Source organism: Papaver somniferum, chromosome 3 (genome assembly GCF_003573695.1).
Source record: "Papaver somniferum cultivar HN1 chromosome 3, ASM357369v1, whole genome shotgun sequence".
Classification (NCBI taxonomy): Eukaryota; Viridiplantae; Streptophyta; class Magnoliopsida; order Ranunculales; family Papaveraceae; genus Papaver; species Papaver somniferum.
In genome coordinates, this window is record NC_039360.1 from 24,073,431 (window position 1) to 24,145,519 (window position 72,089).

General features: G+C 35.3%; 5 protein-coding genes and 1 long non-coding RNA gene across 9 annotated transcripts; 4 read left to right on the forward strand and 2 right to left on the reverse strand.

Annotated features, from left to right (window-relative positions):
- Positions 1-4,823: 4,823 nt before the first annotated feature.
- Positions 4,824-7,739, reverse strand: LOC113359168. The gene is made up of 7 exons (XM_026602844.1): positions 7,587-7,739; positions 7,218-7,454; positions 6,863-7,131; positions 6,625-6,733; positions 6,390-6,503; positions 5,624-5,788; positions 4,824-5,165 (listed from the first exon to the last, which is right to left on the reverse strand). The coding sequence occupies exons 1-7, from the start codon at positions 7,737-7,739 to the stop codon at positions 4,824-4,826; spliced, it is 1,389 nt and encodes a 462-aa protein (XP_026458629.1).
- Positions 7,740-8,606: 867 nt separating this feature from the next.
- On the reverse strand, positions 8,607-10,137 carry LOC113361025. Its single transcript, XM_026604412.1, has 4 exons — positions 10,131-10,137; positions 9,842-9,950; positions 9,555-9,732; positions 8,607-9,075 (listed from the first exon to the last, which is right to left on the reverse strand). Exons 2-4 carry the CDS (start codon positions 9,944-9,946, stop codon positions 9,029-9,031), a joined length of 330 nt encoding a protein of 109 aa, XP_026460197.1. The 5' UTR covers positions 9,947-9,950; positions 10,131-10,137; the 3' UTR covers positions 8,607-9,028.
- A 1,226-nt stretch (positions 10,138-11,363) lies between these two features.
- Positions 11,364-13,037, forward strand: LOC113361026. Of its 2 annotated transcripts, XR_003364917.1 has the most exons (4): positions 11,364-11,388; positions 12,081-12,232; positions 12,334-12,435; positions 13,008-13,037. It is a non-coding gene; the product is annotated as an uncharacterized LOC113361026 (long non-coding RNA). The 2 variants fall into 2 exon arrangements; XR_003364916.1 differs by lacking the exon at positions 11,364-11,388 and having other exon boundaries at positions 11,999-12,232.
- A 27,391-nt stretch (positions 13,038-40,428) lies between these two features.
- Positions 40,429-44,331, forward strand: LOC113355587 (beta-glucosidase 12-like). The gene is made up of 12 exons (XM_026598481.1): positions 40,429-40,795; positions 40,890-40,959; positions 41,753-41,887; positions 41,988-42,065; positions 42,156-42,243; positions 42,317-42,572; positions 42,654-42,769; positions 42,865-43,085; positions 43,206-43,237; positions 43,324-43,426; positions 43,583-43,691; positions 43,925-44,331. The coding sequence occupies exons 1-12, from the start codon at positions 40,619-40,621 to the stop codon at positions 44,097-44,099; spliced, it is 1,560 nt and encodes a 519-aa protein (XP_026454266.1). The 5' UTR covers positions 40,429-40,618; the 3' UTR covers positions 44,100-44,331.
- A 14,241-nt stretch (positions 44,332-58,572) lies between these two features.
- Positions 58,573-61,991, forward strand: LOC113355588 (mitochondrial outer membrane protein porin 6-like). 2 transcript variants are annotated; one of them, XM_026598483.1, is made up of 7 exons: positions 58,573-58,702; positions 59,111-59,179; positions 59,304-59,371; positions 60,498-60,608; positions 60,770-60,856; positions 61,027-61,235; positions 61,475-61,991. In XM_026598483.1, the coding sequence occupies exons 2-7, from the start codon at positions 59,137-59,139 to the stop codon at positions 61,776-61,778; spliced, it is 822 nt and encodes a 273-aa protein (XP_026454268.1). In that variant the 5' UTR covers positions 58,573-58,702; positions 59,111-59,136; the 3' UTR covers positions 61,779-61,991. The 2 variants fall into 2 exon arrangements, with proteins under 2 accessions (XP_026454268.1, XP_026454267.1); XM_026598482.1 differs by having other exon boundaries at positions 58,586-58,698.
- A 554-nt stretch (positions 61,992-62,545) lies between these two features.
- LOC113355589 (CASP-like protein 2C1) lies at positions 62,546-64,584 on the forward strand. Of its 2 annotated transcripts, XM_026598485.1 has the most exons (4): positions 62,546-62,690; positions 62,779-63,104; positions 63,189-63,315; positions 64,107-64,584. In XM_026598485.1, exons 2-4 carry the CDS (start codon positions 62,917-62,919, stop codon positions 64,365-64,367), a joined length of 576 nt encoding a protein of 191 aa, XP_026454270.1. In that variant the 5' UTR covers positions 62,546-62,690; positions 62,779-62,916; the 3' UTR covers positions 64,368-64,584. The 2 variants fall into 2 exon arrangements, with proteins under 2 accessions (XP_026454270.1, XP_026454269.1); XM_026598484.1 differs by lacking the exon at positions 62,546-62,690 and having other exon boundaries at positions 62,703-63,104.
- The last annotated feature ends 7,505 nt before the right edge of the window (positions 64,585-72,089 follow it).

The window sequence follows — 72,089 nt, forward strand, 5'->3', positions numbered from 1 at the left end:
TAAACTGCTTACATTCAATCCTTGAAAATGTCGATGTTGACATTATAATAACAAAGCTATTACTCTCCTTAAGGAATATAGGTAGATATTCAATCCGCACGTCTTTGTTGTACCAATTCATATGACATGTTACTCCCCCTTAGTCTGTGCTTTCACTCTTTCGTTTAGATAAAACGTTTAAGCACCAATGTTCTTTTCCTAAGCGATACCAATTAATATAAAATCAATGCCAGTATCACTTGTTTACTCCATATATTTTCCTCCCTTTTTGTCACAAAATGACAAAGAAACGAAAAAATAAAGGAAAACACGCACAGAAAGGAGTCTGTTAACAATGGATTATCACAAGATCGTCTTTAGAACTAACAACAGTCTAAAGATCACTGTCGAAACCCTGAACTTGTTTCAGTGAATCTTATATCAGAAGAAAAGATTCTCAAGCATAAACAAACTAGGTGCAATCAGATTTCAACCACCGTTAGTCAATCAAATCAATGAAAACAAAAGATAAACCACGATTATCTAATTTCCCACCAACGGTACACGCTAGAGCTTTTCAATCCCAAAGAAGACTTTAAACTGAGCAGCCGTAAGAGATTTCTCCGAATTAGGTTACTCTCCTCTTCGAATAGGCGGCTACACCAGTAACAATAAAAGAGGAAGTCTGTTGTTATGAAGGATTAGTTTGCTAGAAAGGCAAACTTCACGTATTTATAGACAATGAAGTTTGGACACCAAGGAATTTCCAAAATCGAAAATATTCTCAAGATATTCATTAAAGCACAAATTCGGTTTTCATAATTCCTGGAAATTCTCTGTCCAAAAATAATGATCGAAATATCTCGTAAAATCTAATTAGTAAATGCACATTACTAATTCTTGTATTTCCCTACAAAATGAAATTAACAACCTTAATTAAAAGATTCTTAGCTTACTTATGTTTCGATCCTGGGATTTTCTTCCTTTAGATATTAAGGAATAACTTTGAACAATTAAAGAAATAAACATTCACAACACTTGTTCAAAATTCGGTTGACTAGGTACTAGGATCGGTACCCCACATATATATGCTATCTAACTTATATGTTTTGCACATGTCCATAGGATCGGTTCCCCTTTGCCTAAAAACGTGTTGCACATGTTCATAGGATCGGTTCCCCTTTTTGCTATAAATCTTGTTGCACCTCATACAAGGATCGGTTCCCCTTTGTGATGGACTGCACCGCTTACTAAGATCGGTTCCCCTTTCCCAAATTTGGTCAGACAAAACACAAACCTGATCATACCATCTCAGGTCATTACTTAAGATCGGTTTCACTAATAAAAGTCAAAGCAATACATAAGTCAGCCTTTACGAATAGTTCTACTAAGAATACAAACAAGTTGTGAGCAGTTATACTCAATCACACATATTGGTTGTTCAAAATATAAGCAATAAATAACAAAACCAATAACACCTGGAAATTTCCTTCTCGGTTCACAAACAAGTTTATGAACTTACTTCCTTAGAACACATGTAGAACATTGTTCCCTAGGATGAAATCCTCACCTCATACCCATACATAATCACAATAACATTCAAATGATTATGGCGATGTCTTATCTACAAAGTTTAATGGTTAAGCAATAAACCTCGTATTGTATTCCTTAATACCATGTCTATCTAGAGTTCATATATGCTTCACAGTTTGGTTTTCAATATGCATGACTTGAAAGATACGTTAGGGAATGAAACAATTCAAGTCAAATATCACTAACCTCAAGTGGAAGGATGATTGTTGTCATCGTATCTCCTTGCTTCTTCACATCTTCAAGTCTTCGCAATACTTGTAATGTCTCATATCCTAATAGTTTCTAGCTAACCTATACGAAGTTGACTCTAATACATAATCAAGCGACTCTTAACATGAGTTTTGATTCACTAAAATATGACAACCAAACTTGACATACCAACGCTTGGTGGGTTCAACCGAGCTATGCTATAACATTTGTACGACTCACTCAAATATCTTTGATCATATGATTTCATTTGTCAATTTTCCATATCATTGTTGAATTTTGTATGGATTGCATTACATAACAAACTTTGTATATTTGAATAATGCATGTGAAATTAGACAAATTTCACAGGTGAAACTAAACAAAATTTATATTTTCCTAGGTATTTCTTAGGTAGATTGTGTTGCAGAGCAAACTTCCTATATTTAACTTATGTATCGTACATGTGAAACTAAGACAGAATTTAACTAATATTTGTATTGCCTCGGTACATTCTGATTTTTGTTGTGCGTAATTATATTTTCTCCTAGATACATATACAAAAAAAGTTATTGATCGTTTCAAGGTAGACCTCCATATAAGAATAATTTTTTGTGGTCTTTAGAGTATTCTTATAGAGAGGTTCTACTATATTAAAAAATAGATGATTACCCGTATTACCCCTTTCCCCTTTGTTAACCTCGCTTTTGTTAGTTTCATGAAGTTAATTCGCCATTTACCTTTTCCTCAACAACTTCCCTCTTTAAACCAAATTTCAATTTTCTTAACTACCCACATTTAGCAATGGACATCGAGAAGCCAGAATCTCAGTCCCCATCGCACGAAGTTAAATCGCACTATGCTTTACTTAACAACTTAAATCTTGAAAATGAATATATATTATCTTCACTACCCATAGTTAATACACAAAAGTGTATCATCCTCTTCTCTTGTATATTCTTCGCATTTCTACAGAGAGTTTTAGTTACAGACGAGCGGAAGTATAAGCGTAAATCGCGTAACCATTTAAGGATCTTGTAAGCTGCTTATATCTCCTCCGGTAAGATAAGATGGTCGTGTTTTTTCTTGATTTCTTTAGAATTGTATTGTCTGATATTATTTTTTTTCTTGAATTACATTACTTGGTTCCAAATTTTAATTTTGGATTTCTATCCAATCTTGCTAATTTTCAACCCATCTGAAAAGGAGGTCTTAGTTATTTTAATCCAATCTTGTGCTTGTTACTTTCTATAATACAAGAGGTTGTGCTCTCGATCCAAGATTCTGATTTGTCAAAACAATTTTAATGTTATACTGTTGTAATGGCTGTTTTATAACAAATGTTTCGAGGACTTGAGAATGCCCCGAAGAGATTGGAGACATAATGAATATGTTCATCGAGTATTAGTGAAGTGAAGGTTTCGTTGTTGTTTTATCATTATAATATTATGAACTTCTAACACAGACAATTTCCATTTTAGTTTAGATTCCAGCTTTTAATTTTGGATTTCTATCCAGCTCTACTCGAATTCACCTTCAGTGACTTCAGGAGATGGCATGTATCAAATATTTCTCCCTCTCTTTATTTTGGATTGTGAGTATTTTTCATGTTTGATAACTGGTTCATAAGCTAAATTAGCTTAGTTTTTCTCATCCCTTTTCTAGATTTAACTATGAGATATGTAGTCAATTTATTTAAAATTGTGTTGCTTTATTGCGGATGGGAAATTTTAGATTTATGTCCAGCTCTACTTGAATTCATATTTAGTGACTTATGGATATGGGGAGTATCAAATATTTTTTTCTCTCTCATTTTATTTTAGTCTGCGAGTATTTTTCATGCTTGAACTCCAAGACAATACTTATGTTTATAAATTGGTTCGCAGTTCTGGCTGACCTAAAATTATGAATATTGATACTCTGCAACTTCAGAAGAGTACGGGTTGTTCACGAAATCATAATTATCTTGTTTCATCACGTGGTAGTTTGTCTCCAAATACTTTGCTACGACTTCCTGTGACATTATTGTGGGTGCATCCTTTTCGTTCCTATTATTTTTTTTTCTGTTTCTTTAATAACGCCTTGTTTTGCTTCAGTCGCCTGCTTCACTAATCGTCTGAGTTCTTGCTTTCTCTGGGCGCGGATTTCTAACTCTATCTGCATGTCTTGTAAAGTTAGCGGTGTCGATTGCGGGTTGTCAACCATTTGTCGCTTGTTCTTTTCTCCCCCCGGCTTCTGTTCTTCCCTCGTGTGGTATTTGAATGGTCGGGTTTGTAACTACACCTCTTGCATGTACTTCCTCCTCGCTGTCTTCGTGCACGTTTTCTATCGTTACTTCATTGAAATTGGTTGGTCGATGGGTCGGATGGTTTCCAACCTCACCTGCATTGGTACTTGCCGGGTGTGTCATGATGGACTAGAGACGAGCCTCTGAGTGTGGTCGCCAAATGTTGACAGGTAAAAACGATATAGGTCCTACACGTCCTAACCACAACAAATGACTATTCCTTTTCCTACAATGGTAAAAAAGAGAGTTTCCTTTTCATTGTACTATATTACTTTTTTTATAGACTCTTCTACATCATGCCACATGTCATTAGAGTTTCCTTATTTACTATTATTCCACTCCTCTTAGTTTCACGATCCCTTCCTTATCCCTTCTATTCCATGGACATGCCCTATTAGACTTGGGCCTTAGTTCTTTTTTTTTTTGTTTAATCATGTAATTTTATTACTCAATTTAATCAAAATTACAAAAAATAGCCAAAGCCTTTTTAAGCTAAAAGTTGTATTTACATAAGCAAAAGAGAAGCAAAAAATAAAACTCAAAGCATAGCGCATGTCTAAGAGAATTGAGCCTAAGAGATAAATTTGTAATACACATCTGTTTCACACTCCTTCAGTCCCCAGAAATACAGGTTTTGCATCATAAAAACATACAACACCTCTTCTCAGCAGCACACCTTTCTTTGTCATTTTGTTAGCAGAGAAGTTAGTCTCCCTGTAGGAATGTGTAAAGGTTATTGTTATAATGAATTTCTTGATATTAGACCATCTATTTTCCACTATCCAGGGTAACCACTTTTGAAGGTAAGCAAAAATGCCTTAGAGTCTAGACTGAAACACACTTCCATAAATTTCTTCCTTACAACCCACTCACCAGCTGCAATCAAACCCATCACCCTAGCCAAATAATTTGTGTCAATCCCTAATCCACCAGAATCTGCACCCACACAACCACCACTACTACATCTTGCAACAAATCCAAAACCAGCACTCCCAGGATTCCCTTTAGAAGCACCATCACAACAGATAAGGATTTGGTTTTGAACAGGCACCTTGAAGAAACACTGTTTGACCCTTGCAGTGCCAGTTTTAATCCCAGTAATGCTAAATAATATAATAATCTGCAGGTCATACATATTTCACCATTTTTTACCCCTCATTCTTACGCTATACTTTCTTGTGAAGATGATAATTCTTTGTTTAAACTTTTCAATATTTGTTTTCTCTCCTTCATAGATCACTCTGTTTCTTGTATGCCATAACTCAACCATTACATATAATGAACAATTATACGACACCACCTTTATAGTTGAACTCTTATTCTGTGTTAATCTTATCACTTCATCAAAACTTAATGGATTTAAAAACTGAAATATTCCACCCAGCCAATGCTAAATCCTTTCACAAAAGTCACAATACCGCAGGATATGCTCCATTGTGTCTTGATTATTACCACACAAATAGTATTTAGATACAGTATTAAATCTTTTTTCCTAAAAGCTTCCTCTGTAGCACAAGCACCCCTCAAGATTTTCCATAAGTTTGTAGATGTGTAAGGATGAACACAAGGATTCCATACCTTATTAGCCCAAGATACCACATGATGTTTCTTCTTTACCAGCTGAGAAGCTTTAGCAACAGTGAATTTCCCTGTCAAGTCAGATGCCCATATCCTTTTATCCTTCCCATCATCTAAGACTGGCACTTCATTTACTTCAAAGTAGTTGAACATTACTGTTGGAATCTTCCAAACACCATCTTTAAGCAAGTGCTCCACTTTTTGATCAATATTTTGAAGAAAAAAATCATCCTCACCATATCTTTCTATGAGGGCTTATTCTTTGATCCATTTATCCTTCCATACTGAAATATGTTTGCCATCACCAACTAACCATCTACTGCCTTCATTGACATATGATATTACCCATTTGATGCCAGGTAAAATAGATGACTGTCTACAGGATTTTATCCATTCTCCATTCTTATTCTTGTATTTATCTCTCATAAATTATGTCCATTTTACATATTCAGTTTCAATTTTCGACACCAACTTCATTAAAAGTGATTTATTCATAACCTCCAATCTTCTTAAACCAAGATCACCTTCAGAAATATGAGCATTAACCTCATCCCATTTGACAGTAACGAGTTTTTCACTGTAGAATCACCTGACCACAAGAAATTTCTGATAATCTTCTCACATTCCATGATTACAATTTTTGGCCATTTATAGACTGACATATTATAAATAGGGATGTTGCATAACACAAATATAACGAATGTTAGCCTTGCTGAGAATGCTAGTAGTTTCCCCATCCATCCAACCAACATTTTATGCATCATACCAAATACTTGTCATGTAACTCTGACAACTCCATTTGTAAAAAATCATCAACCCAAATTCTTTTTACATCTGACACTCCACCAACAAAGTACTTGCTTTTACTCTGATGTATCACCTGAACATATATCAGCAACATACACATCAAGTTTTCCAGAGATTTTTAGTGACCATTAAAAAAATATGAATATATCATCAGCAAACATCAAATGAGTAGGATGAAATCCTCCCATGTTAACCATTGTATTCATTTTACCCTCATGCACCAATTTAGATATATTTCTACTTAGCACTTCTTCAGCCAATACAAAGAGAATTGGTGATAATGGATCTCCCTGCCTAAGCCCTCTGCCAACAACAAACAAACCACAAGGACCACCATTAGCAAGTACAAAAATCATTCCAGATTCAAAAAAAATTCTTAACCAACCAATGCCTTTTTCAGTGAAGCCAAATCTTCTAAGTATTTAAAATAACAAATCCCAGCTTAATGAATTATAAGCTTGAATGATATCCAACTTAAGCCCCACATTTACCCCTTTTCTCTTTATGTTCATTTCATTCATCAATTCTGAAGCTAAAACAATTTTATCATGTATATTCCTTCCTTTGATAAATGTCCCTTGCTGAGTAGAAATCAATCTCTCAATCACAGTACGAATTCTTTTAGTAATGATTCTTGTTAGAATTTTGAAATTGAAATTTGTTTGACCAATAGGTCTAAAATGATCTGCACTCTTTGCATCCTGAATCTTAGGAAGTAGAAACAAAAAAATACAATTTAAACCCTTGGGATAAACCTGCATCTCCAACAATATTGTATAGGTTTCACCAATTCAGCACCCACTATATCCCAAACAAATCTATAAAAGCTGCCAGAAAATCCATCTGGATCTGGAGCATTATTAGCATCCATTCCAAATACATCTTCTTTTATTTCCAACTGAGAAAGAATAACATCTAAAAAAATATTATCCTCTTCATTTAAAACTTTTGGAATGGCCTCAAATAAATCCTCAGCAAATTCAACAGGTTTATCTTCAAACTTTTTTTTGTTTGTAATGATCCACTAATATACCTCACCAACTTGTACTGTAATAGCTTATCTTGTAGAAGAAATCACAACAGATTTAAATAAAGAAGCATGTCAGAATAACCAAATACTGCCTTTCAAAGTCTCACTAGAATTATGAATTAGTACTTGACTAATACCAGGTAGCTTCAAACTCTTAATTGAATTACCAGGTTCCACCACCCAAAGCAAAGATGGACTAAAACTATTAACTAAACTCCTTAATTTGTCTTTGGCTTGAACCCTTTTCAAACCTCCGACATTCCAGTATAGTCCTCTCATTGAGAATGGGAGTTTGAAGAGGGAAGATTTCCAACCTCTTTATTCATTTTAGCTAAATTACTTGCTTGTTTCCTAGTTGTTATAATAGAAACACTCTTATTAGGCTTACCCTTAACATTTTTACCAACAATTTTAGAGAGAGAATTATGCAGACCAGTTATAGAATTTAAAACAGCCTCAAGGCTTGGAATTTACTTGGAGATGCAATACACTTAGTACCAGCTTCAGCACATACCTTTCTATCTTTTGTCAAACACCCATTTTCAATTAAAGCTTGGAATTAGCTTTTGGGACTTTGTCCCTAATTCTCTATTTTCCTAATAGGTTTATCATCTCTATTAGGGATTCTCTAGCCCTACTAAGTAGGGGTGAGCATGAGCCGGTATGGACCGGTTTTCCTCATCCACATCCAATCTGTCGCATTACGGATTTCAAATTTGGCATCCGCATCCAATCTAGATCCAATGGATTTGCATTCAATGAATGCACGGATGGACGGATTGGATGCAGATAATCCAATGGATTTGTTTTAGTTAAAATTTATAGTAAAGAAAATAAAGCTAACACAAATAACTCCTTATAAAACCTACATATCCTATATATGTATACAAATATAAAAATGCCATGTACAAACCCCAAGCAAACATCTTAAAAATTCCTAAATGATCCATAGTATTTTCTAAAACTATATAAATGCTCTTAATTTAACGGATATGGATGTCCAACGGATTTTCATGGTTACATCCGGGCCCGATCCGTTATCCGTTGGATTTCAAAAATTACATCCGCATCCACCCATTAACGAACGGTCCGGTCATCCATCCGCAAAACAGCGGTTGGTCCCGGTTAAATCCGCGGATTACGGGCCAAATGCTCACTCCTACTACTGAGGGTAACTATTTTCATGTATCAGCACCCACAACAAACTCTTTATAGCTCACAGTAAAGCTAGTTGCTCTTTTTTTTTACTAAAACAAGGTGTACATATGGTTTATACAACAACAAAACTGCGTGGTCGTTTCTTATAGAGAAGAAACACATTTGTCATCCAGCACTTCCTGCAAAATCCCCTTGGTCTTCGCAAAACACTGCAGCATTTGATCTTCCAGATGTAAGAACACAAGGGTTTTGACAAACTACAAAGTCAAAACCCCCATATTGATTCATAAGAGACCAATCCGAGTCTTTGAATGGCTCCCATTATGGTCATAATGATTCGCAACTGGCCTCCAAGCATTCCCACTCTGATGCGGAATGTCGGAGGTTGATTCTCCCTGTGTATCACCAGTTCACTTTGCAAAGATTGAATCAGCCAGCTCCTGCACCGAAATATGACCTGCACCACCAAAAAAATTTCAATTAGCAAAAGCTATTTCTTCTTCAGTGAACCCCGTTTCAAGCAGCAAACCAACTGTCTGATCCATAGTCGGCCCAAACAAACACTCAGTAGTAGCTGCAGCATCCTCATTCTTTCCAGCTATTTTTGAGCTGCAACGATGAAATCCACAAGCTCATTCATAGGTGCATCTTCACCGAGCCTTTCTATAGCAGAATCAACTTCACTTACTGGGAATTTCATTGTTATTAAATAAGCTCTTTTATTCTCCTCAATCACTTCAGTTTGGGTTCCACTTAGTTGGTCATTTAGTCTTTTTGAGTTTTTTTAGATGTCAAAAGAAGGACTATTACTTCCCCGGTTGACAAACAAATCAACTAGCAGGCAAAACAATGCACCTAACTGTAGCAGTAAGAGACGAACAAAACCACATCTACATGTTAAATACACACATGAAATTAAGTTCGTTGGCCCCATACATTTGCAAAACGTGACACGACCAACTTGGTCGGTAGTCGTCAGTTCAGCAAAAAACATCTCCTCTGGAGCATCAGCAACATCAGTCTTCTTAGCCATGAAGTCGACATGGTGAAGAAAGCATGTCGCAAGAAGCACAGGTGTAATGTTACCAGGCTCCACCAGCTCATATTTTGCACCCTGCGAATTTGAGGCCAAGGCAACAGAACGAAAAACAAAGATTAAGGGAACCAAACAAAAAGGGCGATTGATTTCAAGAAAAGCAATAAAGATTCAGAAGAAAACTCACTGTGCTTTTATCGTTATAAAAACTAATGGCATCAGTTGCATATGGCCTTACATAATCCTGACATTCTTTAATTGTGCACTGACGAAACTTATAGGGTTTATCCATACGCCTGAAATAGCAAGGATTAAAACCAAAATCACTAAGAAATTTGAGCAAATCAAAAGCATTCAATTGAGTTTGCGATACCGAGATGTGTCAATAACCAGTTAACCATGTCTATGTTAAAGATCGTGATCAATTTCAGATCAACTAAATAGTCGTTGAAAAAATAAATAGATAGCGAATTTACGATTTTTCGGAGTTGGATGAAGAACTAGTCCTCAATCCCTTCGAACTACGCATACCCGCCGTCGTTTTACCCCCTCTCTCTCTTTCGCAGATCCGCCATTGTTTCACGCCTTTTTAATGTCACCATGGACTTGATCTTTAGGTCCAATATAGTATCATTTTTTTAGGCCTATCAGTGACTATATCACAGATGTGAAAAATACTAGGACCCCCTTATTATATGGGTTCAACATATAGAAGCCCCACAAAATGGATCTTTCACTATCAACTCCATACTTTCACTTTTTGATATTTCTAGGCCCATAACTTTTAATTATCGGGCTTACCAATAAAAATTTTAGATCTGGAATTTTTATATTACCTAAAGTACCCATTTATAAGCAAAAGTCACTGGAGATATTTTCATTTTCAATTTTTATTTCTCTTTCCCTCTCTCCGGAGAAAAACTTCTCTCTCTCTCTCTTTCATTCTCCCTAACCCTCTCGATCGAGCTCTCCAATGAAGAAACAACTCCTCCAAAATAGCAGAAATGAAGAAGCAAATAAGTCATCTTCATTTATCGGTCTCCAAGATCTGATAACACACTAAGATTTGGGGTTTACAAATGATTTCAGTTCATAAACCACATAAATTGAAGAAAGAGATTTGATAAAGACCGTAAAAGAAAGTAAAAAGGGCGATAAACTTGAAATTGAGGTAGTTATATGGTTTTTATTACATTTTTGTTTCATTCGATTTAGGCTTTCATTTTAATTCCGGTTGTTCTTCCATCAGATCTTGAATTCGCAATAATATATTGAAGATTTTTCAGATCTATATTATATCGATTATTCAAATCATAGTCGGAGCTTAGATCTATTTGTGTATCATCTTAATCTCTCTTTTGAGATGGAAATTTCGAGAAAATTTCAATTAATTTCTTTCTAGGGTTCTTGAGTGAGATTTAACTTATCTCTGAATCTGTAATTATTATTGAAAAGATAAGTTCATATTTGAACTCAGGATACTTTATTTTTTATTACCCCTTCAATCGATTTAATTTTGGTCAACTTTTGATTTTCTATCTAATTTAACCCTCTATATGTTCAAATGAAATTTGTTTAAGTTATGCGCAAGTTAAGAATACTAATTTGTTTTTATTTTAGCTTGACGTTATGCAGCCTTCTCACCATTCACTGTGATCAAGAAGAAGCTCGTTAAAAAGATGGGACAAAACAAACTCATCATTGACTGGACTGTATGAAAGATGATAACAATAGGTTTGTTTTTTCATTTCTCTTCCACTCACATTTTTAGTGGATGATGGTCAATTTTTAGTGGATGGTGTAGTACGTGAACTTTACTTTTTGGCTAGTGTGTCTGATGTGAATTAGCTTCTGTAGTATTTCTTGAACTTTGCTGTTGTGGGAATGAATTAGTTTATATTTTTGTAGTTATGGAGTTGATTAAGCATGCATAAGTAGTTGCACTGTTAGTGGTATGATTGACAGAAATTATATTTTGGATTTTAAGTTGATTAAGAAGTGATATGTAGTTAAGTTGTTAGCGATTTCACTGAATTAAATCAACTCAGTTGGGTTTCAGGAATCTGTTGTTATAAGATTTTGTTGGTGGTGTTATGTGTTGGATTGTTAGAGCTAATGAGAGTGGTATGTGGATTGCTAGATCATCATTTCCTTAGCATTTTAGTTGTTTACGTTTACGTTTCTATTTTTTACATATGAATTATAGGATAATTGGATGTGTAGCTGCTAGTTACACATTATAATTGGATGTATAGTTGTTATATTTTGGTGTGTATCCCATAATTAGTACACCAGTCATATACATGTATAATCCATCGTTACACTAGTCAGATGCAATATAATCTGCGGTGTTTGTTTGGTTTGAAACTTGAATGATGAGTTTCATTCATTATAATTTACTAATTATATGCATGTGTAACTCGTAGTTACACAACTCAGATGCATGTATAGCCCCAAGTTACACTATTCAGTTGCCTCGGTAACTCATAGTTACACATTAAGTTGGATGACACTGTAAAAGAACCCAATCAACTGTTGATATCAGAGAAAGATATCCCTCAGGAAACCTTGGAGAAAGGTAAATAGTAAACAATGTTCATTTCCAAATTTTTTTTGGCATTGGTTCATGTGTGTCTGTTGTATTGATTTATTGTATTTGTTATCAAATGTCAATTGCAGGGAATACAAAATCCTGAATATATTGGAGTTTGATAACAAAAGAAAGCTAATTGTGCAAGATGAGGATATGAAAATTCTTCTTTTGTGAAAAGGTGAAGGCAGGTATGATACAATTATATGTCCATCTCTCTGCTTAAACATCATATGCAGGCATCTTAAAAATTAATTGGTTAGAGGAATACCTAACTAATCATGATTGGATATTTTGATGTGTATAAATTTAAGGTACACTAGCCAAAGTGAAACTAGATTTAAGGTATGATGCATGTGTAATTGCCGAGTACTTTAGCCATATTTTTGGTGTGTATCCCTTAATTAGTACACCAGTCACATACATGTGTAATTCCTAGTTACACTAGTCAGATGCACGTGTAACTCATAATTACACAAATCAGATGCATGTGTAACTTCTAATTACACTTTTCATATGCATGTGTAACTCGTAATTACACATGCTAAAACGAAAAAACCTTGCAAGGAAAGATTACATGGGTACACAAGCTTTTTTTATGGATGTGTAACTGCTGATTAAATTTATGCATCTTCCTAGAAAGAGATTCATTGATTTTGGTAAATTCACTAGATCTCCAAACACAAATGTTGGTTAGGTAGTTATGATATTTGTTTCACTGTTCGATTTTTTATTAATTTGTTTTGTATCATATGTGTGTCAGCTGTTGTGAGGAAGGAGATTGGAGATGAGATTGATCGAGAGACAGGACGTGGCAATGGAATTTCTAGTTTTTCTATTCATCTTAGTATTTACTCTCCGAATGGTAAGATTATCTCGTGTAAAGTGGTGCCTTAAGTTTGAATACCTAAAATGATTACGAGTTTGTAGATGTTGCTTCTTTGGTCATCTGGCTCATCTCTTCTGTTGTTTTTTGAACCTTCGCAGTTGTGAATTTGACCCTGATGGATCTTCCTGGATTGACGAAAGTTGCCATTGGTAAGTTTCAGTTAAATTTTCTTTAAGTTTCAGTTAGTGGTGGTGTTTTTGTATGAAGCTGAGAGGTTTGGTATGGATGTTAGAGCTGTGTTAGACATTGTAAGTTGGATCTACTTTACATTCTGCTTGTCTTAGTGGTGGTGTTTTAGTATGGATGTGTAATTTTTAGTTACACAAGCTAAATAGATGTGTAAATTTCAGTTACACATGCTAATTCGATGTGTAACTTCTAGTTACACAAACTAAATAGATGTGTAATTTCTAGTTACACATGCTAATTAGATGTGTAACCTTTACTTACACATACTTTGCTTTAGGTAACTTAGGCTTGCAAGTTCATGATAAATGGCATATTCCATATGCAGGTGTAACTCCTAGTTACACAAGCCATATGCATGTGTATCTCCTAGTTACACATGTTATATGCATGTGTAACTCTCAGTTACACAATTCAGATGCATGTGTAACTACTAGTTACTCTAGTCAGATGCTTGTGAAACTGAATATACATTGTTGTATGTACTGTTCATTTTGATCTTATAAATACTGATTGCTTGTTGTTATATTTCAGGTTTCAGATAACTTCATAAAAGCTAATTGCTTAAACGTGGTAATGATCTCGCTGGAACTGGAGTTGACGCTGAATACACAAGTCAGATACATGTGTAACTCTCAATTACACTAGATAGACACATATGTAACTCTCAATTACACTAGACAGATGTGTGTAAATTCTAGTTACACATGCTAAAAAATTGTTGTAAATGAATATTAAAGTAATACATGTATTTTTTTTTTGTGTTTTCTTTTTGATGTCTATTTTCTGCGTATATATACAAGTGTAACTTTGCATTACACATATGATAAGGATGTGTAACTTCTGGTTACACATGCCATATGCATGTGTAACTTCTGTTTACACCTTCGCACTGTATTTTAATAATTTCGGGCCTAGATTTAATAATTTTGGGCCTAGATTTAAATTTTATTTAATTATGGGCTTGACAATATGCATAAGGGTATCAAGGTCTTTTAAAAACTCGGGGCCTAGATTTAAATTTTTTTTAATTAAGGGCCTCATATTATGGGTTATCCATGGGTTGGGCCTGAGCCTAATTTCCCCATCACAGATTCACACATGTTTCTAATCATCCGGTAGAAGTTCACAAGCCCATTATCCAATTATTTTTTATTAAATTGCCCCCTTATAATTTATTTTTCTGGCTAAATAGGGGCCTAGTGTGATTAATTTGGGCCTATGAATTACTTCAACTAACCTAAAGAGTAGGATATGGGGTGTCTAAATGATGGTAAAAATACTAAGGGAAAAATATCGTTTGGTCCTTTTTTAGGTGGGCCCATATCAGTTTAGTCCTTTGGGAAAACACCTTTACTGTTTGGTCCATAATTATTCAAAAATATGAACTGGACAAAAGTACCCTTCCTCCGTGTTAATTTTTACTTATTTTTTGTAGCAATTCATTCGTCAAAATGAACTCTTGTTAATTTCTACTTACTTTTTCAGAAATCACATATATAAACCAGAGTTCATTCCAGAAATGATCTCCATATAAAAACCTAAAAAAAACAAAGTTCATTCCAGAAATGAACTCCATATAAAAACCTAAAAAAACCAGAATTCATTCCAGAAATGAACTCCATATAAAACCTAAAAAACCAGAGTTCATTCCAGAAATGAACTCCATATAAAAACCTAAAAAAACAGAGTTCATTCCAGAAATGAACTCCATATAAAACCTAAAAAAACCAGAGTTCATTCCAGAAATGAACTCCATTTAAAACCTAAAAAAACAGAGTTCATTCCAGAAATGAACTCCATATAAAAACCTAAAAAAACAGAGTTCATTCCAGAAATGAACTCCATATAAAACCTAAAAAACCCAGTGTTCATTCCAGAAATGAACTCCATATAAAAACCTAAAAAAAACAGAGTTCATTCCAGAAATGAACTCCATATAAAAACCTAAAAAAATAGAGTTAATTCCAGAAATGAACTCCATATAAAAACCTAAAAAAAACAAAGTTCATTTATGGAATGAACTGCAGCATCATCATCTTCGTCGTCTTCAACAGCAACATCAAACATCATCGTCTTCAAAATAGCACCAGCAACATCATATTCATCATGTTTATCGTCTTCAACACGATCAACAAACATAAAAAATCTAGATCTTCGTCTTCAGAATCTTCATAATAAAAATCAAGATCTTTGTCTTCAACATCTTCATAAAAAAACAATATCTTCAACATCTTCATCGTCGTCTTCAACATCTTTAACAGATGTAGATGAATCTTCAACAGCAGGGCAGATTTCGTCGTACATCGTCTTTATCATCTATAAATGCAGCAGCAACAAATAACTTGATTTCATCTTCATCATCGTAAACCTAAGTTCATCTTCAACATCACCAACATGAGCAGCAACGTATTCAACAGTAGCAGGAAGAAAAAGAAGAAAAAATAATGGAGACGTCATTATTACCAAGAAAAAAAAAAGAAGAAAAAAAAAATAAAGAGACTAGATCTGAAATTAAATATGAGAGAGAAAGTAAATTTGAAAAAAGATTTTTTTTCTTTACTGATTTTTGTATATATGTGGCCCCAAAAGGGTATTTCTGCCACTGCCTAGTGACAATTACATCATCCATGACATCACCCCAGGACCAAATCATTATTTCTAGGACCAAACCATAATTTATATTTCCAAATAGGACCAAACAGATAGTTGATTGGGTCAAATGGACTAGACTCTCTCTAATATATTATTTCTAGGACCATATGGTATTTCCTACAAATAGTAAATTAACCTTGAAAGAAACTTTAATTATTCTAATACAAATACAAAATCATAATTACTTAATTAACAAATACAAAAATCATTAATCAAAACTCAATATTTTTTCAATTTCCATCAAAATCAAAGAAAAACCTAATCAATCACAAACAACAATTGAAATCTAATTTCTTATTGGGTTTTGAAAAAAAACCCAAAAACAAACAATTCAAGTGATTGAGTTAAATCCCTTTAATCCATTCCTTCTAAGAGGTACTCGACGTAGATTCCCTTCTTTTCATCGAATTCGAAATATATAGCATTATCAACAAAGTCTTCCAGCAGATCCCAAGAGCAAGAAGAAGAAGCCATTAATAATAGGAAACCTAGAGTGAGGTAACTCAACTCAATAGGAAAAGTATATAAATGATTTCGGAAAGACTTAGAGTTTACAAGATAGGTCCGTGAGAGAACACAGAAACTCGTACATGTACACGTATGACCTAGAGAGGGACCACAAAACCCTAACGAAAACAATTCGCAAAGAGAGATTGCACAGCACCTTGTTGTTTTAGTGAATAAATTCACGCATTTGAGCTCTTATAAACTTTTTTATGAAAGTTTAGAGCATACACTTGTCACAAAAAAAAAAACTGTAGGACCAAAGAAAAATACTTATGTAAAAGTGTTGCTAATCCATCTAAGAACGATAAGAAAATAGCTAGATTATCAGAGACACTTTTCCAATAAGTATACCTAATCAATTCTCACTCAACCAGGATTTCTGTAAGAGAGATTTCAACCTTGTGATTAATTAACACAAGTATGAGCCTTTAGCTCATTAAATGACCATTGTATTCAGTTATCCTTCTTTCTCCGAGACTTTGGAGGAAAACGGTTATGATGTGAAATGTTATCATAAAATTTACTATTATCAAAATATGACTCATAGTATTGATTCTTACCTGAAGAATTTTGGCTAGAGGGAGTTATTGTCAAAGAGGTACTCTACAATGATTTACCTCTAAATCTTTGAAATTCACTCATCAAATTTTCTGAAAATCCACCCAGAATCGGTTTATATGTGCACCATATTAGTCCGATTGTGGTTGATGTTACAAGCAATCGTTTTTTATTGTGCACTTACATAACCCGATTCTGGGTGAACATCAAACAAAAGCGGTTTACATTAATGCACACATCAACCAATTCCAGGTTCAAGTTCGGATTTGTAGAGAAATCAAGAATCAGATTATTATTGCATCTATATAATCTGATTGTGAATGTTAACGTCTGTTTTTTGAAACTGAAATTATAGTCGTTGGTACTTTGTGTATATAAAGAGGATAACTTATTCTCTGTCCACTACTTAGAAGATGTCAAGTCCGTCATCATCAACTACCAATTCAATCGAAATCATACTTAGAAGATGCAAGCGAACAACCAAATCAATTGCGGCAATGGAAGAAGAGATACGCAAAAGAAGCGAACAAACAACTACAAACGCAACTTCGTATTCATCACCTAACAAATATATTAATCTAATGGATGAAGTGTTAATCAAACAAATAACTACAAAAGAAACCATATCATCATCATCGGTTGCGACAACATATGAAGAGAAACTCAAGGCAAAGAAACGAGGTCAAGAGAAATTCCAACTAAGGGAAAGAATGAAAGATGTTGAGGAATAGACTGAATGGGTTACAAATTATTACATAGTCAAGGATCTTCTCAAAGAACATCAACATGAGAGTATATTTTGGCTTCAAGTTGGTTGGGGTCCTTTTTTTAAACAAACGAGCAAGAAAAGTTTAGCGTCTTCATATGTGGGTCCTTTCGTTCAACATGAGAGCATATTTGTCGTCTTCATACTCATGTTGAGAAAAGTTTATTTTATGACTCAATAACGGTTTTTTTCTGGTACTCATTGCAACCTTAAACTCTTTCATGTCTTCCTTCCTATCCATGTTGGTAGGTGGTCTACCCGTCGGCAGTAACACCATTGGTTCTCCGACCGGTACCATATGGGGGTTAGCTGCTAGTTTTAAGTCGTACATCAAAAAATTTCGTGCCAAGCCATCCTTTTTTGCGAATTTCTCGATGATTTCTCTTCCAATATCCATGTCCACAAAGGATTCGAGTGGTTCTTCATTTCGGGGTGGTTTGAAAGTTATTTGCTTCCAAAACGGATCAATGACTTCAAAAGGAATTCCTTGTTGGTACTTCGCAATCATGTGACAACACGGAAATCCCAAGGCCGTCATCGTCATACATGAACATACAATTCTTCTTCTCCCCATATTTTTTTCCACATAATATTTGTAATCCTTCATCATAGAAATGATTGCCCAGTAAGACATCCTATAGTTTAAACGTCTAATCAACCAATGGTGATCCTTGTAGCTTGTGATGATTTTCATCCTACTCTCTTCCATTTGCGCGGTTATCTTGACGATATCAGACTTGGTGTACTCATGGATGGCTTGTTGTACCATAATCATGCTGTTTTGGCTCCCTCGGAGAAAGATTTTCAAACGTCCATGAGATCCTTCCACGATACTTGTCGCCTCATTCTTGTAATGCATGTGTTGGTAGGTGTAAGCATAGACAAATTTTTCCTTGTACGGATCCAACAATTCCTTCAAGAAATAAGCCACACATTTCTCGTAATCCTTCTTCCATAGCCCAATAAAACTCTCCAAATAGGACTCATACATGGACATTGAGTGTAGCATTAAATCCCAATGATGTTGAAAAGCCTTCCATAGTAACCCATTTGCTTCATACCCCGATTTTCTTTTCTTCTTATCCTCTTCTCGTTGTTCCGGAGTTACTTTTTGAATACGCTCATCTTAGGCCTTTTCACGAGCGATACCTTTTTCTGGCTTTGGCTTTTGGATATGACCCCTACAATTACTGTTAATATTGCATTGTATGCACCATGTGCAAAGAAAATGTTTAGCGTCCGGAAAAACCACTCATATGGCATTCATTAGTGCTTGGTCCTTATCCGCTACTATGATCCTTGGAGTTTGATCGCCACAATATATCTCCTTAAAGGCCTCTAGCATCCAATTAAAACTTGCATCATTCTCCCGATCCATAAACCCCCATGCTACCTTGAAAGTTTGCTTGTCGGAAGTATGAAAAGCTATGTTTAACAACGACATGTTGTACTTGTTGGTCTTATAGGTACAATTTATTAAAAAAATTGGATAGAAATATTGGGCCAACTCGATCATCTCCGGATGTGCCAAGAAAATACGAGTCACTTTTCCTTCCAATACCTGCTTCTTCATTGTGTATCCGTGTTGGTCGGCTAACCATTGAGATTGTTCCATAACCTCCCTACCATCCCATTCCCTCTTCCTAAAGGCTGCTCTTGCCGTGTAAATTTTCCTCAAAGTGGACAAGTTGTCCTTATCATCCTCCTTAATCTTCCTAGTGCCTGTTCTTACACGCTTTCATCGACCTTACCGTTTCCAATTGATGTGGTTTCAACCCACAAATGGCCGCATGTCCAATAAGAGATTTCGGATCATCATGATTATGCCAACCATTCATCACTTTATCGAGCTTTTATACCTTACCATTGGGTCCACTGGGTCTATTAACTATAATCTTAAACGGGCAACCATACTTCTTTGATTTAGTAATGTATTCCCTTGTCGTCTTCTTCACGTATGGTCTGTCCTTTGCCGGTGACTTTCTTTCTTTCCACCTCTCTCACAAACAAGTTCTAGACGATCTTTTTTTGAACGACGACCTAAAACTAATGCGCATTTGATCTCTATTCCCTTGTATATAAATCATTCCTTTGCATCGTTTATTTCTTTTCATTCCAAATCGGTGAAATAGTGGGCAGAGGTATCAGCACGCAACAGAGATACAACTTTGGGATGATTTTCGTCGAACGCCGCAACAATCTACAACATATATCGAAAGGTGTAGAATTTAGAATCGGTTTATGTGTCACAGTCGAGACAACCGATTGATAGGAATCGGATTAAATTAGAAATTGTAAATTCCGATTAAGGACTTGATGATTTCAGAGAAAAATTTCCATATTTCACAGGTTCACATTGCATAACATTTAACCGATTTTCGCCATCTATATTCCTGTATCATTTCGTCTCCACAATCGGATTACATATATACATAAATGAACCGATTGTGAACTTAGTGTATTTTACGTGAACATCCAAGTGAAGGAATCGGCATATGTACATCACCAACATAAACCGATTTTGGTCACGTACCCATCGCGCCAAAAATTTACTACAATCGGATTATATGGTGATGAATAACAACCGATCATGATACCCAATTTGGGGATTTTACTCAGAATCTGTTTATGTGGTGGTATCGAATAAACCAATTCTGGGAATTTATTTTGAAATTTTTTTCCTTTGTGGACGATCTAGACATGCAAATAGACGTTTGTGAATCATTACAACTCATACTTGTCTATTTGAAGCATTATCACATTCTTCTTCCCGGAGAAATTGTTCTTGTGCTTGAATAATATCCTCAAGCATTATTTCATTGACATTATCTTCTTCATTAAACAAATTATCAAATTTGGTAGGATCGAAATCATGATTATCTGATGCACCCACTTCTTTATCACTACTAGAGTCTTCATCGTCACAATAAAGTTTCATTTTTCCTAAGAAAAGCACAAACCCTAGTTTTTTATTTTTTTCCCTCTACTTCTTCTTTACCTCCAAACCTTAAAAGAGGAAATGAATTTCTACTCTAATCCTAACACTATAATAAAACTCAAACACTAATTAATTTAACTAATACTAACTTAATTAATCATCACTAATGAATAAGGGCGTATTAGCCATTAACATGAATAGGAGGATAAGGGGTTTCTAGAGATTACTTCTTAATGACCCTTTTTGTGTTTTAGTCGTAGGCCCAAATTAATCATAGTATGCCCAAATTTATCCAGGTTATTTTTGGAGTATTATTTAAGAATACAGTACAACAGATTTACAAGCCCTTTTTTTTTTTTGAAAATATTAGAATAACACTTGATTTTAAAACTTTTTGCTGAAGCTGGAATGACATATGTTAAAGATTCTTTATTCGAGCTTCTTTAGCTATGTGGTTCACATCTGAGTTATGATTTCTATCTATATACTTAACCTGAGCTTGTGGTAGTTTTTCAGAACCAAAAGGTTTCATGTGCGATATTTTTGCATTCCAAGGAAAATCTTTGCTTGTCATGTTAATTTTCGTATTTGCCAGTGTTTAGCAGTCTGTTATTATGGATACGCTTGACAATATGTTTTTTCCTAACCGTATAGAAGCCTTTTAAAAAATTGATTTTGCATGAAATGCCGAAAAAACCAACACCCCCCTGAGATGTGTGCATGAAGGTCTTATTATCCATAGGATAAAAGCATATCCCATGGAGGAGTCTTCTTTCTTAAGTGCAGCATCAATAATTTATATTATCCAATCCGAACTTAAGTCTGACCATTTAGGCTTGGGTATATTTCTTCTCTGGGCCATAATTGTCTTTTGTACCTTTTCTTGAGTAGTATGTTGCATGAATTTCTTGATTTTGTCTATAAGGTTGTTTGGATTTGGATTGGTTTTTTCAAACACTACGGAGCATCTATGCTTCCAAATGAACCAAGAAATGGCTGCAATTTTATACGATATTTGCATGAAGTTCGGTTCCATGATCCATTCTTTAACCAAAATTTTTATTAAATACATACAAATTCTTGTATTAACGACTTTTTCTAGAGATAAATCAAACCAGATAACTCTTGAACATGGGCAAAAGCCCAGGATTAGACGATGTTCCGTTTCTTGCTCATGTGAGTTGCACATGGGGCATTCCGTATTTATTTCTGTATTATGTGCCCCAAGTCTTGAATAAGTTGGAAGAGCTTTCGTATCTAATTTCCATATGAATAATTTTATTCTCGGTATTGCTTGAATCTGCTGTATCTTTTTCCAAGGGAATTTACTTGAGTTATCTTTTCCTTGATCCTGACTTATGAGTAAATTATATGTATGTTTCCCTGAGAAGTTTCCTAAGGGATGATATTGCCATCTAATTTTGTCTTGCTCTTGACTCTTTGGGGATATAGCTAGGATTTTTGTTGTGATCTCTGGAGTGAAGTATTCATCTAGTTTTTCTTGGTTCCAACTATTTTGAGGAGATATCAACTCATTAACCTTTGTGGAGCTGACTCTTGAATATCCATGGGATTTGACATTATATTTGAGTTAGGATCTATTTATCTTCCCAGATTTTCGTGGAAGCTCCATTTTTAACTTGCCAAACAAAATTTCCTATAATAAGGATTAATCTTTTTTGTATGCTTGTCCAAATCCATGGTAAATTAGACGAACTAGAGAATTACAGTGGACGAGAGTTTGGGAAGTACTTAGCTTTAAGAAGTGGTACCCAAAGTTGGTCATGATCTATGATTGGCCTACTGGATAGTTTTGTAAGTAGAGATATATTAAATTGGTGGGGATTTTTTATTCCCAAACCTCCTTAAGATATAGGCTTTCAAATGCTGACCCAGGCTTTTTATGTTTCCTCCACTACTCTTGGGCTTATATTTATTCCACCAGAAGCCTTTTTTTATTCTGTCCAATTGATCTAGAGTTCTTATTAGGAAGATCTAATATTTGCATCCGGTACATTGGAAAACCTTGGAGAATAGATTTTGTTAGAATATTCTGCTTTCTTGAGAAAGCACTTTTGACTTCCGACCTTTAAGGGTAGCATAATATTTTTGGATAAGTGGTTCGAAATTTTATTTCCTATTTTTATCAAAGAAAAGTGGGATTCCCAGATTTCTATCATTTTTCACATCAAAGGGACATTTAAGATTCTTGCAAGTATTTTCCCATGTTTCAGGGGAACTTTAGGGATGAAATAGATTCCAGTTTTTTGAAGATTGACCATTTATTCCATAATCTCACCAAATCTAGATGAGATATCTAGCTGTTTTTTCTAGGAGCCTAGCAGGATCTCCGTGCATATTAAAAAAAGGTATGGAGAAAGCGGATGGCCATGTATTAAACCTCTTGAAGTGTAGAATTCGGTCCCAACGAATCATTTAGAAGAATGGAGAAAAATGTGGCTGAGATACATTGCATGATAAGATTTACCCAAGGATCACCAAAACCTAACGCCAACGGAGTCGATTTAATGAAATTCAACTCGAATCTATCAAACGCTTTTGATATATCTAGTTTTAACGCTAAATATATATTTTTGTCTTTTGAGGTTTTCATCGAGTGAATTAGCTCATGGTCTATGATAATGTTATCGGTGATTTGTTTCCGCAAGAGAAAGGTTGATTGATTAGGGAAGATTATTTTGGTTTAGTCTATTATCTAATATCTTAGATATGATCTTGTAAATTGTGTTACTTAAGCTGATGGGTCTGAAATCTGCTGGGGTTTGTGGGGTGGTTATTTTTGGAATTATAATTATGAAAGAGTAGTTGGACTTCGGATATAGAATTCCCGATTATTTTAAAAAAAATTGAACTGCGAGAATTATGTTTGATCCCAAGATATCCTAGTTATCCTATAAGGACCTGGTTGAATCCATCTAGGTCGAGGGCTCCCCACTGATTTCTATTGGAAATTGTATTCCAAAACTCTTCTTTCGATGGTATATCAGATAGAGAGAAGTTTCCAGCCTCAGATGATTCAATTATATTTTATAAGTCTCTATCAAAGTTTTTATTTTGCGAGGTGCTAATCTTAGAAAAATGGTTTACTAGAAAAGTATTGATTTGTTCTCTGTCAGAAATCTGCATAGATCCGAGAGTTCTCTGATAGAGTGAATATCGTTGATTCTTTTCCTATTGGATGATGATGCATGGAAATATTCTATGTTTATATCATCTTCTTTGAAAAATTTATCCCTCCAAATTTAATGATAATAGTCATTTCAATTCTCGTACCATTTTCTTAGTTACGTTTAAATATTTGTTATTTTATTTGTAGCGGCAGAGATATTTATGGTTATATGGAGGCTCCCAATCTTATTATTCAGGGATTTTATATTTTTGTGAATATTTTCAAAGCCATCATAATTTCACCGAGATATGTGTGAGGATAATAGTTGGAGGTCCGAAGAGAAGTTTCTATCCGGGAAGTTATTGAAGTGAATGTTGTTAGAGAATTGCTCGGTCGAACTCGCAAGCATTGCTATCTCATGCTTGTTTGTCAAGTTTAGTTGATCAAAACTATAAGTCTTGATTTCTAGTCTACTTATAGCTATGTCTCGGATTAGGATATAATGTGTAGTTGAGCTTGTGGCTTCATCGATTGAAGATGGATATCTACTGAGGAGAGATTTGAGGAACTTCATCAACAGAAGGTATGTGGAGACTAAAACTTATCTATCACTCAGAAGTCTATTCTATTCTATCTTTTAATGAGACTAAGTCGTATAGCTATATAGACTTTTATGTTATACACATTTGATATTTCGAGCTGAGTTTAAATCGGTTATCTATTTCTCGAAATATGTGTTGGAAGATTTATGCTTTACCTACGTTCATCATATTCTTGACGATTTTAGTTGGAAACAATTTATTTGTTGGAAACTAAATAATAAGTCAAAAGACGATCATGTGAAATTGCCTTGAAACATCTAACATATTTGTGTGAGACAATCATTTGATGTCGACTCGGAAAGTTTCGTATTGATCACTCGATCATTTGAAAATTACTTATAAGCTAATTGTTTGTGTGATACAACTATTGTCGTCTTCTAAGGATGTTTCAATGATTGAAATGGGAGTTTAGAACAATTAACCTTTCTATGGATACAAAACAATATGTGTACCAGTATGCAAACTGTTTTGGTATGATCCAGGTCCGGGAACCTTGTTTGCATACCTAGTATGCGAACGGTTTTAACTGTTAAAGTCCGGGAACCAAGTATGCATACCAGTATGCGAACGGTTCTACCTGAGTTAAAGTCCAGGACGGCAGTATGCTAACCCGTTTGCAAACTGCTGGATAAGACCAAAGTCCGGATGCTATAGTTTGCCTACCTGTTTGCAAACTTAGTGGTTTAAGTTCTAAAATCGGTTAATTATGTTTTCATACTCATGAACAAATACATATATGAATTAAGGAATGCATTCTTTGCAAACCATTGCTTAATGGTCGTGAATTGATTCTCATGAATCAATCCAATTTTGATTCAATTGGCTCATATATATTTCTGTGAAATAGTGAACAATTGAACAACTCTATTTGAAACAAAATTAGATTCATTTGTTTATCTTTCTTAATTGATTAATCATCATAGTTGATCTAGAAGTGTTAATGAATGTGGTTAAGACAAAATTGTTCATATGGCTAACTCCGGTTAAATATTATTGAGCCAAATCAATATACTCGTTTAGGTACGGTTACCCATATCTAAATGAAGGTATATTTTATTTGTGTGTAACAAGAAGACTTAGCTTGAATCTTAAATCAAGTTTTCATAACGGTGAATATTGAATGCTTTGTTACTAAGATATCTTAGCTTTCATTGAAAGCGAACCCTGATTTGAAAGACTATATAAGGGAGAACTCTAGCAACTGGAAAACCTAATCACGACACTTTCCTGTATCTTAGTTGCGACTAGAGTCGATTCTCCTTTAACCTAGGTTTTTCCAAAACCATTATAGGTTAACGGCTTGAAGACTTCACTTGGGATTTGTGAAGCTAGACCCAACTATTTTCTCTACAGTTGCGTGATCTGATGTTACTTGTTCTATCGTATTGAGTTTTATCTTCTCTAAGATTTGCTCGAGATTTATCTCCGATAGGTAAGATATAAAAAGAAATCACAAAACTCTTCGTCTCATTCTTTGTGATTCCACAATAACTTCTTCTACTACTATATAGTTAAGTTATTGTGAGGTAATTGATATTTCTAGGCTGCTCTTCAGGAGTATAAGACCAAATTTTCAATTGGTTCCTGTTCACCTTGGTTTATCAAAAGATAAAACAAAACTTCATTGGTACTTTTGTGGGAGACAAATTTATTTACCAGATTAGACTTATTTGTGAGACTGAATTGTTTATAAGTCTTCGACATTGGGTCGTAGCAACTCTTAGTTGTGGGTGAGATCAGCTAAGGGAATCAAGTGTGCAGAATACGGTGTGGTTCAAGAGGCGTAAGAAACACGACTGTACCTTAATCGGTGTGAGATTTGGTTAGGGATCAACTACATTCCAGTCCGAAGTTAACTTGTAGTAGGCTAGTATTTATAGCGGCTTAATACAGTGTGTTGTCCAAAACTGGACTAGGTCCCAGGGTTTTTATACATTTGCGGTTTCCTCGTTAACAAGATTTCTAGTGTCTGTGTTATTTCTTTTTTGAATCATATTTGTTTATATAATTGAAATATCACAGGTTGTGCTTAGTTCAATCAGTTGGAAAATCCGACCTTGATTGTTGGATATTAATTGATTAGCACTTGGGTATTGGTCTTTAGCACCGTCCAAGTTATTTCTCATATCAATCGGCTTCACAGATTTCTATCTGTTCGATTGCAGATTGTATTGAGAAATTGAGATATAACTCTTTGATATATTTCTTGATAGAGCTCGCTTTATAAGCTGGTGCGCTCGGAATTATATTGGAGTTAGTCCATACAGATTTACGAACGAATTATTGGGTGTGGTTGTTATACCCCCGCTTTCTCAATTGGTATCAGAGCATGCAAACACGTTAAAGACCTCATAAGTCTGTGTTTGTAGCAATCTGACGAAAAATGCTATCTCCATGGACGAAAAATGCTATCTCCATAAACGTACCGCTAGTCTTCGATGGCTCGAATTACTTTTGGCGGAAAATTGCTATACGCGCCTTTCTCCAAGCACGTGATTTTCAATTATGGGTTCGTGTTGTTAGTGGCTATAATCCTCCAATGGTTACAGTAAACGGTGTAACTATTCCAAAGGATATTGGTGAGTATGAGCCTGTCGAGATTCTTGTTGCAAAGAAAAATTCTGACGGATTGAATGCTATCACCCATGCCATTACCCTAGATCTTCAGCACCATGTAACTACATGCAATAAGTCTAAAGATGCTTGGGATATCTTAGAAACCGTATTTGAAAGGAATACCTCTGAGAAAGAAGCTAGGCTTAAAAACCTAAATTCTGATTGGGAAAACCTTCATATGGCCAATGAAGATTCATTTGATGAGTTTAATCACAAAGTGTCTGAAATTGTTAATGCATCTTTTGCATTGGGTAAGACTATTCCTGAAAAGGACATTGTGATGAAAATTCTCAGACCGTTACCCGCTAGATATGATTCTAATAAACATGTCATCTTTGAGGGAAATAACCTTAATACACTTTCCAGAAATACTCTTGTTGGGAAGTTAAAGATCTTTGATCATGAGCATATATCCAAATATGGAAAGGATATTGCTTTCAAAGCACAAAAGAACACTAAATTACTTGACAAAAGTAAAAGTGTTGGCAACTCTGTGGATGATCCTATTGAGACTGATTCATCATATGAATATATTGACAACTCAGTTTCTCTGATCACAAGACGGTTTAGATATTTTCTTTTGAAGAGAAGTAAATGGTTCACCAGAGATAAACCTAGATCATCAGTTGAACCTCATGGTCGTGTCTCTCCTAAAACAGGGACACTGTCAACACTGATAATGAGGATATGCCACAGTGCTTCAAGTGTAAAGGTTTTGGTCATTTTTCTAATGAGTTTCCAAATCGTAAAAAATACACTGGAAACAAATAAAGGCCTTGCTGCAACTCTTGATGAAATGTCTGATCACTATGATTCAAATGAAGATGAAAAATCAAGTGTTGCACTCTTTGGCGAAAATATTAACTTTGATAATTGTAGCAATACATACATAAATCTTGATATGCTTCCTCGAGAAACTTCTTCGAACACTTTGGAGGATAAAATGGATTTTACTCTATCTACTGAAAATTCTATTTCACATACATCAATCTTTATATGCTTCCTGGAGAAACTTGAACTAGACTTGGTTCTGCCTTATTTATCTTCTGGATCAAGAATAACATTTAGGTCGCCTATTGAAATCCAGAGTTTAATGACCTGTTGCGCTAATTAAAATATGATAATGTTTTGAATTTTTCTTGTGGTTCGACTGCTCCATATACACATGTAATTAGAATTTCTACCTCTCCTAGTTTTGTTTCAAAGTGGCACACATTGAGATTTGATGATATCAAATGCAATTTTATATTATTGTGTCACACTATAGCTGAACCTTTTACAATTCTTATAGAAGGGATAATAAACCAATCAGAGAAATGATATTTTATGAATAAAATTTCCGTTTAAGACAATGGGGCTTTTGTCTCGGATAAAAAAACTATATCGGGTTTATAATAATGATTGAGATAGTTAAAGTGGTCCCTGGTTATTGGGGTCCGATACCTCGGATATTTCAATGGATTTATACCTAGAAATGGATCAGATTCCCTTTGGAAAATCACAACCACTACTTTCCCTACGTTCATAAACAAACTTTCACCTAGACATTCAGTTCATACTTGAAAATAAAATTCCAAATCAAAATCAAACTATGAATATCTAGTATTTCCTAACTTATACCAATATTTATACATAACCAATTGGAAGAATTTGTTGTTGTTATGTTTGCTTGTCTTGTCATACCCACGTCCAATTCATCTTAACAGGTAGGTCTTTTACATGGTCTTCAAATGTTCATGGTACACGAGTTAGAAGGTCGTGAATGGACAGAGCTATCAAAAATGAATAATGGATAATTCACTTCTCAGATGCTAAGATGATACACTTACCGTAACTGGGCTCTGATCATTGCTCAATCATATTTCTACCGATGGGTATATAAAACGAAATTGGAAGTATTTTCAATGCTACAAAAGAGATGAAACTCTGAAATCAGAGGTGACTGCAGATTGGGATCATCAGTTAAATGGGTCTCATGCTTACCAGTTTTCAAGGTGGCTGATAACGACTAGGAGGTATATATCTAAGTGGAGTAATGAAAAGTTTGGCGACATTCAAAGTAATATGTTCTTATACTTCACCAACAACTGGAAGCTATTCAGGGAGGAGGTCATGATCATAATTCAACAAATCATGTAAAACAAGTGGAAGCTCAGATATAACATTGGCATCAAGTTCAAAACAAATTTTGGGGGAAAAAGGCTAGAGATGAGTATTATCTTAAGTTGGAAAGAAACACAAAATATCATCATGAAAATGCCAACAAAAGAAAATTTAGAAACAATATTGTTGCTTTAAAAGATGGAAATGCAAATTGGTGTACTACTAGGATGGAACTGGAAAATTTACTCACAGAACATTATAATTCCCTACATTCTACATGTTCACCAGCTAGGAATGAGCTGATACTTCAGTGCATTCCAAGAGTAATAACTGACTCAGATAATTATGAGCTGATGAGAATAACAGAGTTCTCAAAGCATTTAAAGGAATGAAGTCTTGGAAAGCACCTGGTCCAGACGGGTTTACGCTTGGATTCTTTAAAATTCACCGGGATATTGTGGGTAATGATGTGGTCGAAATGGTCTCAGGTTATATTCTTAAAAGTTTGAATGCTACAAATGTGTCGTTAACCCCGAAGACAAAGAATAAGCAATTTCTTTCTGACCTTCGTCCCATTTCATTGTGCAATAAGTCCTATAAAATTATCTCAAAAGTTATATCTTCTAGGATGAAAAAGATGACGGGAAAGATCATTTATCCACTTCAAGCAGCATATGTTCCAGGAAGAAAGATTTCGGACAATATTCAGCTTGCTCAAGAAATATTGCACACAATGAAAAATAAGAATCAAAGTTCAAAACACCTAGCCTTAAATCTTGACATGTCAAAAGCTTTTGATATACTCGAGCGGTCTTTTTGGTGGATGTCATGACACAAATGGGTTTTTGTACAGAGTGGTGCAACCTCATTATGCAGTGCATCAATACCACAAAGATTTCAACCATCTTAAATGGTGCTCCATGTGCTACTTATCAACCATCAAGGGGTGTGATATAGGGAGACTCATTGTCACCCTATTTGTTCATCATTATCATGGAAGCTTTCTCTAGGAAGTTGTATCATGCTGAACAAATGAACCAAATTGAGGGTATCAAAAATTTTCTAGGTGCACCGTCAATCTCACATTTTTTTTTGGATGATTGCTTACTATTCTTAAATGCCGATCTTCACAATGTTATCAATGTGCTGAAATCATTGAAGATTTTGGAAATGCTTCTGGTCAGTTGGTTAACTTCAATCAATCTAGTGTGTATTTCAGTGTTCATGTACCTCAACGTTTTTGCAGACTCTTAACTAGAAGATTGAAGGTCCCCAGAATGAACTCAAATGAGAAGTATTTGGGAATATCCCTTACTATTGGAAAAAACAAGATCCAATGTTTCTCACATCTGTTGGACAGGGTCAAAAATTGACTATCAACATGGAATGGTAAAATCATGTCACAATGTGGAAAGTCGTTGATAATAAAGACTGTCAAAAATACAATCCCATAATATTCAATGAGTTGCCTTCAAATTCTAGTTGATACAATCAATAAGATGGACTCTGTGCAGAGAGATTTCTGGTGGAGTTTTGAAGGAAATAAAGGGACATATATTACTTCTTGGAAAAAGCTGGGGTTGCACATGCATATTTGGTGGTCAAGGTTTTAGGGACCTGGAAATTCTTAATCAGGCTTTACTTATTAGGGCAGCATAGAGGATTTGTACTAATACAAATTCTCAGTGGGAGAAAGCAATGCAGGATAAATACTTTCCATGCACTAGTATGCCCCATGCAAACACTAAGTTCAACTATTCATGGGAATGGAAAGGAGTGCAAAAGCAGATCCATTTTATAAAGCAACACAATCGTTGGATGCTAGGAAAGGGAGAAAAAATAAAAATATGGCTAGATATTCATGGGACATGCCTGGATAGTCTACCAGTCCTAAAGATGGTTCAACAGATAGTGAGAATTTTGTATGGATAAAAGAGCTCATGACACAAGATAGAAGACAGTGGAATTCTCCCAGGATTTGGCATTTTGTTGAACCAACAACTGCTGAACGGATTTTCAGTATGAGAATTCCCACAGCTATTGAAGATAAATTTGTTTGGAAGCTAACAAGGAATGTGATCTTTACTCTGAAATCTTGGTACAATAAGTCATATGAACTCAGCTTGGGGGATCTGCAGATTTATCTAACAATACAAGGTACAAATATCGGATGGAAAGAGTTTCGGAACTTTAAAACATGGCCGAGGATTAAGCATTTTTTCTGAAAATGTTTAACTGACATTCTGCCCACAAATGAGAGATTTTCAAGGGTGTGCAGATATATTAACAAACAATGCCCTCTATGTAATCATTATGATGAAAGCTCGATGCATATCTTATTCACATGCCCATTTTTAAGAGCAGTATGAATGCTGATTCCAAGTGGTAATGTTCTTTCAGGAGTACATGACAATATTGCTGCCATGTTGATAGTTGGATGCAACAAGATCAACAAAAAAACTCAAGCACTAGCTGGATACTGTTAGAAAAAACGCTTTAAAATTACCAATTTTTCCATGGACTATGTTTTGATCCCTAGACCTATTGCCCATTAATTGTTTTTTCTTTTGAATAGATAAAACAATAGTCCCACATTGACTAAAATCTAAAGAGTTTTAGACATAAATACCATAGAGTTGGCTATAAGGGCATGGCCCTTGGGTCATTAGACTTTTGTGCTTGGGGGGGAGGCTTAGACTAGGGCAAGGTTGCCTTTCCCGTACGCGCGGTGCTTCGCACAGAAGCACGCACGCCGCCGCCGCCGTCCGTCCGGTCGGTCGGTTCGGGTGTGGGTGTGGGTGTGGGTGTGGGTGTATTAGATCCTATCTTTTTGCTGAAATTTTTGGTACGTGTTTTCCACACAAGTAGAAGAATCTCTTCTTTGTCTGCACGAGTTTTGTCCTGACTTCTTTGTCTGAACGTGCTTGTCTTGGCTTCTTTGTTTGTACGTGTTTTGTCCTGGCTCCCTTGTATGTACGTATTTGGCTTGGCAGCAACACACTGCTCCATGCCTGACAAAACAACTTTTGTTGCACTATCTTTAACCCAACATAACCAGTTTTCTCTGTCATACGCATGGGTTTTCTTTCTTGTTTGTAACTACACAAACACTATATAAGAGAGTAGTTGTAATCTCAGAAAATACACACCACAGAGAAATATCTCTTCTACTCTCCTCAGTTTTTCTGTAAACATCTCTTCTACTGTTTTAAGTTCTGCCAAGCTCTAAGGGTACCCTCATTGTATGCTACATTGAGGGGTACTAACTGTAGTTGTATCCTGGAGGTGACTCGCCAACTGTTGTAGCATCTCAGAGGAGTGGCAGGCGATATTGCCTTTAGGACAGCGTAGTCTACGTGCCTCTACATTTTCTGTGCAGCAACATCAGCAACATTATTTTGAGCTAAGTATCTTCTTCTCAGTTACTTTATTAGTAATATACCCAACAATCTAAAGGCAATATCCTCTTTACTATATTTTGTAACAACATGGGAAAGAGTACTGTAGACAAACCCCCAAAGTTTAGTGGCAAAGACTTTAAACGATGGCAGTCCAAAATGTTATTCTTCTTAAAAGACCAAAGGCTAGATGAAGTTGCCTTAGAAAGACCCTCAAGAAGGCTTCATGACCGTGGTTATGAAGATAGACTGGATAGGTGGACTAGGAAAAATTACATGTGCAAAAACCATATTCTTAACTGTCTGGATGACTCCTTGTACGACTTTTATAATGCAAAAGAGAATTTTACTGCTTTTGATTTATGGGAAGCCCTAGAAGAAAAATATCTTGCTGAAGCTGCTGGAAGCAAGAAGTTCTTGGTGGCTAGGTTCCTGGAATATAAGATGACTGATGAAAAGCCTGTTGTAGAACAATTCGTCGAACTCCAGCTACTCATCAACGAAATTCTTGCTGAAGGCATGCATATTGATGAATCTCTACAAGTATCTGCAGTGATTGAAAAGCTACCACCCTCATGGAACGTGTACAAGAGGAGGCTGCGACACAAGAATCGTGAAATCACCATGGTGGAGCTGGGGAAAAAGATCCAGGTGGAGGAACTTCTGTGCTGCAAAGACAAGAGCCTGATGTTGAGCAAAGACATGTCAAACAAAGCTCATGTCCTGGACGATAATGCTGCGTCAAAGAAAAGGCACGGAGAATCCAGCAAAAATGGTAAACGTAACAAACACGTAACTCCAAAGGTAACCATCTTAAGCCAAAGGGTGGTGTCTCCAAAAACACCATCAAAGGCGACTGCTATAACTGTGGGAAAACTGGTCATATGGCCAAGGACTGTAGGGCACCTAAAAAGACCAAAAATGATCCTAAACAGAAAAATAAGGCAAACGTAGTAGATGATTCTGGATATTTTACTGGCATGGTGTCTGAAGTCAACCTTGTCTCTAATGTGACCAATGTGAGAGACTGGTGGCTTGATTCTGGAGCCACTAGGCATGTCTGTAAGTTCAGAAATGCTTTCTCCTCCTATAACAAAGTAGGAGACGATGAGAAATTGTTTATGGGAAACTCTTCTACCTCTAAAGTGGTAGGAAAAGGCAAGGTTGAATTGAAGCTCACTTCAGGAAAAACTCTCGCATTGAATGACGTGTATCACGTCCCGGACATATGCAAGAATCTTATCTCAGAAACCATCTTACTTGGAAAGGTTTTAAATTTGTAGCTGAGTCTAACAAAGTTGTAATCTCTAAAGGTGGTGACTTCGTAGGAAAAGGATATGTCACTGATAACATGATTAAGCTTAGTGTACTTTCTTTGAACTTGAATGATAATGCATCTTCTTCTGCTTATGTTTGTGACTCCTCACATGTTTGGCATGATAGACTAGGACATGTTAATTTCAAATCTATTGAAAGACTTGCTAAATTAGGCTGCATTCCTAAAATAAACTTTGACAGAGGTCATAAATGTGAAATTTGTGTTGAATCTAAATATGCTAGAAAACCCTTTAACAAAAAGGTTGAACGTAGTACAACTCCCCTAGAACTAATCCACTCGATTTGGGAGATTTGAAATCAACACCAACGAGGTGGGAAAAAATGGTACATCACTTTTATAGATGATCACTCAAGATACTGTCAGGTTTATCTTCTTAGAAGTAAAGATGAAGCCTAGACGCTTTCAAATTATATAAACTTGAAGTAGAAAACCAAAGAGGTGTTACTATTAAAACTCTTAGGTCGGACCGAGGCGGTGAGTATGTGATACCTATAGGAGAATTCTGCAAACTTAATGGCATCATTCATGAAACTACTGCACCTTCTTCACCTGAGTCGAATGGAGTAGCTGAAAGGAAAAACCGAACACTCATAGATATGGTGAACGCTATGTTAGCTAGTTCAGGGCTACCTTCGAACCTGTGGGGGGAAGCAATTCTCTCTGCTTGCTATATCTTGAACCGAGTTCCATTTAAGAAATCCGACAAAACTCCATATGAGTTATGGAAAGGAAGACAACCGTCCTATGCATACTTTAAAGTGTGGGGGTGTTTGGCCAAGGTGGCCACTCCTCGTTCCAAGAAAACCAAAATAGGACCTAAAACTGTAGATTGTGTTTTCCTAGGATATCCTGAGCACACTAGTGCTTATAGGTTCATGGTAATTGGTGAGAACACCATAATGGAATCCAGAGATGCAGTGTTTTTCGAACACATTTTCCCTTTAGGGTCTGGACCTCATAAAAGGGTCCGCGATGATCTCTCAGATGTTCCTTCGACTAGTCAACCCCCGTCTCTAGATGCTGAAACCGAACCTAGAAGAAGTAAGAGGGTCAGAACCGAGAAAGGTTTCGGTCCAGATTTTGTGACTCTTACGGTAGAGTCTGAACCCCAAACCTATAAGGAAGCTATGACTTCTCCGGAAGCTCCCTTCTGGGAAGAAGCTTCAAATAATGAGTGGGATTCCATTCAACAAAATGAAACTTGGGAGCTTGTAGACTTACCTCCTGGTAGTAAAACCATAGGTTGCAAGTGGGTCTTCAAAAGGAAACTTAGAACAGATGGAACTATAGAAAAACACAAAGCTAGGTTGGTAGCTAAGGGGTACAGACAACAGGAAGGATTAGATTTCTTTGATACCTATTCACCGGTCACTAGAATCACTTCTATCCGGATGCTGATTGCTATTGCTTCTATTTATGATTTGCATATACATCAGATGGATGTTAAAACTGCTTTTTTATATGGTGAATTGAATGAAGAAATTTATATGGACCAACCGAAGGTTTTGTTGTGAAAGGTTTTGAAGATAAAGTATGCAAACTGAAAAAATCTTTGTATGGTTTAAAACAAGCACCTAAACAGTGGCATGAAAAATTTAATCATGTAATGATATCTAATGGCTTCAAGGTTAATGAATCTGATAAATGTGTTTACATTAAATCTGTGGATGATTCTCATGTTATTGTGTGCCTATATGTTGATGATATGCTCATATTAGGTAGTAACCTTGATAGTATAATACCACTAAAAGCATGCTTAACGAAAACTTTGACATGAAAGACTTAGGCCCTGCTGATGTAATCTTAGGGATGAAAATCAGAAAGATGTCTGATGGATATAGTCTTAGTCAATCTCATTATGTTGAAACTGTGCTTAAGAGATTTAATCATGAAAATGCTAAACCTGCAACTACTCCTTATGATCCCAATTGCAAATTGAAAAAGAACAAGGGTGAGGGTATTTATCAACTTGAGTATTCTCGTGTTATTGGCAGTCTTATGTATTTAATGAACTGTACAAGACCTGATATTGCCTATACTGTGAGTAGATTAAGCAGGTACACTTGCAACCCTGGGCAGGATCACTGGAATGCTCTCTACAGAGTTCTACGGTACCTGAGAGGAACTTCAAACTATTGCCTAAGTTTTGGGAAGTATCCTGCTGTGCTAGAAGGGTATTGTGATGCTAACTGGATATCAGACTCAGATGAGTGCAAATCCACTAGCGGGTACATCTTCACACTTGGTGGTGCGTCTGTGTCATGGAAGTCTACCAAACAGACATGTATAGCCCGATCCACCATGGAGTCTGAGTTTATAGCCTTGGAGAAAGCTGGAGAGGAAGCTGAATGGATACGAGGTTTCCTGGGTGGAATTCCACTCTGGCCCAAGCCTGTGTCTTCGATCGCAATCCACTGTGACAGTCAAGCTGCTATTGGATGCGCAAAGAATAGTGTATACAACGGAAAGTCTATACATCTTCGAAGAAGACACAAGACAGTGAAACAACTACTCTCTACTGGCATCATCTCTATAGACTTTGTAAGGTCTAAAGAGAATATTGCAGATCCTTTGACGAAAGGGTTATCTAGAGAGGTAGTTAGATCCACATCGAAGGGGATGGGACTCAAGCTCATAGAATAAATCGCCATGAAGGACACTCAACCTTGTGAATGGAGCTCCAAGATCAAGGTTCAATGAGATAACTAATTTTTGGTGATGTCGAGAGAAAGCACTATCTTTGTCCCTCCCTATGGTGTAACCGTATGATAGTGCTGCCTGCATGTTTTAGGATGATCTGTCAAGATCTTAATGAGTTCCATGGCTTTGCTTAAAGCGGAGTGTGGCAGGACACTCTTAATGGACTCACCTATGTGGATGTTGGAAGTGGGGCCGCTTCCTATGAGAATTTGAGCTTTTTCTCTAGAGACATTCATTAAGTCCGGGATTTAGCCCACGGCCAAAACGGGCACAACGGCAAGAGCTTGGCAGCTTTCTTTTTCTTTGAGACATCAAAGTGTGGTTGTTATTTCTGAATTGCACTCACTGTTGACGGTTCAAGACATTGTGTTCACCGAAACAACAAGCAGTTCCGGTAACCTCTCACTATGTTAAGGTTCAATCTCTGGGACACCTTAGCCTAATATTGATGTATTATGTTTTCTCGTATTTCGTCGATATGTTTTATCATTCATGTGGGGGATTGTTAGAAAAAACGCTTTAAAATTACCAATTTTTCCATGGACTATGTTTTGATCCCTAGACCTATTGCCCATTAATTGTTTTTTCTTTGAATAGATAAAACAATAGTCCCACATTGACTAAAATCTAAAGAGTTTTAGACATAAATACCATAGATTGGCTATAAGGGCATGGCCCTTGGGTCATTAGACTTTTGTGCTTGGGGGGAGGCTTAGACTAGGGCAAGGTTGCCTTTCCCGTACGCGCGGTGCTTCGCACAGAAGCACGCACGCCGCCGCCGCCGTCCGTCCGTCGGTCGGTCGGTCGGGCTCGGGTTCGGGTTCGGGTTGGGTGTGGGTGTGGGTGTATTAGATCCTATCTTTTTGCTGAAATTTTTGGTACGTGTTTTCCACACAAGTAGAAGAATCTCTTCTTTGTCTGCACGAGTTTTGTCCTGACTTCTTTGTCTGAACGTGCTTGTCTTGGCTTCTTTGTTTGTACGTGTTTTGTCCTGGCTCCCTTGTATGTACGTATTTGGCTTGGCAGCAACACACTGCTCCATGCCTGACAAAATAACTTTTGTTGCACTATCTTTAACCCAACATAACCAGTTTTTTCTGTCATACGCATGGGTTTTCTTTCTTGTTTGTAACTACACAAACACTATATAAGAGAGTAGTTGTAATCTCAGAAAATACACACCACAGAGAAATATCTCTTCTACTCTCCCTCAGTTTTTCTGTAAACATCTCTTCTACTGTTTTAAGTTCTGCCAAGCTCTAAGGGTACCCTCATTGTATGCTACATTGAGGGGTACTAACTGTAGTTGTATCCTGGAGGTGACTCGCCAACTGATGTAGCATCTCAGAGGAGTGGCAGGCGATATTGCCTTTAGGACAGCGTAGTCTACGTACCTCTACATTTTCTGTGCAGCAACATCAGCAACATTATTTTGAGCTAAGTATCTTCTTCTCAATTACTTTATTAGTAATATACCCAACAGATACATACTGCAATAGTGGTTTCATGGACTATATGAAATACAAGAGGTGACGTTCATTTCAGAATACGAAGGCTGAGCCGCAAGGGGTGACAAGGAAAGCTTTAAGTTTTACTAACTACATTGAGAATCTTAGTAGTAAACAAATTGTGTATCACACTACAGGGAAACATGCTTTGCACACTGCACCACACTGGAAACCACCTGCATTTACTTTCTTTATAATTGACTGTGATGCATCATTTGTATCTAACACTTGACTAAAAGGTATTGCACTTATTCTACGTGACTATGCAGGAAAATGGTGAGACTGTCTCTCAAAGTGCTATTGCAGGAATAAGAGAGTTGGAACAGGCCGAATGCCTTGCTTTTTTCGACGTTGTAAATCGGATTATAGAGATGCAGTCAACTCAAATTGTGTTTGAGACAGATCTTAAAGGAATTTAAGGCTACATCAACAAAACAACTCAAGTGATAGCACAGGAAAATGAAGTTATTCTGATTGATGCCATTGATAGATTAAAATCCATTCAACTATGAGAGTGTCGTTTTTTTCTCCAAGAAGTTATAATAAACCTACTGATAAACTTGCTAAATTCAATATAAAGTTTGGGGTCATTAGTATTTGGCTAGACAATCCTCTTAGTATTATTGAGAGTCAATTATTGTCCGCCAATTTAAGTATTTGCAGTTAATAAATTGTCCATCTTTAACATAAAAAAAAAATAAGTATTTCTACGTTTGTTTCAGGAAAACTGAAACTCTTTTTTTCATTTTGACCTAAAAACAGATGAAGTTGGAGAAACGAAAGTATCACTTTTCCTGAAAAAGAAAAAAAATATACTCCCACCGTTTCTGAAAAAGAGATATTTTTACTTTTTCAATTCGGCCTATTTTTAGGCTAAAATGAAAAAGTGAAAGTATCTTTTTTCCAAAAACAGAGGGAATATATTTTACTTTATTTAATTTTTTTTCAGGATATTTGAAGTAAATAAATTAGTCGGACTTTCAGTTTCCGACTGAAGATATCGGAGCGGAAACCCAATTTCCTGCCAAGGCCCATAATGATTGCATCTTTTCATAGTCACAGCTTAGCCACGTTTAGAGTTTGTAGCTAAGCCGCGACTTACCATGTTGCTTTCTCTAAATTAGTATTGAGATAGAACAATCATTAAACACAATTGCAAATGTTTAGCACCTCTGGCTAGTTGGTTTTTTGAGCGGCCAGAACAGCTCCGGCTAGTGTGAAAAAGAATATAAGGATGCAACTCCAGTGCAAAATGCACGCAGAAACTCCGAGCCACAAATACATATAACATTCATTTAGGAGCAAACAACAATGTCAATTGATTGTATATATGAACGACAAAGAAATAAAGAGATTCAGACAACTGACCTTAAATATGAGAGCCTAGATAATTGTCAATTGATTCTATACATCAACGACAATGAAACAAACAGATTCCGACACCTAACCTTAAATATGAGAGTCATGGTAAGCTCGTCTAGCATGAGGGTTTTGTTTTTTGAGGTGGATTTTGTTCCAACTTGTACAGGAGACAACTTGATATTGTATATTATCGCATAACCATTTTAATACCATATAGACTATAGAGTAAGAAGATTTGATTGTTTTTGGTCGAGTACTAACATTCAAGATTCGAATCAGTAGGGAGAAAATAAAGGATTCAATGGTACTATAAAAAGTCTTAAAAGGCAACTATAAAAGTCCAAAACTCATTTGATTATCCCTAATCAAATCAGTCATCACCATCAAAAGGAAATTTTAATGTAGTAGCCTTTTTCAATACAAAATAGACTTGGGATGGAAAAAAACAATTTTGTCAAAAATGGCGTGAATGATGAATAGTTGAATCATCCATACTCATCCAACACCTTTCCTGCAAACTCTTTCAAGTTCGTCCACAGAAAGTGTAATGGAAGCCCGATAAGTGCTCATTCCGGTGCTTGAAAACAAATTTCTCTGGTCTAAAATCAACATCTTAACAACGGTTGTTTGGTTTTTGCATAAAAGCCTTGGAGTATTGAGCTTGTGAAAGAAACCTAAAGTTTTGAGTTTTCCTCCTGACCGCATTAAAATATATTAAATGGGTGTTTGTATACGCTTTAAGATGTAACTTCTCAACTTAATTAATTTGATGAGCCCGACGTTAGGTTTGAAACCAAATATTACAATCACTTTATAGAAGCAAATAAAACACTCCATCCATTTTTGAGGCTTTTTTTTCTTTTTATATATATATATATATACCCAACTTGAGCGTCTGGCTGGCCGTCTGTTGAATACATAATTTGGGACAAAACCCCAAGTAGTCTTTAGCGTGTCTGTCGTTCTTATTTGAAAATATTGTCTTAACCCAAATTAGTTGAATGATCGTTATCAACTTATCACACATTCCAAAATAAATACTGCAACACCACTGACATGAAAATTTGCATTGGTTGGAGTACTTGAATTCTACTTCTACATCATACCGTCTTGTATCATGAAGAAGAAGACTGTGGGCTCAAGAGGGGTTCTCACTGGATTTCTAGTAATCCAGTTAGTTGCCTTGGTTTCATTAGTTCATTTCACAGAGGCCGTCGATAACCCGCCGGAACAGTTTAATCGGAGTTGCTTTCCTGCTGGATTCACTTTTGGAACAGCTTCTTCTTCATATCAGGTAATGCCCGCAAATTATTAACTATAGAAAGAAGGTTTTGTTCAGAGTATTTTGAATTGGAATTCATCCGTTTTTGTGGTTGGTTAAAATGCAGTATGAAGGTGCAGCAAGTAAAGATGGTAGAGGACCAAGTATTTGGGATACGTTCACCCACAAATTTCCAGGTATCTTGAATTTGAGTTGTCCGATAAACAATGAATTTTACAGAACTAAGAACCAATTTTCCGGAAGCACAAGTAGGTTATAGAAGGTGGAAGCAACTAAAAGCTGCTGAGTATAATTTTAAGAAATAACTTTTCGACTTGATTAAATTGAAAAGTCAAAAATTAAATTGAGAATTAAATTTAGAATGGCTTCTACTCGAAAAAAGAAAAAGGTGATTTCTATGCGAAGCAATTTTTTTATTTTTTTTTAACTTCGAAAACTATTTTTGCTTCGGGTAGCCAAAAGTTGGTTTCCAAAATAATTTTTGACTTTTTGACTTATTTAAGTTAAAAAAAATTACTTCTTCTATGGCATCTAAGCATACTTCATAGGATTTTTGGACTCCAAAAGTAAAAGAGTTTAACTTCTTGCTTCTATCAATCACAGGAGTGTGAAATTAATAAAGAACAATTGGCTTTGCAAAAAAATTACTTTTTAGTTTGAAAAGCCATTCTAAATTTTCCAAACAATTTTTTAACTTTTCGATTTAATTAAATTAAAAGGTGACTTCAAGTGTATCCAATTTCCAAACACCTTCTTACTCTACAAGCTAGAAGCAAAAACAATTTGCTTCATAAAATAAGTAACTTTTTTTTATTTTATTGTATTCCCAAATTAATTTTTGGCTTTTCGGTCTAATCAAGTCCCAAAATGAATTTTTAAAATGCATCCAAATAGCCTATTAACATAGACTTTGTAAAGAAGGTGCATGGTTTAACATGATGACGAACATCTAATTGGGTGGTGTAACAGAAAAGATACTTGATGGTAGCAATGGAGATGTAGCGGTTGACTCTTATCATCAGTACAAGGAGGATGTTAAGATTATGCAAGAAATGGGATTGGACAGTTACAGATTTTCCATCTCTTGGTCCAGAATACTACCAAGTAAGAAATGCATATACTCAGTCAAGAAATTTCGCAAACGCTTTCCGATTGTTAAGTTTTTCTTTTAAGATATTCACGTTATTTGAAAAAAAAAAATCAGCCGGGAAATTAAGCGGAGGAGTAAACAAAGAAGGGATCAAGTATTACAACAACCTCATCAACGAACTCTTATCAAAAGGTACATAATCTTGATATACAACGCGTATTTTATCAAAATTCGTTTTAGCAAAAAATTTAAATGCAAATGATGAAATGAGCAAGCTTGCAGGTGTACAGCCCTATGTGACGCTGTTTCACTGGGATCTTCCCCAAGGCCTTGAAGACGCATATGGGGGATTTTTAAGCCCTCACATTGTGTAAGCTTTGAACCGAAACTTTTGATTTATGAAGGTAAGAAATGCTAACATGCAATCAATTTGCATATACCAGGGATGACTTCAAGGATTATGCAGAACTATGCTACAAAGAATTTGGTGATAGAGTTAAGCATTGGATCACATTAAATGAGCCATGGACATTTAGCAACGGGGGTTATGCATTGGGAAATTTCGCACCTGGTCGATGTTCTAAGTACGTTGACCCTAACTGCACTGCTGGTCATTCCGGGACTGAACCCTATTTGACTGGTCATTATCAGCTCCTATCTCATGCTGCCGCAGTCCATGTTTATAAGCTCAAGTATCAGGTATATTTACATATACACTAAACAAGCGTAATGGAGATGAATTATTATGTTTAGATATGTTACATGTGAATATTAATGCAGGCATCACAAAAGGGAAAAATTGGAATCACATTAGTGTCTCACTGGATGGTACCCTTTTCCAATGCTAAAAGTGATCAACATGCTGCGCTTCGAGCCCTCGATTTCATGTACGGTTGGTAAGTATTTCCACCCCTCAATAACTTCCCAAACATCAAAAATTTACATCTGCTGGTTTCTGGCAATTCATAAGATCTTTTTTTTTTCCCTTTAGGTTCATGGATCCATTAACATTCGGCCGATATCCACTGAGCATGCAATCTCTAGTTGGAGATAGGCTTCCAAAATTCAATAAAGAAGAATCTGACATGGTCAAGGGTTCATTCGACTTCCTCGGACTCAATTACTACACTGGCAATTACGCAGAACATGTTATGAACGCTAATAACAATATTAATCCTAGTTACACCACTGATGCTCAAGCTAAGCAAACTAGTAAGTTTGTTTTGAACTACTAGTACATAGTAGCTTTTTTGCTGGTTCAGGACTTTTTGTAAGTCCGAGTTACATTATTCGTAGCTAGCTTATTAACAGTGCTGCTTTTTATTGTGACAGCTGACAGAAATGGCGTTCCCATCGGTCTTAAGGTTTGAGCTTGCATATTATGTATTTTTTGTTGTAAACATTTCTTAATTGGAACGAAACACTAATGGTTTGATTATCAAATGTGCAGTCGGGATCTCCTTGGTTGCATGTGTACCCACAAGGAATAAAAAGTCTACTGCATTACACAAAGCGAAAGTACAAGAATCCTATAATTTACATTACTGAAAATGGTAAATAAATTAAAATGTACTATCATTGATCGCAAATTTTATGGTTCCGTCTAATGTGACCATTTGATCTGATGGGTTCGAGTAGTTCAGTTATCTGTGGTAATTGTGTGCGTATTCGATTTACTTATTTTTCTATGTTTGTTGTGTTGTTTTTAGGGATATCAGAGAAAAATGATCCAACATTATCGTTGAAAGAAGCGTTGAAGGACGACTTGAGGATCACTTACTACCATAGCCATCTCTACCAAGTCCAAAGAGCTATCAAGTAAGCTAAACTCAAATCTCTGCTTCTCGATCTTTTTGCCTGGCCAGCAGCCAGACTTTATGTTTCACAAGAATGGATACGTTAACACTTTTCATGGTTCTATAAAACTGAAATGAATTACATTTTTTTTCGAACTCAAGTCATTGGTAATGTCATCCACTGAATTTTTACCACCGTATTACAGTATAACATCATCATTTTATTTATTTACTTATTTATTGCAAATGGTGCAGGGAGGGTGTTGATGTCAGGGGATACTTTGCATGGTCTTTGCTAGACAACTTTGAGTGGAATGCTGGCTACACAGTTAGGTTTGGGATCAATTTTGTGGACTATAAAGATGGTTTATTGAAGAGATATCCTAAATCTTCTGCACTATGGTTCAAAAACTTCATCAAGAAACCCTAGATGACCAATGCATGCGCAAAAAGCCGCCCTAGCTATATACTACTATTACAGAACAAATAAGAGCCTATATATAATCATCTTTTGTGCAAAAATAAATGAAGAGTTTTGTTTCTATGTGATTTTTCTCGTGTGAGTTTTGTATAATTTTTTTGGATGAATTATTTGGAAAAGAAAATTGTTCATCCATTGTTTAAGTAATTTTAAGCTAGTAACATCTTGATCAACCATTTTACGCATAATGATGACATTCATAAAAGCACCCGGTAACTGTCGTTTATATTTCTCATAGATTAATTACAACGTTGCCAGATCAAAAATACCCAAACAAACGCACAAGTAATTTTATTTTCTTCTGAATTACTATTTTACATACGCATCTGCTTAGCACAACTAGATTTGATGAAACAACCAACAAGATTGTCATAGCAAATCATTATCATGGAAATCATTATGCAAAAAATAGTTACACGCAAGAGACGGAATAACGGAGTGTTGTTGGCCAAGGTCTTGCAAGAGATGGAATGGTGGAGTGTTGTTGGCCAAGGTCTTCTTTTATCAACAACCCTTCAACTTTAAGGTACCCGGGGGCTGAGGCTTTTCTTGGGTTTTCACTTTCTTTCTTTTTTGGTATACAAAGAGGTAGCAAAGGGAAAAACTACCTAGGAGATAATTCTAGAGAGTAACGATGCTAGGGGGTATAATAGATTTAGTCCATTTGTCTTAGACTTTGTGAGACAGGGCATAAGTTGCGAGTGAGTGAGAAGCGGTGTTGTCCAGTTTGGGCACAAATTTGTAAGTGCAGCTTCTGAAATTGTTCGAAAGTCTCCAAATATCATCTCTGATTTTCCAAACTCTCCATGGCGTTGTTCTTGAGCTTATATTCAAAGAGTTAACAACTACCTGACAGTCCCCTTCAATGATAATGTAAGTAATGTTCAGACTATTTGCGATTTCAGTGGCCAGTAGGAAACCGTCTGCTTCAGCATAAGTTACTGAGTCTGAAAATCCTAGTCTTGTACCAGCTCCAAGATCAGAACCAAGATTATTTTTTGGGATTGCAACACAATTTAAGCACCGTCTTTCCAAGAAGCGTCAACATTTATCTTCACATATTGCTCTTCAAGTGGAGTCCAAGTTGTTAGTGCACTTCTCGGTCGAACTCGTAAGTGTTGTCATCTCAAGCTTGTTTGTCAAGTTTAATTAATCAAAACTATATACTTGATTTCTAGTCTACTTATAGTTATGTCTCGGATTATGATATAAGTGTGTAGTTGAGCTTTAGACTTCACGACGTTCACCAATTGAAGAAGAACATCTACTGAAGAGCTTGGAGGAACTTCATCAACAAAAGGTATGGGGAGACTGAAATTTATCTATCACTCAGAAGTTGATTCTATTTCTAAAGAGACTAAGTCGTATAGCTATCTTTTACATTATACGCATTTGATATTTCGATCCAAGTTTATCTCGTTTATCTATTTCTTGAAATATGTGTTAGAAGCTTTTAGCTTCACCTAAGTTCATTATATACTTGACGAGTTTAGTTGGAGACAATTTATTTGTTGGAAACTAAATATTAATTCAAATATGATCATGTGAAAATTACTTTGAACATCTTACACGATTTGTGTGAGACAGTCATTTGATGTTAACTTGGGGAGTTTCGTATTGATCGATTAATCACTTGAAAATTACTTGAATCTAGTGGTATGTGTAAGATTACCATTATTGTTTTCCACGGATGTTTCAATGATTAAATGAGAGTTTTAAAACGACTACCAATACCTGGATATATCATAATATGTATATTTTGTATGTGCACTGTGGAAATCTAATTCAGGTCCAGAACTATTGTTTGCGAACTGGTTTACCTGTGAAAAGGTTTGTTTTTTCCGTACCTTGTTTGCAAACGGCTAGACAAAGCCCAAGCATGGAACTATTGTGCACGTACATGTTTGCGAACGGCTGGACAAATCTAAAGTCCGGAACTGTTGTTCCCGTACTTAATTCACGAACACAGTAGTCAAGTTCTAAAATCGGTAAAGTATGATCTTCATACTCATGAACTCAGGTTCGTTTGCGAATTTAGTTTGCGAACTAAAGTCCTGGAACTTTAATGAATAAGGTATGTGAACTAGTTTTACAAACCTTGGAATTATGTTTATGAATTGGTTCTTGTATAAGTACCTTATACTATTACAAACCAAACCTATTTTATTTCAAATGATTCATATACATATTTGTATGACATGATGAACATTTGAACAACTCTCTTGAAACACATTTAGATTGATTATCTATCGTGATTGATTGATTATCATATTTGATCTAGAAGTGTTAGATGAATATGGCTAAGTTGTAGGTGTTAATATGGCTAACTTCGGTAATTATTATTGAGCCAACAAGGTATACACGTTTGGGTACGGTTCATCCATATCTAAATATAGGTGTATTTCATTTGTGTGAATCAAGCTAATACCATCTAACGGTGGAGACTGATTGCTTAGTTTCTAAGTAGACTTAACTTGAATCTTATATCAGGAGTTCATCTAACGGTGAATATCAATTGCTTTGTTACTAAGATTTCTTAGCTTTGATTGTAAGCAACACTGATTTGAAAGACCATATAAGGGAGAACTCTAGCATCTGGAAACCTAATTCCGACATGCTCGTGTGTCCTAGTTCTAAATTAGAGTCGATTCTCCTTTAACCCAGGTTTTTCCAAAACCATTATTAGGTTAACGACTTGAAGACTTCATTTGGGATTCATGAAGTCAGATCCAACTATTTTCTCTGTAGTTGCGTATTCTGATCTTTCTTGTTCTATCGTATTGAGTTTTATCTTCTCTAATATTTACTCGATAATCATCTCCAATATGTAAGACATAAAAAGTACTCACAACAGTTCTTCGTCTCAGACTCTTGTGATTCCGCAATAACATCTTTTGTTAATCAGTTAGGTTATTATGAGGTGACTAATATTTCTAGGTTGCTCTTCGGGAGTATAAGACCAGATTGTTAGTTAAGTTTCATGTTCACCTTTATTTATCTTAAGACGAAAATAAAACTAGAATAGACATATCTTTGGGAGACAGATTTGTTTATAAGTCTTCGACTTTGGGTCGTAGCAACTCTTGGTTGTGGGTGAGATCATTTAAGGGAATCAAGTGCACAGAGTCCCGCTGGGATTCAAGATGCGTAAGGAACGCGAATGTACCTTAATCAGTGTGAGACTTGGTTAGGGATCAAGTACATTCCAATCTGAACTTAACTTGTAGTAGGATAGAGTCTGTAACGGCTTAATACAGTGTGGTGTTCAAATCTGGACTAAATCCTGGGGTTTTCCTGCATTTGCGGTTTCCTCGTTAACAAAATTTCTGGTGTCTATGTTATTTCTTTTCCGCGTTATATTTGATTGAAATATCACAGATTATGATAACATTCCCTCTAAAGTGACAATCGTCTCTATGTCAGAATCCAAGTTGGAACTCACCAGAAGTTAAAAAAAAAAATCTGCTGAGGTTATTGATTTTCAAGCTTCTAAAATTAGATCTCTTGAAGAAAAACATGCTCAATTCACTGACGAACTTGAGAAGTCTCTTGATAGAGAACGGGAACTATTTTGCATTATTGAGTCTTTCTCTAACAATATCGAAAATATTCTTCAAGAAACTACTCTACAGTGTGAAAAGATTAGTATGCTTGAAGATACTGTTAAAGAAGATTCAATAAGAGAAGAACGTTTAATCAAGGATCATTCGTCACAAGTGAATAGTTTTCGTATTGAAAAAGAGAACATGGTTGAATATCTTTTGTTAGCCCAGGAACAGTACAACTCTTTGAAAAAGGAAAACTTTGTTTAAGTTAGTAATTTTTCTTCTGTGTCTGATATGGTTATACCTAGCATGAAGAAAATTACTTATAAGGAAATATCCAGTAAGAAACATCTACATGACTTACTGATATCCAAAAGGGATGTGAATAAAAAATGGGATTCACCATTGGTCTCTTGTCCACGAGTCTGTTCATTCTGCGGAAAAAAGAACTATAGTGTTCTACATTGTTTTGCTAGAAAGAAACAAATTACTAATCTTCAAAAGTTACTACTTTTTGAAGTCAACGAGGTAAATAATTTGACAGCAGCCACAATGGATTTCATTCCTTCAGAAAGCCATAAATCTCATAAAAGGATTTTCCCAGGTCACTCCTCTCGGAAACTCTATAGGAACATTGACTCTCATAATGCTGTGATTTCGTACATCACCGATGTTCAGTTTCCCATTAATGATAAGAATGTGTCTGGCATGTCTAAGTCTAGGGGATGGGATTCTCGTGACCCTTATTTTATAGAACGGGTCCCAAGAGGTCCTAGACTTAATCCTCAGAGAAATCCTTCTGATGGAGGCTCAAAAAGGTCAATGTCTAAATCTCCTGGAATAAGGTATAACCGAAGAAAGGTAAGGAATACACGGCACAAACACTCAGGAGGTAATTACAACTCTTCCCTCAATATATGTAGTACGATTACATCTCATTCTATTACCTAGTTTCTGGGCAAATTCATCCTCGAAACTAACTTGAGAGTTGTAAGGATCATATTTGTGGGATGCTCAAGTTCGTTGTATGACATCGTCTGATCATGTGCTTTATTTTGTTTATATAAAAATAAAATTAATTAAAAATAGAATGATTTTCTTCATCATGTGAATGTTGAGTCATATCTTGATTCCAAGTAACTGATGTATCTTGTTGATTTTTTCATGCGCTCTAATTTAAAGTCTTTTTTGTGAAACTTCTATTATCGAGTTATGAGATGACTGAAACAGATATTGTATTTCCTTATTTGGATCTTAGTTGAACCATTAACTATCTTTAAACGGTCCGCGAACGTCCGTGTACTCTTATTCCTAACAAGGGATCTTCTTTATTTCTCTTGTTCATGAATATATATACATCATATATTTGTTCGTCTCCATCCCTATCTCAAAAAAAAAAATACATGGAGAACTCTTCAAGATCTCAGGAAGTGGTCATTCTTGATATGGAAGAAGACATCAAAGGATTCAGCTCGGTTCAAGAACTAGTTTTGAAAAAAAAAGACATCTTCGGTTATACCTAAAAATGACATAGTGATGGATGAAATCGAATTGATCTGAAAATTGTTAGAGTATTGCTCGGTCGAACTCACAAGTGTTGCTATCTCAAGCTTGTTGTCAAAACTATATCTTGGTTTCTAGTCTACATTTAGTCAAGTCTCGAATTAGTATAAAAGTGTGTAGTTGAGATTCGGATATCGCAGTGCCCTACCATTTGAAGGAGAAGATCAACATGAGCTATGGAGAACTTCTTCAACAAATGTACGAGAAGAATGAACCACCTATTTCTCAAGTTTTTACCTTTCTATCTATGATACATTATCGCATGACTATATAAGACAGCACATGCATAACAGAAATTTTAAGTCAAGTTTATCTTGAATATCATTGTCGAAATATGCTAAGATTAAGAACATTTGTTCATACTTGATGAATTTGTTTAAGAACAATTTATTGCTCATGACCTAAATTATGATTCAAGATTTAATCATTTGAAAATAGCCTGGAATAATAATATGCGTCATTGATGTTATTCGGATAACCATTTATGAACCAAGCATTATACATAGTTCAGTTATGGTTCATTTTGACCAGATTGTGTATTGTATTATGTTAATCTCAAGTCAAGTTTTTCATCTAACGGTAATTATTGATTGTTTGATTAAAAAGCTCCCTTAGCTTAAATCCAAAGCAACCTTGATCTTGAAAGTCTATAAAAGGATAACCACAAACAATTAGTATTTTTGAATCCCTGACACTATCTTTGTGTGTCCTAGTTGTAAACTAGATTTGTCCTCTTTTTAAAAAACCTTCTAGAATTTAGCGATTAAAAATACTTCACTTATGAATTCGTGAAGCTAGGTCCAACTAACGTTATGTTGATAACAAAACAAAATAAATAGAAATCACAAAGTTTCTTATTCTCATACTTTGTGATTCCACAAGTTTATACTTGTGAGGTGAATAATAATCTAGGATGTTGTACTAGAGTCATAAGACCGGATTTTGAGGTTTTCTATACTTTTTCTATTGCAATCGATTTCTTACCTCACCTTGATCTTTGATCAGAATGGAAATCACATATATTCTTATCTGAGGAAGGAAGATTGGTTTAAAGTCTTCAATTGAGTTGAAGCAGCTCTTAGGATATAAAGGACGTCAACTACCTGTTGGGATTCAAGAAGCATAAAGAGCGCGACTATAACTGAATTTCTGTGACGGTTTAATTCGGTCTCAACTACATTCCATCCTGAAGTTCTGATAGTAGGCTAGTGTCTGTAGTGACTTAATGCAATTTGGTGTTTAATCTGGACTAGGTCCCGGGGTTTTTCTGCATTTCCGGTTTCCTCGATCGCTAACAAAATTTCTGGTGTCTGTGTTATTTCTTTTCCATATTAAATTGTTTATCTTCATAATTGAAATATCACATATTGTACATTTAAATCAATTCAAGTAGATAAGTCCATCGCAATTTTTGGATACGACTTGATTGATTCTTAGATATTGATCTTTGGAATCGTCCAAGTACTCTCACGTATAATCATGTTCATGGACTTGTCTCTGTAACATTATGACTGTGAGGGAAAGAGATATAAACTCTGAATATTATTCCTTGACTGAGATTCATTAGGTTTCCTAAGAAAAAGTTGGTGGTGTATTTTGGTACCCCCACGTTTCCAATTGGTATTATAGAAGGAAAACACGTTTAAGACCTAATAAGTCTGTGTTTGAAGTAATCTGACTATATGGACAAAGACGAAATCTATGATAAATGTCCCACTAGTTTAAAAGAAACCGTTGTTATGGATTCTGTAAAAGAGTTGAATTTTCAAACTCTCGTATAAATAAACACTCCGTTCCCATAAAACAGTTAGATGTAGATAAGTGTTATCCCCATTATCTTACTGATGAATCTGACTCTGAAGTAGAACGGGAAGCATCCAAAGAAAGTAATGAAATTTTAAAGCGTGTATAATTTCAGTTTTCTGAAGTCAATCGGCTGAAACAAAAAGTCAATAATCACATTGGTATAATTTCTGGACGTGATTCTATAACAAGGATTCTTCTTGAAGAACACTCCGAAGTAAAATTGAAAATTATTTTACTTGAGTCTAACTTAAATATAATTTTTTAGAGATCGAACGGTTGTTGAGAAAGATTACTCCATGTTGCGATAGCGAATCTAAAGAAACTACCATAAACATAGCTTCTGAAAAAAGAGATGACTTAGAAAAAGTAAGATCATCGGTTGTTCATGATAAGCTAACAAGATCTCTCTCAGAAACTGATAAACAAAGTACTAGTACTTTAGCAAGAGATGATCAGTTAAATTTCTCTGACCAAGAGAAAACTGTGTCTCTAAGGAGGATCAAGCTAACATGAATTTGGTAATTACAGGATATAAGGATCTCATTGACAAATTTTCGTCTACCTCGGATAATCAGGTTAGGATTCTAATCTTGTCTCTTTTCAGGATAACATCAAATTCTATGATCACTTTTTCATGTTCAAAAATAAGAGGTAAAAACTGTTAGAATTATAATTCAAATATAAGATTTGGTTAGATTATGTTTTGATTTAGTTTTGACTATTTAAATTTTGAATAATATTTGTTGGTTAAGTGTCCTGGTCTTTAGGAGTTTATTCTTATTAATCTGCTTAATTTGTTTCTTTTTAGTTCCTGAAGATTATGAGTTGGATGTTACGGTTAGTTTAAGAGTTACATTTGAATTTTAGGGTTTTCAATCATATAAGCCTATTAAAGGTCGGTTCCTATAAATGAAATAATATGGAGAATATTTAAGAGTTTTATTTTCACAAGTTTCTTCCTACACTTTATGTTCTTTTCTTAAAAATTCTACATTTGGTATCGGAGCCAGACGATCCTGTGGAGATGGCAAGCACGCTTCCGAAACCACATATTCCAATTTGTAAAAATATAAAGCAAAACTTTTAACCAAATGTAGAAAATCTAAAGAACAGAATATTTGTGACTACGATAAAACCTAAACTTTATGTTCTGTTCTTAACCAAAGATAAACACTTTTGCAGTTATGTGTAATACCACTTACACATAAGCACAAATATTTAATGTAGAAAATCTAAAGAACAAAATATTTGTGGAAAAGATAAACAGAAAACACTTAAAAGATCTATATTGCTAAAACTATGAGACACTTTTCATAGATAAAACCTGCCTTAAATAGGCTGTACAAAACACATAAACACCAACCATAATTTGACCCAATAATATTAAACTCCTAAATTTTAGGAACTAACTCCCACTTCTAACAAACACGTTTAACTCACTTGATACTAGGTCATATCACATGTTTCGTAGACCAAATCAATTAACACAAATACTTAAACACTAAACCGTGTTTGGATTACTAATTTTAACACCTTCCCTTAATTTAAACACGTTTAATTCCATGTTTTCTTTAACATTGCATCATTCATTAACTTCATACATCTGCAAACCGTCATCATCATATATATCAGCAACGTTTTTAATTGTTTGTCACGATAATCATCATCATCATCATACATCAATATAAAATCATCGTTCACGATCTTCATTATCATCATTGCTAGTTGATTAACATACCGCATCATCTCAACTATCCTAACATATTATGCAAATCAAATTTGCATCTTCATTATCATCATTTCCAGAAACCCTTGTTTTCCAACTTTTCATCATCATAGCTAGAAACTCATGTTTTCTAACCCAAATCCATTCTTTAAATGGAAACCCTTGTTTTTAGATACACAAAAAATAAATTACTTCTACTTCAACAAGTAAACAAAATTTTTTCTAAAAAGAAAACTCTTAAACACCATTTTTCTAAACATCACTTTTCTCACAGTACAAATCAAAACTTCATTTCAACAAAATTTCTCAAAACGTTTTTTCTTAACCCATAAAAACAAGCAAAAAAATCGCCATCTCCCGCAGATCACCTGGATCTTGATGACAAATATACAAAATCTAAAGAACAGAATATTTGCGGAAAAGATAAACACAAAACTCTTAAAAAAATCTACATTACTAGACTCTGATACACTTTTCATAGATAAAAACCTGCCTTAAATAGGTTGTACAAAATACATAAACACTAACCATAATTTGACCCCATAACATTAAACCCCTAAATTTTAGGAACTAACTCCCACTTCTAACAAACACGTTTAACTCCCTTGATACTAAGTCATATCACACGTTTCATGTAGACCAAATTGATTAACAAATAACACAAATACTTAAACATTAAAACATGTTTAAATTACTAGTTCGAACATGTGGGAATTTCCCAAAATAACACAGAGAGGAGTGAGAGAGAGATTGAACAGACAGTGAAATAAAATCTACATTGATAAAAAAAATCTTTATGCATAAAACTTCTGCATTTTTTTCATTTACACAAATTTGCCTTATATAAGCTTTACAAATAAAAAAACCCTAAAACACTACTAACTCTCTCACATTCATTCCCTAAGATTTAGCCATTATTCTCTATATTAAAACATGTTTAATTACTCCTAAAAATTAGAATCACTCGTTTACTTCATTGCTTTCTTCATCGTTGTATCATCCACCATCATCATCATAAATCAACATCTTTGATTTGTTGTTTCTACCATCACCATTACCATCATCTTCATCATCATACTTCATCATAAAATCATCGTCGTTAGGATGATCAACATCCTCATCATTATTAGCAGATCAGCATGTCGCGTCATTTTAAGAAACTAACCTAACATATTATGCATAGTTGCATCTTCATAATTTATCTTTTCAACAAAATATCAAACACCTGCAAAACAAAATAAGCAAACCCGTCTTTTTTTAACAAAATTTTAGAACCCCTTTACATATTTTAACCGAAATTTTTTTCTTCATAAAAATTTTCCATCATCAAATCATTTTTTTTCTTCACCAAAAAAATTCCTTCATCATAGGAATTTTTATTCTTCACTTATACAGTAAACAAACATCAAACACATCAAAATAAAATTTTGTTTTCTTCTTCATTAATTTTTTTCGTAACTCTCTCAAATCACCTCTCTGCCCTGGCTCTGATGCCATGTAAGAACAATGAATGGTTTAGTAAACAATGTTAAGGATTACAATAAGGGTTTTGGCTATTTATAGCTTTATTACAAAGAATTCTTCTAACAGAAGTCCTAAAGAGAAGGAAGATGAAAAAGGCGGTAAAGAATTATATTTACCAGATGTCAGGAGCGCATATATGATCAACACGTGTAGGCTGACAATGACTCAGCAAAGCACGTGTATACTTCTATTTACCATATTCTACATGTTATGTATTCCTCCTACTAGCTTCGTCAAATTTTCTCTCTCTGCCATAAGGTACACTAGACTGCCCTTCTTCTGGCCTCACATTTTCATTGTGTGTGCCTACTGCATCAACTTCTTTTGAACCCTTCTTATCAGAAGTATTATTTTCTTGTTCTGTACTCCCACCATCGTATCCATCCATCACATGCGTCACCTTGGATCTGATATCTTTCCCGACTAGGCACAGTACGATATTTTCTAACGTAAAATTCCCATGAAAAAATACTTTAGATTTTAATTCTGCCTTCGCATACAACATGTCTTTTTAAAGTACAATGGACCGTGGTTTATGTCGATCACACGCATCCGAGAAATCGGTCTCCCTCACCGCCTCTTTTTCCTCATCAGTGCACTTGATATCATTAACATCATGCCCATGTTTCTTAACATTGAGAAATTGATGCAGGGTGCACACATGTGGTTGGTAAACTGTATACTCACTCCCAGATATCGCGACCACCTTCAACACGTGATCCAAATCAAGATTTCCACCCTTCACTAGATGGAAATTCTCTTTCACAACTGTCGTCGGACCATTAAGATATTTCTCATTGAAAACGTTAGCATACTTATGATCAATAATGGTTTCCATATCAATAATTGGTATAACTCTAGGTATATCTGTAGCCATGATTCAGATATGTGCTTGGTGTTTGTTGTCGAAAAATAAAAGTGTAGGGTTTCTACCTTAAAATCATCTTAATCGCACATTCTTACTAGCAATGATGATAATGAAGATCGTGACGACGATGATTTTATATTGATGTATGATGATGATGGTGATCGTGGCAAATAATTAAAAATGTTGTTGATATGTATGATGATGAGGGTTTGCATATGTATGAAGTTAATGAATGATGCAATGGTAAAGACAACACGAAATTAAACGTTTTTGAATTAAGGGAAGGTGTTAGAATTAGTAATCCAAACACGGTTTAATGTTTAAGTAATTATGTTATTTGTTAATTGATTTGGTATACGCGAAATGTGTGATATGACCTAGTATCAAGGGAGTTAAACGTGTTTGTTAGAAGTGGGAGCTAGTTCCTAAAATTTAGGAGTTTAATGTTATTGAGTCAGATCATGGTTAGTGTTTATGTGTTTTGTACAACCTATTTAAGGGAGGTTTTTATCTATGAAAAGTGTAGCAGAGTTTTAGCAATGGAGAATGTTGAAGTATTTTGCTTTAACAAATTTCTTTTCAATATTCAATTTTTTCATAATCGAATTTTCTACATTTGGAATCAAGAGCCATGTGATCCTCGGGAGATGGCAAATTTTTTTGCTTGTTTTTGTGGGTTAAGAAAAATGTTTTGAGAAACTTTGTTGAAATGAAGTTTTGATATGTTATGAGAGAAAAGTAATATTTAGAAAAATGGTGTTTAAGAGTTTTCTTTTAAAAAAACAATTGTTTACTTGTTGAAGTAGAAAAATGATTATTTTTTTCTATCTGAAAAACAAGGGTTTCCATTTAAAAAATGTTTTTGGGTTAGAAAACATGGGTTTCTAGCTGTGATGATGAAAAGTTGGAAAACAACGATTTCTGAAAATGATGATGATGATTTTGATGAAGATGCACATATGATTTGCATAATATGTTAGGATAGTTGAGATGATGCGAGATGTTGATCAACTAGCAATGATGAAAATGAAGATCGTGACGACGATGATTTTATATTGATGTATGATGATGATGGTGATCATGGAAAACAATTAAAAATGTTGTTGATATATATGATGATGATGGTTTGCATATGTATGAAGTTAATGAACGATGTAATGGTAAAGACAACACGGAACTAAATGTGTTTTAATTAAGGGAAGGTGTTAGAATTAGTAATCCAAACACGGTTTAATGTTTAAGTATCTGTGTTATTTGTTAATTGATTTAGTCTACACAAAACGTTTGATATGATCTAATATCAAGGGAGCTAAACGTGTTTGTTAGAAGTGGGAGTTAGTTCCTAAAATTTAGGAGTTTAATGTTATTGGGTCAAATTATGGTTAGTCTTTATGTTTTTTGTACAACCTATTCAAGGCAGGTTTTTATCCATGAAAAGTGTATCGGAGTTTTAGCAATGTAGATCTTTTAAGAGTTTTGTGTTTATCTTTTCCATAAATATTTTGTTTTTTAGATTTTCTATATTTGGCATCGAGAGCCAGACGATCCTGTGGAGATGGCAACTAATGGAACGCTTCCGCAACCACACATACCTATTTCAAAGGTGATAATTTCAAATTTTGGTCTATTAAGTTGATAATAATTTTTATTTATCATGATTTACGGGAATTAGTAGAAAATGGTTATGATGAAATGAATCCAAATGAAAGGATCACTGCAGCACAAAGGAATGAGTATAGAGAAAAAATGAAGAAAGATGTAAAAGCTTTGTCATTCATACAAGAGGGTTTCGATGATTCAATTTTTTCAAATATTTCTAACTGCAAAAGAAGCATGAACTGTGTTGCAAGGAAAATATGAAGGTACTAATAAGGTTATTACTGTGAAACTGCAAACTCTTCGTTGTGAGTTTGAAACTTTTTCCATGGGAAACAATGAATCAGTGCACAATTTTTTCGACAAAGTCATAAAAATTTACAAAGAGGGAGATTGTTAGAGCATTGCTCGGTCGAACTCACAAATGTTGTTTTCTCAAGATTGTTTTCAAATTTAGTTGTCAAAACTATATCTTGATATCTAGTCTACATTTAGTCAAGTCTCGGATTAGGATAGAAGTGTGTAGTTGTGATTCGGATATCACTGCGTTCTACCGTTTGAAGGTGAAGATCAACAGGAGATCTGAAGAACTTCTTCAACAAAGGTAAGTGAAGACTGGACCACCTATTTCTCAAGTTTTCACCTTTCTATATCTATGAGACATCGTCACATGACTGAATTAGACAATACATGCATAACGGAAATTTCGAGTCAAGTTTATCTTGAAATATGCGAAGCTTAAGAACATTTGTTCATACTTGATGAATTTGGTTAAGAACAATTTATTGCTCATGATCTAAATTATGATTCAAGATTTAATCATTTGAAAATAGTCTGGAATGGTAATATGTGTCATTGATGTTATTCGAGAATATTTCATATTGATTATTCGAGAGATATAGAACCACTGTTAACCTGGATAAAGGACAATATGCATATCAGTTCACATACTAGGAAAATTGTTATAAGTCCGGAGCCGCGGAACATGTACCCAGTACACGTACTAGCGTAACTATAGTTCGGCAGCGTTTTTTTGTTACGCATACCATAGAAAGTCTGTGACTCGTGAGCCAGGAAAGGTACGCATACCTAGTATGCAAACCTTAAAAGATCTGTTGGTTTCAAAATCGGAAAGGTACGCATACCTAGTACGTATACCATAAATAATTTGTGACTTCCTGAACTAGATCTTTTTCTTAAGGGTACACGTACTATGACAAGAATATTCACGAACACGTACAGTCCACATACTAGATACACGTATTTACTCTGTCGTATATTTTCAGATGCATCAAAATTATTTCTATGAGATAATCAGTATTTGAATAATTCTCTAAGAACACATATAGCCATAATTGATCACATTTGTGATTTAAGAAAAGTCTTAAAATGTTATATGAAAATGGTTAAGCTTAATGTTCAATTGGCTAGTTCGACTACCCATTTATGAACCAAACATTATACACGGTTCGCAACTAGCGTTGAAGGAATGGATGCCCGCATAAACTTTTTCGCCTGTGAATTTTTGGTTGAGATAATTTAGAAAAATCGGTGAGACAGTAGTTCTCACTTCTCCTTGTCATGTAAGGCGAAGGCTCGACTAGCTGAGATAATGCGGTAGTATTTACATCATGCCTTAGACCACCGTGCTTCAGTGGTGGCATGGTGGTACCAATGAAACACCCGTCCGGAGTTCCAAAATGACATAAATAGCCCTTATTCAAATTGGTGATGGCAGTACTGTAATTTCATATTCTAAGCTAGCCCCCCTTAAGTCTATCTCGTCATAATTTTGTTTTCTTCTTGAAGTCACCTCCTCTTCTTCTTTGTCTGCCGCAATCCGCCTGCTAAGTTAGCAGCTTCGAGGTTTAAGCTGCTAAATCAATCTTCTATCAGAGATCAATCGTCTTCATCCTCTCTGTAAGTAAGTTGAAGATTCGAGGGTTTAATCCTTTTCTCTTATCAGTTTATTTAATTTTATTACATATCTTTTAGAGTTTGTACTGTTGTTAGTTCTACTGTATAGAAGAGAAAAGATTCCTACTTTCATCAAAATTGTTCTTTGATTTTCTATGAATTAAACTGGGGTTCTGTAGAATTTGATTTTTATTATTGGGTTTGGGGTTTGATTGATTGGACCTTTAGACTGAAAAAAACAGCTCAAATCAATATAACAACTTTAATGTTAAAACATGATTATGTTGGGGTATTAAGGGAATGCTGTCCAAAGGTGTATATTTGAAAATGAGAATGTCTATATTCTGGGTTCTATCTTAAATTCTGAGTATGGAGATGGGAGTCTTGTCCTGAAGATTATATTTGGCTTGTACAGATTTGTTGAATACACAACTTTTAAAGATGGGGCCGGCACCATTTTCAGATATCGGTAAAAGAGCGAAAGGTATGTTGCCTTTTTTTGTCATGCTTCTGTGAATTAACATGAATGATTTTCTTTCACAAGTGTTTCCAGAATTAGTAAATTTGTGAATTATTTGTTGTTGAGAACTCGTATTGCTCCAATGCAGATCTTTTAACCAGAGATTACAATTTCGATCAGAAGTTTACTCTAACAATGTCGAGCAATAATGGGATGGTAAGTGCAGCATGTTTTCAACTTTAGGAATGGTTATTGCAGTTACTTCTGTTCTCTCGTCCTTTACTAGGGTTCAGTATTTCACTGTTAACTACTTTGCTGCTTGTATTGTTTGCTCTATCCACCATGTGAGCTAGTACTCTCGTACTGTTTTACTTTATCTACCATGTGAGCTAGTACTACAGTTGTCAAGTATGATAAATTGTTTGCAGTTATACTTCTGATTTTGTTCATTTATAATTTACATAATCACATGATTTTTAGATGTTGATGACACAATGCATGGTGGCTTTAAATATAGTGTACGCTTGGAATGGGCTATAAAAATGGTCGATGTCACGATGTCATAGTATACTTTTCCTAATTGCATCATATCCTTGGACTACTATATAGAGTCGTACGCTGTATCTACTAATGTTGTTCTGTGCTCTAGGCGAGGTGAGGCAATGTGCGAGGGACCTTGCCCAGAAACATTACCTCCCATATATATATATATATATATTAGTAAGTGCCAATTGTGTTCTGCTGTAGGGTCAACATGCTTCTTGACATATAAACATCTTTCGATTTTTTCTATGGCTTACATAGTTACATGTACTAGTGACATAGTTGGTACTAGATGCCTGTCTTAGTAGATGGTGACCCATCACTTAAACTTATGTAGGTTTCAATTTGCATGAGTGTTTTTATGTTCGCCTATGCCTTGTAGTAGATCAGCATTCCGTTCGCTGGGATACATGGTATCTTTATGTGGAGGAGGATTATATAATATGATCATGTGATGCCTGGACCTGTTGGGATAATCCTGAATCAACTTATATCATATCCATTTTATTCAAATTAGGTTTTGCCTGTGCCTTGAAATCATAAATTGCGTTGTACCAACCCCTTGAAGTTTTAAAGCAATTGAAGAGAAAAATAATGATTTCATCCTAGATTCCTGATATTAACTGCTCAATGCACAAGCACCCTTTCACGGTTTGAAGCACTATTCTGTATATAAATACTTTTTTAGAAAGAAAACACATGCTTCTTAGATCTTTTGCTGACATTTTACTCCTGAAAAGTGCTATCTTTATTGAGGTACATTTTTCCGCCTTCTAAGCATGGTCATTTTCTGTTGCAGGGGTTAACAGCTAATGGTTTGAAGAAAGATCAGTTTTTTGTGGGTGATGTAAGTACGCAGTACAAGACTGGTGGTACTACGGTGGATGTAAAAGTTGACACAGGCTCTAGTGTAAGGCCCTGCAACCTTCCATTACCAGAACCAACCTTCCTTTGTCCTTTTCACATTCATGAATGTCCACGCTAGAGAATATTGTGGTTCATTCTGCAGTGATTTCTGGGGTGGCCACATTTTTCATAGAGTACGACATTTACGTAGTTTGTTTGCTGCAGATCTCAACAACAGTGACCCTGAATGAGGTTCTTCCATGTACCAAAGTAGCACTGAACTTCAAAATACCCGATCAAAAGTCTGGCAAGGTAAGTAGTTTGATGACTAATATACACATAACTATTATATGCCTTCCACGTGCTATTAACTATGATTCCCCCTCTTTCTATCTCGCTATCTGATTTCTAGAACTATGGAGAGTAGTATATCATAACAATAATTTTGACTACTTGGTTCTTTTCTTCGTTTGTTACCTCAGCTAGATATGCAGTACCTCCACCCTCACGCAGCTATCAATTCCAGTATTGGTTTGACATCCAGCCCACAACTGGAGCTCGCAGCAACTCTTGGAACTAAGGATTTCTGTATTGGTGCTGAAGTTGGGTTTGATTCTACAACCGCCACATTAACCAAGTACAATGCCGCAGTTGGTTTGAACACCCCTGATTTCTCTGCTGGTCTCGTCTTGTATGTAATCTGTACTCTCAAACCATTACTGTTGTTATTCTTGTTACGTTTTTTCCTCAGTTATTATGTTATAGTTCTCATATCTTCACAAGTTACAACTTATTGCCCAAATGTTGATAATAGATTTTATTTGGTTGCTCGAATCATTGGAAGTGACTTCTGATTTATAGAATTATACCATATTAAATCATGAAATAGTCCTTGAATTTGAGTCTTACTTCATTTTTGTTAAAATGTAGGGCGGACAAAGGAGAAGCATTGAGGGCATCTTATATTCATTCAGTGAATCCCGCCACTGGTGCTACAATTGCTGCTGAAATGACTCACAGGTTTTCCACATACAAAAACAGTTTTACCATTGGAAGCTCCTATCCTCTTGATCCTTCTACGGTCATCAAGACACGCTACTGTGACAACGGAAAAATCTCAATGCTCTGCCAGCACGAATGGAGGCCGAAATCTTTGGTTACAGCCTCAGCAGAGTACGACCGCAATAACATCGATCCAACCAAATTCGGTCTTGCTCTTACCCTCAAGCCTTAGAAATTTATTTTGTGATTCTTACTGCTCTTTCGCTGTCACTTTTTTTTCTCTTAAAATATATCGATAGACTGTTATAGTTTCTGAATCAGAAGTAGGTAAAAGAAGTAGATGAATGACATGAACATGTTCTGTTATGATTTTTTCGAGCCCCGCAGATGGGTGACAAGTCCTACTGGCGACTAGTTTTGACTATAATTCATTTGCTTTGTCAAAGTCTTGATATATGCTCTGATTATATTATGGGGTTCTATGGATTATCCTTGATTGTTGAAATTGACTTACAAGTCGTAGCAATAAGAGCTGTGGCTGAGGACCTTTTGACCAAGGGGATTGAAGCTTAGCCGTATTACATGGCCGGCGTGCGGTATGCCGTATAAATGGCCATTGAACTGACAATCTCCTAGTAGGCACCAATCGGACCAGCCCCACAGCAAGCTAATGGGGACAACTGATACTAACACCTTAACTGACAGTAGGTGCATCAATAGCAAACACGAGTTGGGCTGAACAAACCTGACAAACCATCTTTTTTTCATTTATTTTTTTCCATTACCGGAAACAGTATCATTCAATGGCCGTCAAATAATTGATATATTGATTAGCTTTGGGACCTTGGGTCATTTCCAATGTGCCATTTATAACCCTTTACCCGTTCAGCAGGGCTTCATTTGAGGTCACAATAATCATGGTTCAGTCGGAAAAAAAGACTAGTTCAAAACTGAGCTAGACAAGACAAGACACGACTCCTTAACCATATATATCAACATCAAAATTGCATTCAAGTTTCAGCAGTAGATTTCGTTATCTTCTTCATTATTAACTGAATCCAAAATGAAAAAGTGATATGGGTTCCTTCTTCAAGTAACTGAAAAAAATTCTTCAGTGGGTACAAAAAAAAATTAAATGACACAGGTGAGGCCTGAATATATTTATATCTCCCCAACTGCTTGTATCCCGTACACCTTATTAACTGTCTTTCTTGGCTGCTTTATTGTGCTAGAGAGTCTTAATGGACATCTCACTGCTAAAAGGATACCAGTACACACAAAATCTTCCATAATAAGAACTCTTCTTGCACTCATCATTCGTTCATACAAGAACAAGATCTAGAGAGAGATATATATATATCGTCGCAGAGATGAGATTAACGAAGGGAAACGAGAACTGCAATGAGGATGTGATTCTGAAAGTAGAAATTCTGTTGAGAATAGTGAGTATAGTGGCGTTAGTTATAACTTCTTGTCTTGTTGCGTTAGACACTGAGACTGAACTGGTTTTTGGTGTTCTTCATCGGAAAGCTACTGTCAAAGATCTCGATGTTCTCGGGTACGTACGAGTTCTCCTGTCATAAACGTTGTGTGTGTGTGTGTCATGTAGGCTTATATTGATGTTTATTTGTTATTTTTTCAGGATTTTGGTGATAGTGGAAGCAGTTGCTGCTGGTTATAATTTCATTCAGTTACTTAGATGTTTCTTCATAACAACTTCCTTCAAGACTAGTCCAAAACTCGCCTGGTTGTGTTTCTTGTTGGATCAGGTAATTTCTTTGCTAAAAATTTCATCAAATTATCCATGTGAATATCAACCTATTGAAGTGTTGTCAGATTTTCCATTACTGAAACATTGAAGAAGCTAAAATTATAATTTGCGATTTTTTTTTTCTTGCGTGCTTTCTTAAAACCACAAATCTTCTTAATTGGTTTTTGTTAATTAAGATCACTCGCTAACTAACACCTACACACACCCAACTGCAAGTTGTTGTTGTTTGTGCATATCCCATTCACGGATATTGCATACCAACCATTGAGGAGTTAATGAGAGACCCATAGTGGGTGAACAGAGAGTTGTATGATAAATTGATAATTGACAAAAAAAAAAAAAAAAAAAAAGCTTAAATGGTTGATGCTTGTACACGTGATATGTGCAGCAGTACAGGTTACTTTCTATCAATCAATGTTGGTTGCCATTCTTGGTGGCGATACGTAGACAACGATAAACCTTTATATCAATTGACAAGTAGTATTGTGAAACCCCACGAGAAAGAAAGCGTCACATTGTTTATTTATGCACCAAACAGTGTCTCTCAGATTATTCGCTTAATCACCATCGCTCCCTTGGTTTTGAGAAAAATTATATATATATATACATAGCTTTTACTTAGGAGCCCGTTGATAAATGGGACGATTGACCCCACTTGCTCGTAACTGATTCTGTCATTTTTTTTTTGATGAAAAAATCTAGTGAAACTATGTGCGATTCACAATCAGTTTTTCTTTTTCTCTTACGAAGTGTCACTTGATAACTCTTGTGTTATGTTTGCTTAATCAGATAGCAGCGTATGTTAGCTTTGCAACAAATTCGGCGGCAGCTCAAGCTTCTCTATTAGCCATAACAGGTGCAAACGTTTTCCAGTGGCTGAAACTTTGCAACATATACACAAGATTTTGTTTCCAGATTGGTGGTTCTCTTTTTTGTGGCTTTCTTGCATCTTTGTTGATGGCTGGAATCTCCTCCATCTCAGCTTTCAACCTTTTTAGGCATTATTCCTCAAAGGATCACTTCCTTGTCTTCCTACCTCGACGAAAGTGATAATGCCATTAGAGGGTGTTTTTAGTGTGGCGCAAGTCAGGCACGGCCAAGCATAGCTCTATGATGTTGCAATATTTATTGAAGTAAAATCTTACATTGTTGTCCCCAAATTATTTGTTTCCAAATGATTTGATTTTAAGTTCCATCAAGGACATATGTGCAAAAACACTGGCAAATTAGTGATAAAATGAAGAAAAAAAATACATGTTATGCTTTCCCTTGTTTTCGATGCCATTGATTCATCCAACTGCTCTCTGAATACATCATGCAACGCTCGTGCGCGTCTTTTCATATAATTTCTCTTAGCGCGTGAGAAAATTCTTGAAGTTTCATCTCACTTTTATGCTTATAATGCTACTTGCTAGATAATATGCAGCTTCATTGCCAGCCCTGTCCGTTCACATGGTGTCAAACTCAGATTCCTCACTCATCTTAAAAACATCGTTAATGATTTCATATAATCGTCTAAATTCTCTTCTTTTGACTTCATATAATCCTTGTCTGGTACATTTTTGCAAATTCTATTTCTTTTGTACCCAGCCGGAGGACGATGAAGGTAACAATTCGGTGGACTTTAGAGAAATGTTGAGGAAGGAGAAAGAGGAATCTAATTAATCACAAGGAAAACATGATATAGCTTATATAGTTGTCATTGTTATAGTAGGTGATGCCGACATTTACAAATAACAGGAAAGAAACGAAAGTAGAAATCCGTGCAGTTTGTTAGAGTTAACAGAATTGACAAGAAATGATTAACACAAACATAAAAAGGATAACAGCACCCTAAGAGCTACCACAGATAATAACACTGCTTACTATCCCCTCAAGTTGAGTTGCGGGTAACACTCTCAACTTGTGATTTAAAAAATCAAACCTAAAAGCTCCTAAACCCTTAGTAAAAACATCTGCTACAAGAGCATGAGTAGAAAAACATGATTCATTACCACATGCTTCATCTTTCTATGCATGACTAGACTAGAGGCTAAAGAAATAGAACCCTTGTTGCGACATCCCAGAGGATAGTAAGGAAGAAAAACATGCAGATCTTTGAGCAGCTGACAAACCCATAAGACCTCAGCTGTTGTATGTGCTAAATCTCTATACTCTGCCTCAGTGGAGCTCCTGGCAACAGTTAGCTATTTCTTGGAAGACCAAGAAATGGAACTGGAACAAAAAGACACACAATATCCACTAGTGGGCCTCCTATCATCTGGATTTCCAGCCCAATCAGAATCAGAAAAGATGAAATGGCGGTAAGTCCTTTTTGAAGCACAATGATGTAGACAATAGTGTAAACATTTGAGTATTCTCTTGGCAGCAGTTAGATGAACATTTATTGGTGAACTCACAACATATCATATTTTTGGTCTTGTCCTTGTAAAGCACCGACTAATGATCTATACTCAGTGGCATCTGGTAATGGAGTTCTATCAGTTTTACTCATTTTAGTATTAGTTATAGAAGGTGTGGTGCAAGGTTTGGCACCAATCAATTAGTCTTCTCTTCTTTAGTAAATCCATTATATAATTGGTTTGAGACAAGTGCATAGCAGATTCATTCCTCTTAATCTCCATAACCAAGAAATAGTAAATTGGTCACAAATCCTTGATAAGAAAAGAAAATCAGAGTTTGGAGATTACCTTATTGCAGAAAAGAGAAAAAGAACCAGTGATGAGAATATCATCAACATACACTAGAACAACTGCAAGAACAGAACCAGATGAATAAATTATTAAAGAAGTATCAGTAGATGAAGCTTTGATGTCCACAACTACGAGAGCATCCATGAGTTTCTCATTTGGACATAAGAGCTGCAGACCGTAGATATTTGATGTTGTAAAATGCTTTGTTAATTTTGAAAATTCCACTCTTACCTCTAGTTTTAATTTTATGTGTCGGTGCTATAACTGGAGAAACTGTTATAGAAGTATTAGGCATAAGTGTAGAAGTATCTGGAGAAGTAACTCTAGAAGGAGAAGATACATTGACTAACTAAGGTGCTGGTGATGAAGAAGCATGTGAATTAGATTCTGCTGGAGTACTACTATCTGGTGAATATATATCAGGAACATTCTTATCTGAATAATGTAGAGATTGTTGAGAATCAACATTTGAAACTGCAAACAACTTATAGGCTAAAGTAGGAAACTTGTGTTCTTCAAATGTAACATGTCAAGGTTCAAATCATCTGTAACCTTTTAATAAGAAGTTATCCTAAAAAGATGCATATTTTGCTTTTTGCCTGTAATTTTGAGTGAGTATAAGGTTTCAACCAAGGATAACAGGAAAATCCAAAGACTCTTAATTCTTTATAATAGGGTAATGCTCCATATATTTTCTCATAAGGGGATGTAAAAGATAAAGAAGCAGCATATAACCTATTAACCAAGTAGTTATCTATCTTGAATGCATCAACCCAGAATGAGCCAGCAAGATTTGATTGAAGTAATAAAATTCTACATAGACCAACTAAGTTTCTGTGTTTAGATTCTGCCTCTCCATTTTGTTCGGGTGTGTAGGCACAAGTGTACTGAGGAATAATACCAGAATCAGATAATAATGATCCCAGTTATGTATTTATGAATTCTCCTCCTCCATTTGTTCTAATAACTTTGATATGAAGATCAAAATAATTCTCAACTTGTGACTTAAAGCCTTGAAAACCAAAAATAAAGTGTGATTTTCTCACTAAAGGAAAAATCCAACAATACTTGTTGTAATCATCAATTAGATTGCAATAGTATGTATAACCACTATTTGATGTTACAGGATTTGGCCCCCATAAATCCATGTGCAACAATTGCAATGGTTTATTTGACACGGAAATAAATAATGAAAAAGGTAACTTATGACATCTACATGAATGACAATCACTACAGAATAGGGGTACTCTAGATAATTCAATTGACAAAGAGTGATAGATTCTCTGTAACGACTGAAAAGAATGATGGCCTAATCTTGTATGAAGTAAGTGGCTTGAAAATTTCTTAGCAGACAAAGCAGCATCAAAAGCAGGTGTTCCCAAACAGTGCATAGGATAAAGCCCATTTTTACTCATCCCTTGGAAAATTCTCCTCCCAGATTGAAGATCCTTCACATAGAACTTGTCACTTTCAAATGTGATACTACATTTGTTATCTTTAGAAATGAAAATACGAGGGTACCCAAATACACCATAATCTTTTTGTTTTCAAGCTATAAGTCCTCTTATCGAAAGTGATAGTCTATGGATAGAGTCGAGAGAATACAACAAATCGGTATTCACACTTTATGTGATTGTCTATGGATACAAGATCGAGACAATACGACTACCAAAGTATGATACTTGATAATAGGTTCGGACTTAACCAAACTCTATAGGATCACTATAAAGTATAAAAGAGTTAAGTTTGTGTATTTTACTGTTAGTTATAATAAAAAATTATAATTGCGGAAACAGAAATGTAAAAGAAACATCAAGATTTTGTTAACGGGGAAAACTTCAAGTGCAGAAAACCCCGGGACATAGTCTAGAATTGATTACTCGCAGAATTAAGCTGCTATACAAAATCTACACCAACTTCTTATAGTTGAGACCAATCAACTCCCCCTAGGTCACTTAGTTTCCTCAGTATCCCTGCGCTTCCGACTTCGAAGGTCATGCACTGGTACAATTCCTTTGGATCGTATTCCAAACAGCAAAGTAACAACGAATCTGTTTGATAACAACTCTTTTGATTCTATCATGATAAAGATATCTCAACTCATACGCAAAGGTGAAAAAGCGGGTCTAACAACCACACCCAATATTTCGTTCGACAATCTGTATGGACAACTCCAAAATAATTCCAAGAGAATCAACTAGACAGTCAGACTAAATCACAGACAAGTATCCAAGAGTTATATATCTCAATTTCTCAAATCAATCTGCAATCGAACAGATAGGAATCTGCGAGACAGATCAATATGAGAAATAACTTGGACGGTACCAAAAACCAATATCCAAGTGTCAATCAATCCCTATCCAACAATCAAGGTCGGATTTACCAATTGATCCAACAATCAATACCTGTGATATTTCAATTATATAAACAAATATAATACGGAAAAGAAATAACACAGACACCAGAAATTTTGTTAACGAGGAAACCAAAAATGCAGGAAAACCCCAGGACCTAGTCCATATTGAACACCATACAGTAATAAGCCGCTACAGACACTAGCCTACTACTAGATTAACTTCGGACTGGAATGTAGTTGAGCCCTAACCAATCTCACATTGATCAAGGTACATTCACATCCCTTACGCATTTGAATCCCAGCAGGACTCTACACACTTGATTCCCTTAGATGATCTCACCCACAACCAAGAATTACTACGACCCAAAGTCGAAGACTTATAAACCAATCTGTCTCCCACCGAAAAGTCTATTTAGATAGCTAAATCTGTCTCCAACGGAAATACGTATGAAGTTTTGTTTCGTCTTATGATAAATCAAGGTGCACAAGAACCAATTGATAATCCGATCATATACTCCCGAAGAACAGCCTAGAAATATCAATCACCTCATAATAACTTAACTATATGTTAGTAGAACAAGTTATTGTGGAATCACAATGAAACAAAGAGATTTGTGATTACTTTTTATATCTTACCTATCGGAGATAAATTTAGAGCCAATCCTAGAGAAGAAAGTACTCAATACGATAGAACAAGTAAGATCATAATACGCAACTACAGAGAAAATAGTTGGATCTGGCTTCAAAATCCCGATGAAGTCGTTAACCTAAATGGTTTTCGGAAAAACCTAGGTTAATGGAGAACCGACCCTAGTACGCAACTAGTATCACATAGGAGGTGTGGGGATTAGGTTTCCCAGTTGCTAGAGTTCTCCTTTATATATCTTTCAAATCAGGGTTTGCTTAGTTAGCTAAGAAACAAAGCATTCATTATTCACCGTTACATGAAATCCTGATTTAAGATGCGAACTAAGTATTGCTTGAAACCAAAGCAATATCTACCCATTGTTAGATGGCTTAGATTGTCACACACAAATGAAATATACTTCATTTAGATATGGGTAACCGTACCTAAACGTATACATAAGGTTGGTTCAATTAATAGTTAACAAAAGTTAGCCATATGAACAATTTTGCCTAATCCACATTCATCTAACACATCCAGATCAACTATGATGATCAATAAATCATGAATGATAACCAAATAATCTAATTGTGTTCATCATAGAGTTGTTCAATTGTTAACAATCACATAGAAGTGTATATGATCCAATTGAAGCAAAATCGGAATGATTCAAAAGAATCAATTCATGAACATTTAAGCCACAGTTTGCAAAGATTGCATTCCTTATTATATAAATGTATTTGTTCATGAGTATGAAATCATACTTTGCCGATTTTAGAACTTTAACCACTTAAGTTTGCAAATGGGTATGCAAACTTAAGTTCCGGACATTGGTCATGAACCAACGGTTTGCAAATGAGTACACAAACTTTAGTTACGAACCAAAATCAGGTGAATAAGTTCGCAAACGGGTATGCAAACTTAGTTCCCGGACTTCAATAGTTAAATTAGTTTGTGAATGGGTATGCAAACTTAAGTACCCTGACTTAACAGTTTAAACAGTTTGCGAACGAGTATGCAAACTTAGTCTCCGGTCCTGAATTATACCAAAACAGTTCGCACACTTAGTACACAAACCGTAATGTATCCATACATGGGTTTTAGCTCTTAACTCCCACACACCATTATTGAAACATTCTTAGAAGACTACAATGGATGTCTCACACACACCATTAGCTAATAAGCAGTTTTCAAGTGATCGAATGATCAATACGAAGCTTTCCAAGTCGACATCGAATGACTGTCTCACACAAATTATGTAAGATATTTCAAGGCAATTTCCATATGATCATGTTTTGACATAAAGTCAAGAATAATAATGAATGTAGCTAAGACATAAAGCTACCAACACGTATTTCGAGAAATAGATAAGCGAGTTATACTCAACTCGAAATATCAAATGTGTATGATACGAAAGACTATATCGTATACGACTTTTGTCTCAATAGGAGATAAGTAAGAACAAGATAGACTTCTGAGGATAGATAAGTTTTTTAGTCTGCACATACCTTTTGTTGATGAAGTTCCTTCGATTTTTTCAGTAGATCTTCGTCCTCAGTTGTAAGTGCCGTGAAGTCTAAAGATCAACTATACAATCTATCCTAGTCCCGAAACTCTTATAGGTAGACTAGAAATAAAGACTATAGTTTTGATCAACTAAACTTGACAAACAAGCTTGAGATAGCAACGCTTGCGAGTTCTACCGAGCATTGCTATAACAAAAGGATATTCCGTTTAATCTAATAAACTCCCTTTCCTGGTTAGATCAATCTATCCAATAACTACAAAACTAGTTAAGTTTAGATTCATACTCAATCAAAATAAATCTCAAAAAGATATATTGAGAATGCCGATCTCACGCAACTAATCAATCGAATAAATCCAATTCTAGTTGGATCCAGCCGATCAAGGTTTGTGCACACACAAAGATATGAGAACTAAATAAGAAATATTCTTTGTCTTTAAATCTTCTTTAATCTTCAATAAACACCTGCACAACACCAGTTGAATCTCTTGTGATCAATCATACACAGAACGGAGTCTGTTAACAATGGATTATCACAAGATGTCTTTAGATCTACAAACAGTACTAAAGATCACGTCGATACTTCGATGTAGTTTGAGTGAATCTTATATCAGAAGAGAAGATTCTCAAGAATAAACAAACTAGGTGAACTCAAAGTTTTAACAATCGTTAGTCAATCAAATCAATCAAAAACTAATAACAATGAAATTATCTAGTTTCCCACTAACGGTACTCGCATAGAGCTTATTGATCCCACAAAAGTCTTTAAACGAGCGACCGTAAGAGATTTCACCTAATTAGGATACTTTCCTCTCCGAATAGAAGGCTCCACCAGAAACAACAAGAATGAAGTTTGCCTGGCTCTTAGGATAGTTTTCTAGAAATGCAAACTTAGGTATTGACTAAGGATGTAAGTAAACAAAGGAATTTCCAAAACCGAAAATATTCTTAAGATATACAATGAATAGAAAAATCCGATTTTCCTAATTCCAATAAATGCTTGTCCAATATTTCTGAAATCTCTCAATAGAAAATCTCCAATTAGTAGATGCACATTACTAATTTTTATTCTCTAGAGATATGCATTTAATTGTTGGTAATTAAAGCATATAAAACCAGAAACCTTAATTATAAGATTCTCAATTTATTTCGGCATAGGATCTCCTTGAGTACTAAAGAATATCTTTGAACAATAAATAATAAGAATTACTGTACGTGTTCAAAGTATTTTGACATCTCTTCACTGTAAATCCTTATTCATATTTACATGGATTTACATTCTTGGAATCGGTTATACCACACTTCCAAACAAGTTTAGAATTGGTTGACCTGTATTCCAAGATAACTATATGCTTGATCAAATATCAAATCACATACATGGGTTCAATCGATTCTACCAATCACTAGGATTGGTTATACCTCAATATGGAAATATTTGTGATCGGTCACACAAGTTACCAACACCGATTACATCAGTTTCCAGGATCGGTTACATCAGTTACCAGGACCGGTTACCATATTCCCATGGTATTGCTTGTGATCGGTTACACCAGCTACCAGAATCTGTTATACC

Coding starts and splice junctions, on each gene's coding strand:
- LOC113355587 (XM_026598481.1), top strand. CDS start 40,619: ATGAAGAAGAAGACTGTGGGCTCAAGAGGGGTTCTCACTGGATTTCTA. Junction 42,573..42,653: donor TTTATAAGCTCAAGTATCAG/GTATATTTACAT, acceptor ATATTAATGCAG/GCATCACAAAAGGGAAAAAT. Junction 43,086..43,205: donor TGCTCAAGCTAAGCAAACTA/GTAAGTTTGTTT, acceptor TTATTGTGACAG/CTGACAGAAATGGCGTTCCC.
- LOC113361025 (XM_026604412.1), bottom strand. CDS start 9,946: ATGGATAAACCCTATAAGTTTCGTCAGTGCACAATTAAAGAATGTCAG. Junction 9,733..9,841: donor TTTATAACGATAAAAGCACA/GTGAGTTTTCTT, acceptor TCAAATTCGCAG/GGTGCAAAATATGAGCTGGT. Junction 9,076..9,554: donor TCGTGTCACGTTTTGCAAAT/GTATGGGGCCAA, acceptor TTGGTGGTGCAG/GTCATATTTCGGTGCAGGAG.
- LOC113359168 (XM_026602844.1), bottom strand. CDS start 7,739: ATGAGAGGACTATACTGGAATGTCGGAGGTTTGAAAAGGGTTCAAGCC. Junction 6,504..6,624: donor AGGGTAAAATGAATACAATG/GTTAACATGGGA, acceptor ATATATGTTCAG/GTGATACATCAGAGTAAAAG. Junction 5,789..6,389: donor AGTTACATGACAAGTATTTG/GTATGATGCATA, acceptor GGTGTTTGGAAG/ATTCCAACAGTAATGTTCAA.
- LOC113355588 (XM_026598483.1), top strand. CDS start 59,137: ATGGGGCCGGCACCATTTTCAGATATCGGTAAAAGAGCGAAAG. Junction 59,180..59,303: donor TATCGGTAAAAGAGCGAAAG/GTATGTTGCCTT, acceptor GCTCCAATGCAG/ATCTTTTAACCAGAGATTAC. Junction 61,236..61,474: donor TTCTCTGCTGGTCTCGTCTT/GTATGTAATCTG, acceptor GTTAAAATGTAG/GGCGGACAAAGGAGAAGCAT.
- LOC113355589 (XM_026598485.1), top strand. CDS start 62,917: ATGAGATTAACGAAGGGAAACGAGAACTGCAATGAGGATGTGATTCTG. Junction 63,105..63,188: donor AAAGATCTCGATGTTCTCGG/GTACGTACGAGT, acceptor TTATTTTTTCAG/GATTTTGGTGATAGTGGAAG. Junction 63,316..64,106: donor TGTGTTTCTTGTTGGATCAG/GTAATTTCTTTG, acceptor TTGCTTAATCAG/ATAGCAGCGTATGTTAGCTT.